General features: G+C 38.0%; 3 protein-coding genes and 3 pseudogenes across 3 annotated transcripts; 4 read left to right on the top strand and 2 right to left on the bottom strand.

Moving 5' to 3' along the window:
* Window positions 1-7,953: 7,953 nt before the first annotated feature.
* Window positions 7,954-8,916, bottom strand: LOC138426475 (putative olfactory receptor 8G3). Its single transcript, XM_069565040.1, has one exon. It carries the CDS (start codon window positions 8,887-8,889, stop codon window positions 7,954-7,956), a length of 936 nt encoding a protein of 311 aa, XP_069421141.1. The 5' UTR covers window positions 8,890-8,916.
* Window positions 8,917-18,512: 9,596 nt separating this feature from the next.
* On the bottom strand, window positions 18,513-19,448 carry LOC138426699 (putative olfactory receptor 8G3; annotated as a pseudogene).
* A 10,158-nt stretch (window positions 19,449-29,606) lies between these two features.
* LOC138426594 (olfactory receptor 8C8-like) lies at window positions 29,607-30,538 on the top strand. Its single transcript, XM_069565298.1, is given in 2 exon segments — window positions 29,607-30,411; window positions 30,414-30,538. Coding segments are annotated over 2 exon segments (927 nt in total). The 5' UTR covers window positions 29,607-29,609.
* Window positions 30,539-47,683: 17,145 nt separating this feature from the next.
* LOC138427204 (transmembrane protein 225) lies at window positions 47,684-50,227 on the top strand. Its single transcript, XM_069566575.1, has 4 exons — window positions 47,684-47,861; window positions 48,450-48,596; window positions 48,892-49,026; window positions 49,992-50,227. The coding sequence occupies exons 1-4, from the start codon at window positions 47,684-47,686 to the stop codon at window positions 50,225-50,227; spliced, it is 696 nt and encodes a 231-aa protein (XP_069422676.1).
* A 2,970-nt stretch (window positions 50,228-53,197) lies between these two features.
* On the top strand, window positions 53,198-54,085 carry LOC138427246 (olfactory receptor 8B3-like; annotated as a pseudogene).
* Window positions 54,086-64,314: 10,229 nt separating this feature from the next.
* On the top strand, window positions 64,315-65,343 carry LOC138427220 (olfactory receptor 8B3-like; annotated as a pseudogene).
* Window positions 65,344-72,089: the final 6,746 nt, after the last annotated feature.

Raw genomic sequence — 72,089 nt, 5'->3', positions numbered from 1 at the left:
ATGAAATAATCCTACCAACTCTCTTTATTTCTGTTGTTTTGTAAATATGTTCTTATTTTTTTTTCAAATCTTCTTTAAGTTAGAAGTCATCATGAAACCATTCTCCAGCACCTTGTAATTGATTTAACCTTCCTACTTCAAGTTCAGAAAAATGTCATTTCTAAACAGCACATTTTTAAACTTCAGTTCAGTTCAGTTCAGCGCTCAGTTGTGTCTGACTCTTTGAGACCCCATGAATCGCAGCATGCCAGGCCTCCGTGTCCAACACCGACTCCTGGAGTTCACCCAAACTCATGTGCATCGAGTCAGTGATGCCATCCAGCCATCTCATCCTCTGTCATCCCCTTCTCCTCCTACCCCCATTCCCTCCCAGCATTGCAGTCTTTTCCAGTGAGTCAACTCTTCGCATGAGGTGGCCAAAGTCCTGGAGTTTCAGCATCAGCATCAGTCCTTCCAATGAATACCCAGGACTGGTCTCCTTTAGGATGGATTGGTTGGATCTCCTTGCAGTCCAAGGGACTCGCAAGAGTCTTCTCCAACATCACAGTTCAAAAGCTTCAATTCCTTGTCACTCAACTTTCTTCACAGTCCAACTCTCACATCCATACATGACCACTGGAAAAACATAGCCTTGACTAGATGGACCTTTGTTGGCAAAGGAATGTCTCTGCTATCTAGGCTGGTCATAACTTTCCTTCCAAGGAGTAAGTGTCTTTTAATTTTATGGTTGCAATCACCATCTGCAGTGATTTTGGAGCCCCAAAATAAAGTCTGACACTGTTTCCACTGTTTCCCCAACTATTTCCCATGAAGCAATGGGAGCAGATGCCATGATCTTCGTTTTCTGAATGTTGAGCTTTAAGCCAACTTTTTCACTCTCCTCTTTCACTTTCAGCAAGAGCCTTTTTAGTTCCTCTTCACTTTCATATACCATAAGTCAGATGATGCACCAAGTCAGACTTGTCCACCTCTGTATAACAAGTAAATTGCATAGTGCTGAGGACATAGGAAGACATAAATGGGATTTTATAAGTAATTCCATACACTAGTATATGATGAATATTTGCCTGAATTTCCACGTTATTATTTCCAGCCTTAATAGTCTCAAGTCACAAATGTGCAATGAATACACTCACCTTTCTTCTTGCTGGAAATCTCAACACCAAATTTTACTTGCAACAGGCTTCCTTTGACTAAGAAGATAGCTCTGTGTTGGTGTCAGGAATGATAGGTAGCCAGCATTTTGCTGTCTTTAGTGTTGACAGGGCCAGCATAGCCCAGGTCTCAGAGCCCCTTTTGAAGCTGGTCTGCATCACAGGTCAGCATCTCTAATTTTAAATCTTCAGTGTGTGTTTCTTCAGCTTCAAGGTAGCAAATATCTGCACCTTTCTCAGTTCTTCCGTGAGCGGTTGTCATCACTGTGCTATGAAGGTGTGTCCTGGATTTCGTATATGTCAGGCAATAAAAAACATGGACTCAAATACTCTGCAAGGATTTCCATTTCTCAGGAGACAAGCTCTTGAGAAAAGAAGCAGTTGCAGCTGACATGTGCCCAGTTGTCTAACTTTTTCCTTCAAGAGGGAATCTCTGTCAATCTTGAACTCATCAATTAGTGATCAAGATTTCTTCACAGGATCTCCTGGAGATTTTTTCAAAATCAGATCCTCAACCAGAAGTTCTGAGGAGCATTTGAAATCTTGAGATTCTGAATCTTTTTTTTTTTTTTTTTTTGTAAATTAACTGATTTTAATTGGAGGCTAATTACTTTAAAATATTGTAGTGGTTTTTGCAATACATTCAGATGAATCAGCCATGGGTGTACATGTGTCCCCCATCCTAAGCCACCCTCCCACCTCCCATCCCATCCCATCCCTCAGGGTCATCCCGATAACATCAGCCCTGAGCACCCTGTCTCATGCATTGAACCTGGACTGGTGATCTATTTCACATATGGTAATATACATGTTTCAATGCTATTCTCTCAGATCATCCCAACGTCACCTTCTCCCACATAGTCCAAAAGTTCGTTCATTACAACTATGTCTCTTTTGCTGTCTTGCATATAGGGTCATCCTTACTATCTTTCTTTCTTTTTTTTTTTTTGAATCAGAAAATTTACCCATTTTATTGATGCATTGCAATTGCTCTACATTTTACCATATTATGTAGAAAGTCTGAAAATACAAGCTACTTTGTAAAATCAAAGACAAACATTGAATCCAAAGATAAACTATGTTTTACACAATGGACCCTTTTCCCATAGTTAGTATTAAATTTTAAATACCTTTTTTTTTGTTAAAATGATTATTTTACATACTCCCTAAGTACATCTGCGTTACAAACATAGCTCAGTAATTCTCAGAAACTGTTTCTAGAGGCTTGTTGTAAAAGGAAGCGCACAACCAGAAAAGGGAGAAAGCAAAAAAAGTTTAAATTGCACACAATAACTAGCATATCAAATACATTTAATAAAGTTGGAATTCCATTGCAATTTCAAGGATTCAAAGCAGAAATACTAACGTTACATATAATGTACATAAAATGTACTGCTACATGTAGTGAGACTATCTTTCTAAATTCCATAAATATGTGTTATTATACTGTATTAGTGTTTTTCTTTTCGACTTACTTCACTCTGTATAATAGGCTCCAGTTTCATCCACTTCATTAGAACTGATTCAATTGCATTATTTTTAATACCTGAGTAATATTCCATTGTGTATATATACCACAGCTTTATTATCCGTTAGTCTGCTGATGGACATCTAGGTTGCTTCCATATCTTAGCTTATTGTAAACAGTGCTGCGATGAACATTGGGGTTCATGTGTCTCTTTCAGTTCTGTTTTCCTTGGTATGTATGCCCAGCAGTGGGATTGCTAGGTCGTATGGCAGCTCTATTTCCAGTTTTTTTAAGGAATCTCCACACTGTTCTCCATAGTGGCTGTACTAGTTTGCATTCCCACCAACACTGTAAGAGGGTTCCCTTTTCTCCACACCCTCTCCAGTATTTATTGCTTGTAGATTTTTATGATAGCAGCCATTTTGACTGGAATGAGGTGGTACATCATTGTGGTTTCGATTTGCATTTTTCTGATCATGAGTGATGTTGAGCATCTTTTCATGTGTTTGTTAGCCATCTGTAGATCTTCTTTAGATAAATGTCTGTTTAGTTCTTTGGCCTATTTTTTGATTGGGTCATTTATTTTTCTGGAATTGAGCTGCATGAGCTGCTTGTATATTTTTGAGATCAATTCTTTGTCAGTTGCTTCGTTTGCTATTATTTTCTCTCATTCTGAAGGCTGTCTTTTCACCTTGCTTATAGTTTACTTTGTTATGCAAAAGCTTTTGAGTTTAATTAGGTCACATTTGTTTATTTTTGCTTTTATTTTCATTACTCTGGGAAGTGGGTCATAAACGATCCTGCTGTGATTTATGTCAGAGAGTGTTTTGCCTAGAAGAGCTAACACCTATCCTATTCAAATTGTTCCAGAAAATTGCAGAGGAAAGTAAACTGCCAAGCTCATTCTATGAGGCCACCATTACCCTAATACCAATACCAGACAAAGATACTACCAAACAACAACAACAACAACAACATACTGGCCAATATCACTGATGAACATAGATGCCAAAATTCTAGCAAACAGAATCCAACAACAAAAAGAACATACATCATGACCAAATGGTCTTTATCCCAGGGATGCAAGGATTCTTCAATATTCACAAATCAATCAATGTGATACACCACATTAACAGGTTGAAAGATAAAAACCGTATGATTATCTCAATAGATGCAGAGAAAGCCTTTGACAAAATTCAGCATCGATTTATGATAAAAACTCTCCAGAAAGCAGGCATAGAAGGAACGTACCTCAACATAATAAAAGCCATATATGATAAACCCCAGGAAATATTATCCTCACTGGTGAAAAATTGAAAGCATTTCCCCTAAAGTCAGGAACAAGACAAGGGTGCCCACTTTCACCACTACTATTCAACATAGTTTTGGAAGTTCTAGCCACAGCAATCAGAGAAGGAAAAGAAATAAAAGGAACCTAGACTGGAAAAGAAGAAGTAAAACTCTCACTGTTTGCAGATGACATGATCCTCTACATAAAAAATCTTAAAGACTCCACCAGAAAATTACTAAAGCTAATCCATGAATATAGTAAAGTTGCAGGATATAAAATCAATACAGAGAAATCCCTTGCATTCCTATAAACTAACAATGAGAAAACAGAAAGAGAAATTAAGGAAACAATTCCATTCACCATTGCAATGAAAAGAATAAAATACTTAGGAATAAATCTACCTAAAGAAAAAAAAAAAAGACCTACATATAGAAAACTATAAAACACTGAAAGGAATCAAAGATGACACAAATAGATGGAGAAATATACCATGTTCATGAATAGGAAGAATCAATATAGTGAAAATGAGTATATCACCCAAAGCAATCTGTAGATTCAATGCATGCCGTATCAAGCTACCAATGGTATTTTTCAGAGAATTAGAACAAATAATTTCACAATTTGTATGTAAATGCAAAAAAACTCGAATATCCAAGGCAATCTTGAGAATGAAAAATGGCACTGGAGGAATCAACCTGCCTGACTTCAAGCTCTACTGTAAAGCTACAGTCATCAAGACAGTATGGTTGTGGCACAAAGACAGAAATGTAGATCAGTGGAACAAAATAGAAAGCCCAGAGATAAATCCACACACCTATGGACACCTTATCTTTGACAAAGGAGACATGAATATACAATGGAGAAAAGACAATCTCTTTAACAAGCGGTGCTATGAAAACTGGTCAACCACTTATAAAATAATGAAAATCAAACACTTTCTAACACCATACACAAAAATAAACTCAAAATGGATTAAAGATCTAAATGTAAGACTAGAAACTATAAAATTCCTAGAGATTCTGCATCTTTACAGGCTCCTAACCAGAGCTACCAGTTCCCAGTTCACTCTGTGAATAAAAGGTTTTAGAGGATCAAGCAACATTCTGACAAATTATCTTAATGGCAATGTGGCAACAAATTTTAAAATGATGAACAAATCACTTATCCTTGTACAAAAATGTATTTAATCCATTTTACGTGTAAATACATAATATACATATTAATTCAAGGTCGAATCATATGTTATTGGATTTAAAGTTATGGGGTAGAAATTCAGAATATTGACTTAATTTTTTTTCTATTTTAGGGACTCTCTATTTATGGTTCTAGTTTCTAAATTGCATATATAAACTGTTTTAATAGACACATGTTTCATGCTTCTATTCTTATACATTAGATTTTCAATTTTTATTCTAAAATAGGAAATTTGGAAGTATACATACATAAAATGATTGATTCAAGGTAAACTGCACATTCAAGTTGAGAGATCTTATAGTTAAATATAAGAAGATTCAGTTATTTTTAAAGTTTATACTTGTGTTACATTAAAAGTGAAAGTCATTCAATTGTGTCTGACTGTTTGTGACACCATGGACTATAGAGTCCATGGAATTGTCCAGGCCAGAATACTGGAGTGGATAGCCTTTCTCTTCTCCCTGGGATCTTTCCAACCCAGGCATCAAACCGAGGTCTCCCGCAAAGCAGGCAGATTCCTACCAGCTGAGCCACAAGGAAGCTAGTCCTTTTCAATTTTAGAAACTCATTTAAACTCTTTAAAAAAAATGATCAGGGGAGGGTTTTTTGTTTGTTTGTTTGTTTGTTTAATTTTCCTTAATTTCAATACCAATGGTGAACACTATACCAATTGAGTCAAGATTTTAGCATGTGACGTCAGATATCAATATTTTTCAAAAGCTTCTCAACTTTTAATGTGCACAGGAATAACCTAAGGATCTTGATCAAAAGCAGATTCTGATAGTAAGTCTCATGTATGGTTTGAGATACATTTTAAATAAATCTCTCAGATTTTCCCACTATTTCTCACCTATAGATCACTCTGAGAAACAAGGTGCTAGAGGATCTCTTGTTTTGAATACCTTCCACTGGAGTTCTTTCAGATTCAAGGAAAATCCACCATACCCATGCCCCAAAAATCTTTTAGCTAAGAGTTTGCTGTGACTGCAAGATTCTGATATGTTTGGAGAAGAATACTATGTGTCTGGAATGCCACCTTATAAGTGAACAGACTACATTTGTAGTTGCTTTCGTATGCCAAAAAGAAGTGAGAAAAAGAGTTGGAGTTTAGTAAAGGTCAGATATAGAAAGAATGTAAAAAGGAAGTACACAGATAATTCCTATAATTATTCAGAAATTAAAAATTTGAAGAAACCCATAGAAGCCATTCTTTCAGTTCAGATAGGGTATATGTGCTGATATGGCTGATATATATATTTATATTTATATTTATATATATTTATACATATTCTGGACTATATATAGCAGACAAGGAATCATGCCTAAGATAGAAGTTGTAATTGTAGCCATTTTACCTTCGTTTTATAGTACTGATGAAAATTCAGTCAAATAATATGAAAATATAATATAAATAATATGAAAATTAAGTCAAATAATATGAAATAATTGAAAATGAATGCTTGCCTTTGATGAAGGAATGGATAGTAAAATACCTGGGTGGTAAATAAAATTATGCTTATTACATTTGTGGTATATTTGGACACTACAGGTGAATAAGGCAGCACACTACCCCAAAAACGTTGACCTGTCAGTAATGAGTAAGACGATTTGAACTCAGAAGAGGCAGAAGACAACTAGATATTTAGAGTTTCATGTGAATTTATATTTACCAGATGTTAATGGCCAAAAGTAAAAGAGACAACTATGAGGGGAGAGGAAAGATATTTCCAAGATAAAACTGTCAAGAAATAGCAATTGTTTATAACTTCCATGGCAAAAGTGCATGAACCTCATGAAAGTGATACAACTTGCATAGTTTTGGTTTATTATGAGCAGTTGTTAACATGAATTTACTGTTGTAATTTAGTGGCAAGGTTGTGTTGAATGGATGCTATGTGACCCTGTGGACTGTAGCCCACAGGGCTCCTCTCTTCATGGGAATTCCCAAGCAAGAATACTGGAGTGGGCTGCCATTTCCCTCTCCAGGGTATCTTCCTCACCCAAGAGCTGAACCCACGTCCCCTGCATTGGCAACTGTATTCTTTACCGTTGAACCATCAGGGAAGCCCCTGTTACATAAACAGTATAGCACTAATGGTTTAAAGATAAAAATGTATTGGGCTATTTTTATAAAAATTGTTGGTATTGAACATGATAATTTGAATCTCATTGATGAGTCTTATCTTCAGATTCTGTACTAACTCTGCATTTGGTCTTTTAGCTTGATCAGCACATTTGAAATATTTTTATTATTTTCATTAAATTGAACGAAATAAAAGTGAAAATTGCATTGGAGAGGTCTAGGGGAAAGCAATACAGTCTCACAGGAAGAGTAGAAGTTCAATGTGTAGAAGGAAATTATTGGGAAGGCCTTACATTTACCCACAATTACCTGGGGGCAATAGATTACTTTGAGTAAAATCACAGTTCCTGGAGCCAGACATTCTACCCTCTGTCTTTATTAAATTTAGGACTATGGGGACATTAACTCAAAGTAAACAAGCTTCAATTTATTCATCTTTCAAATGGAAACAATACTAGGACTTGCCTTGAGAGATATCATAAATATTAAAGAAAGTTGTCTGATATAAAGTGCTGGGTACAGTGTTTGATATTACACTGGAGCTTCTTTAATTCTCAAGAGTCTCTGACATTATTCCTGATATTTCTCCATACATAATCAATATAACACAAATTCCAAAGAATTAGCCTAGGGAGAATTTGGGAAATGTATTGTATGGGGAAATGATCCTGAATTTCCAAAAATTTGAACAATAAAACTAAAACATTGCATATCTCAACAAAACAAACATTTACTTCTGATATGACACCAACAGTGAGTCTATTCATCTATATTTTCCCAGGTTCAGAATATTCTTCAGGGCCAATTTGACATCCTTATTCCTCAAACTGTAGATCAAAGGATTCAGCATGGGCACAATGCAGGTATAAAACACAGAGGACACTTTCCCTTGGTCCATGGGACTCACAGATGATGGCTGCAGGTACATGAATGCTGCAGATCCATAGAAAACAGCAACAGCCAAGATGTGGGAACTGCAAGTGCTGAAGGCTTTGGACCTGCCCTCAGTGGAGTGGATGTGGAAGATTTTATAGAGGATGAAGATATAGGAAATAAGAATAGTCAAGGCAGGAATCAGGACGTTGAAAGAACTGCAGACTAGAGCCAATATCTCGTTGAAATAGATGCTAGAACAGGATAGCTCCATGAGTGGAAAAACATCACAGAAATAATGGTTAATCACATTGGCCTTGCAGAAATAGAGTCTCAACATAAGGCAAGTATGGAATGTTGATTGAATGATGCACAAGATATAACCTGCTGCTGTGAGCTGGAAGCACCTATAATAAGACATGATGGCATTATAAAGCAAGGGGTTACAGATGGCAACATAGCGGTCATATGCCATTTCAGCCAACATATAACACTCTGAAATAATAAAAAGAAGAAAGAAATATAGCTGAGTCATGCATTCAGGATAGGAGATGATGTTTTTCTCTGTCACAAAGTTCATCAGCATTTTGGGGGTAATGACAGTGGACTGACAGAGATCAATAAGAGACAAGTTGCTGAGGAAATAGTACATAGGTGTATGCAGGTGAGAACTGAGCCCAACTAGTGTGATCATGCCCAGATTCCCCACCACCGTGACCACATAGATTCCTAGGAAGAGGAGAAAAAGGGGCAGCTGGAGTCGTGGCTGTCCTGTGAGCCCAGTGAGGATGAACTCAGTCACTGAGGAGTGATTTCCTGGGTCCATTTTCTTCTTAGCAGGTTCTAAGTTTAAAAACAAACAAACAAACAAACAAACACATACACATAGGAAATGAGCATATATCTGTGTGTGTGTGTGAGAGAGAGAGAGAGAGAGAGAAAGAGAGGTTTATGCATGTGTGTATGTTTGTGTGTGTGAGAGAGAAAGGCAGGGAGTAATCATGCAGGGATCATTCTATATCTTTCAGCAGAGGACATACATAATGTAGGGAATTCTCCAGTATCTCCAGCTACTCTAGGACAAACAATTAATCTCACTGAACTAGAATAGAAATTATAAACATGCAGAACTTTACAATTAAGAAATTTCATAAAGTTTAAGAGAAACAATTTATGGATTTTTAAAGTCAGTCGACACAAACATTTCTAGTATTATTTCTGAGTACTCTTCCTTCCTCCAAGTTTCTATGTTTATATATTAATTTCATGCTTGTTGAATGGCATAGTATTTTTATTTCATTTATAATATGTAATAGTTGTATATGCTATCTATAATTAATACCGAGAGGATTCATAAGTCTGTGCAAAGTAGTTATATTAGTTGGGGCTGTCTTCTTTAGTAACATCTCAACTGAAAATATCTGAAATGTGATGACCAGTATCATTTCACCTGAGATCTGATGCTTTAATGTCCCAGCTTCCTTCTCCCTGGACTTTGACTCCAGAGGGCAGAAATGCAACTGCTTGACAGACATCATGCTTATACCTCGAAAGGTTTTTCCACCCCAGGAACCATTCTTATTCTAATTTGGATAATCTTAGGCGTGAGAGTATAATGGCCTAAATACAAGTCACATACTCCACCACTGTGACTAGGGCATCAGTGTACCAAGATGTATCTGTGAAGTTTGGACTTCGTGATTTAAATGGTGGAGGTGAGAAAATGATTCTATTCTGTAAATCATAAGATGCCTTTGAATACAAACACTAGGTGTTTGATATGCCAATCTTTTTAAAATATAATCATGCATTTTGCATGTGCTAGCAATAGAATTCAAAGATGGGAGAGATGTAGATTCATAAAGTACATGCAAAATAAAATAAGTGATTTTAATGTCAATTCAATACTAGCCAACTGTGTGATGTCTTTTTTAAAGACCAATGTATCTTTAGTCAATATTTGCAAAGGAAATGAATACTAGAAAGTAGAAATTTATATTCTTAACACTCTAGTAATATTTGGCTATTGTGTTCAGTTTGAAGTAAAATAGTGTGTGTGATATAGGTAAATCTGCACAGTTTCATAAATATCATCTAGAAATCAGTTATTTTAAGATGGCTAAAACAACTAAGGATATTTTTTTCTAGCAAGGAAAAAATCCATGTGGCACAGGAAAATTATCTGAATGTTCATCACATGGCAGTGGGAGGTACTGAACTTATTGTATACATTCAAGAGATTGGATAAAATTAACTGCTTCAAACCATGGGAAGAAATATTTGGTTTCACAGCAAAGACAAACATCCCTATCACCAGACACACCCGAGCTGACAGTCAGAAAAGTTGGAGCACAGCCTGAATAACCATGTGCATACAGATATTCTTTAAGGACACACCTAATGGGTAGTTGGATTAGATGTTCTTCTATTATCTTCATTCTAATGGATCCTGATTGTGGTAGACAGTAGAGGATTGAAGCCTCAGCTCGACCCCATTCTTCCTGCGTGATCTTGAGATAATATGTCTACTTTCCAACTCTCTGAAAAACAGAAACACTAAAATCTACCTCCTGTATAAATTCACAATACTGATTCCTATGGGATTTTTAGCACAGTCCCATACCTTTGGAAAGACCCTGATACTGTCATTGTTATTTCAATTTTATTCTATTGAGATGCTTTCCATTTTATCTTTTGTTTTAGTATCATTTTCATTCCTATGATGATGGCTGGGATTTTTGTTTCTGTTTTTCCTTAAGACATTTTCTTGTTCCTCCTTTCTACCGAAATATATAAAATGATACTGAAATTTGAAATTTTTACTCAATATTAACATCTAAATATTAATATTTTCTGAGGTCTCCAAATAAAGTTTGAACAAATTTCTGTCATTTGATGATTTATATCACCTAACAACAAAATCTTTTATTTTTTAATTAAAAAAATTTATTTTATTGAAGGATAGTTGATTAACAATATTGTGTTAATTTCTACTGTATAGCAAAGTGACTCAGTTATACATATATATACATTGTTTTTCATATTCTTTTTCATTATGATTTATCACAAGATATTGAACACAATTCCCTGTGCATCCCACCAGGTATCACATGATTTAACTTTACACAAAACAGCAGTTGGTAGAGTCTCTTTTTTTTGACTCATTATATATCTATCTCCTCACACATTCCCAGTGTATCTGATGAAATTTATTCAATAGTTAGGGTCTTTAAGTTAAAGGCTTTAATAATGGAAACCCCAGATAATAAGACCATTTTCCATGCGCTAAGGAACACCTTTCTCATGTTTACATTTAGCACATGCTTAATTCTGCATCAATTATTATGGGTTACTTATTGGCTTTTCTTCTATACTAGACTGTAAAGTCAATACAGTGCTTGGCACAATGTTTTATATACAAGTATCAATAAATATGATTTTTTAATAAAATTATTGACAGGATTATAGTAATAAGTTAACATAGACCCCAACACAAGTGAACAAAGCTCTCACACTGCCTGAGTGGAGGTAAGTAAACAAAGAAATACTGGCCATAACTCTCTCCAGCAGGGACAGAAAGATGATAAGGGAACCTTTGCTCCTCAGGGAGTGTGAATACTAGAGTGAGGACAGAAAGAGACAGAAAAATAGCTAGACACATCTGTTAGTGCACTGTGAGGGAGCTAGAAGATTTAACTTTTTAAAGTCCAGGACTGGGATTCAAATACATCCCTCTTGCTCCCCAGCACATCAATGCTGTGTATTCTTCTTCTCTATTTCTCTGAAGGGGAAAATGGTTCTGGTGATGCAGGTGGATAGTTCTGAGTACTAACCTTGCAGGACTTCTTCTTGTAGCATCATAACCTAGAAGATACTGTTTTAATAATTTTGAGTCAATGGTCCTGACTTCTGCTGAAGTCAATGGCCCTCTCCAAAGGTTGATTGATATGAATGGTGATTTATACTCTGAGTATAGATGCTAAGAGTCAGATGAGGAACGGATAATGCTAATGATCTTCCATTAGGATCATATCCCACAAGTATCAACTCTTGGGATAAGTTACAATTAGCAATTCCCTTTTCTTCCTTTTACTCTCAAGTGTTTAATAGTGTCATATCATTGTAATTTATCATTTTTTGTTAGACTATAGGTTGCAAGCAAGGCTGTGATAGATCTTATTAGAACTCTGGTGAACTTCATGTCAAGCTATATAAAAATTCAAAATTTTAGGAAATATTTAAGACCTGCTTTAAAGGAACATTCTAAAGTGATTTCACACAAGGGATAAAGAAAAAATTTAAAAAAAAACCTTTATGTGCAATAGTTGAATGATTTTTTTCTCATTGACCTATATTAAACTATATTTAGATACCATGATGTATTTATAAAACAGTGGTATTTGAAATATTTTAACATGCAGGCTGCAGGAAGGTTTCAACTGGTTACTTTCATTACCCATGAAAAGTTCCTAACAAGTAGAATAAGTTAATGACTTTAACTCTATAAATAAAAGAAATATTGAGGAATAATATAGAGATATGTCACTTAATGTGAAAAAAAATTTGCTTAAAATAGAGAGTAATAAAAAAATCATGTTCTGGTTCAAGGTGGCAATCTAGGAAGATCCACAACTCTGACTGCAACAGTATAACTCATTTTTTTAATCTTTAAACTAAATTTATTGAACTATAATTTTCATGGATAAAATTCTACATACTAAGAATTTTATCAATGTCAATATAGGAGAAATTTTTTTCTGGTCGAGGTATGGGAAACCACAGTATTTTAGACTGGAGTGTTCAAGTTCCAGGTACCACTGTATCTCCAGATTTGCTGTGTTGACCCATCAGATAACAAATATACATATTATTTTTTAACACATGTATGTTGTATGCTTGATAACCAAGAGTTTTGCTTCAAGGATTTTGGGTTTTTTACTTTATTTAATGAAATCAGGTTTTCACAAGTTATCTTACCTGCACTCGGGTTTGATATAGAAGTTACTCAAGTTCATGCTTCTAAAAATTTGTATAGAAATAATTTAAGATGTCATCAGTTTTATTGCAGATTTTTGAAGGACTCTTCAAACATAAATTTAATTGATTTTAAGTTTTAAGTCATATATAGATAATTGGAGAAAGTAATGAAAAAAGACGGTATGAAATATATATGGCTTCCTATAAATATTTTTTAAAATAAAGTAAGAAAATTGTCAAGGTGTTTCTAGTGGCAGGAACTATCTTATGTCATGCATATATGGCAATGAAATACATGCATGGGGATAATGTTCATGAACATTATAGTACATTTTGGACAATAAGCAGACAAGTACACACCCAAACCAATAAATGGCATAGTAGGAGGCATACAGGTTTGAGCAATGTTACAAAGCATGAAGGAGGTCTTAACTCAGATTGTAAGCTCTGGTAGGGTTTGAAGTAAGAGAACCATATATCCATACAGTATAATAAGCAAAGACTAGACTGAGTGACTTCACTTTGATTTTTCACTTCCGTGCATTGGAGAAGGAAATGGCAACCCAGTCCAGTATTCTTGCCTAGAGAATCCCAGGGATGGGGGAGCCTGGTGGGCTGCAGTCTATGGGGTTGCACAGAGTCGGACATGGCTGAAGCAACTTAGCAGCAGCAGCAGCAGCTCTTAAATATCATGTTCATATTATGTCTGATCACAAAAAATATTCTCAAGTATTTTCATCAGGAAAATATTGACATCTTTATTCCTGAGGCTGTTGATCAGGGGATTCAGCATGGGCAAAACAATAGTATAAAACACAGAGGACATTTTCCTTTGGTCCATGGAGCTCACAGGTGATGGTTTCAGGTGCATGTACGCTGCAGATCCATAGAAAACAGCAACATCTGAGATGTGGGAGCTGCATGTGCTCAAGTCTTTGGATCTGCTCTCCGTGGAATGAATGTGGATGCTGCTGGAAATGGTGAAGATATAGGAGCTGAAGATGATCAGGATGGAGGCAAAGATGTTAAGTGCACCAAAACATAGAACCAGTAATTCACTGAGATAGGTGCTAGAGCACGAGAGCTTGAGGAGGGGCAGAAGATCATAGCAACAATGGTTCAGAGCAGTTCAATTCTGTTCAGTTGCTCACTCATGTCCAACTCTTTGTGACCCCATGGATGAAGGCATGCCAGTTTTCCCTGTCTAAAACCAACTCCAGCAGCTTACTCAAAATCATGTCCATTGACTTGGTGATGCCATTCAAAAATCTCATACTCTGTCATCCCCTTCTCCTTCTGACCTCAATCTTTACCAGCATCAGGGTCTTTTCCAATGAGTCACATTGAAAAAGTGTGGAAATACCAGACAACCTGACTCCAATGAGTCACATTTCACATCAGGCGGCCAAAGCATTGGAGTTTCAGCTTCAGCAACAGTCCTTTCAGTGAATATTCGGGTCTGATTTCCTTTAGGATGAACTGGTTGGATCTCCTTGCAGTCCAAAGGACTCTCAAGAGTCTTCTCCAACACCTCAGTTCAATAGCATCAATTTTTTTGGCCCTCAGCTTTCTTTATAGTCCAACTCTCACATCCATGACAAACCATAGCTTTGACTACACAGACATTTGTTGGCAAAGTAATGTCTCTGCTTTTTAGTATGCTGTCTAGGTTGGCCACAGCTTTTCTTCCATAGAACAAGATACTTTTAATTTCATGGCTGCAGTCATCATCTGCAGTGACTTTTGAGCCCCCAAAAGTAAGGTCTGTCACTGTTTCCCCATCTATATGCCATGTGATGGGACCAGAGGCTGTGATCTTAGTTTTCTGATTGTTGAGCTCTAAGCCAACCTTTTCACTCTCCTCTTTTACTTTCATCAAGAGGCTCTTTAGTTCTTCTTCACTTTCTGCCATAAGGATGGTGTCTTCCGCATATCTGAGGTTATTGATATTTCCCCCTTGCAAACTTGTTTCCAACTTGTGCTTCATTCAGTCCAGCGTTTCTCATGATGTACTCTGCATATAAGTTAAATAAGCAGGCTGACAATATACAGCCTTGATGTACTCTTTCTCCTATTTGGAACCAGTCTGTTGTTTCATGTCCAGTTCTAACTGTTGCTTCCTGACCTGCATGTAGGTTTCGCAAGAGGCAGGTCAGGTTGTCTGATATTTCCATCTCTCAGAATTTTCCACAGTTTCTTGTGATCCATACAGTCAAAGGCTTTGGCATAGTCAATAAAGCAGAAATATATGTTTTTCTGGAACTCCCTTGCTTTTTCAATAATCCAACAGATGTTGACAGTTTGATCTCTGGTTCCTCTGACTTTTCTAAATCCAACTTGAACATCGGAAGTTCATGATTGATGTACTGTTGAAGCCTGGCTTGGAGAATTTTGAGCATTACTTTACTAGCATGTTAGACAAGTCTAATTGCATGGTAGTTAGAGCATTCTTTGGCATGTGTGATATTATTAACATTCAAAATTGTGTCACTTCCTTATTTTTTTTTTAAATTAGCAGCTCCTTTCACCAAAAAAATAAATAAATAAATAATTGACGTCTTACAGTGATCCACATGTGATTCATGAACTGTCTGCTCTCTACTTTTCTAGTCTGGTAGAATGATCATTTCTTGTGAAGTATGACCTGTTTTTTTCTGGATCTACATAGGCTTTTCTTATCTAGTGAGAGCATTTCCTGTCACTTACCTATGTTTTATTTAGGAGCCTAAGCCCTAGTAATTCAAAGATTTTCCACCAAAACTCTTATTATTTATCCTCTGTTAATCCATTTGTGCTTGTTGGGAAATGCACTAGACTAGGTATCTTGCCTATGACAGGAGTTGTGATTATAAGCATCTACCCTCCTTTAAACCACAGGCTTCCCAGGTGGCTCTAGGGGTAAATCATCCCCCTGCCAATGCAGGAGATGGAGATGCGGGTTTGTGAAGATCCTCTGAAGTAGGAAATGGCACCCCATCACACTATTCTCACCTGGAAAATTCCATCAGGAGTGGAGCCTGGTGGGCTATAGTTCATTGGGCTGCAAAGAGTTGGACACAACTGAACAAATAAGACTGATGACAATTAAGTCAAATGATGAATATGAGTGTTCTTTGAAAATGATGATCTGATATTGAATTACTGTTTAATGAAATACAAGGAGGTAAAGTTATATTATGGGATTTCCTGGTGGCTCAGCAGTAAGAAATCCACTTGTTAATGCAGGAGTCATGCATCTTCCACTGCATTGGGACAGTCCTTTGGGAAGATCCTTGGACAAGGACATAGAAACCTACTCCAGTATTCTTACTTGGGAAATTCCATAGACAGAAAAGCCTGGGAGGTTACAATCTATGGGGTTGGAAAGAGTTGGATAGAATTTAGTGAGTAAAAAGCAACAAAGTTATATTATATATTTGTCTAATATTTGGCTACTATAAGTAAACACTGCAACTTGTTATAACAGGTGGATAGACAGCACACTATTTAAAGGACATTGATATGGCAATAGTGAATAAGATGGTTTGAATTAGGAAAGACAGAAGACAACTGAGCACTTAGAATAATATGAGAATGTATAATTATAAGATGTTTAAGACCCACAATCAAAAAGCAATAGTATGAGGAAAAAGAAGAGATGTTTTAAAGAGAACATAACATGAAATGGCAACTCTATAAATTATGGCACAAAAGAGCATTAACATATATCAAGGCTGTAAATTTTCACCCTGATTATGTGCAGAGTACATCATGCAAAATGCTAGGCTGGATGAAGCACAAGCTGGAATCAAGAATGACAAGAGAAATATCAATAACCAAAGAAACTCAGATGACGCCACCTTTATGGCAGAAAGTGAAGAGGAACTAAAGAGCCTCTTGATGAAAGTAAAGCTGGTTTAAGATTCAACATTCAAAACACTAAGACCATGGCATCTTGTCCCATCACTTCATGGAAAATAGATAGGGAATGGAAACAAACAGACTTTATTTTCTTGGGCTCCAAAATCACTGAAGATGGTGACTGCCACTATGAAATTAAAAGATGCTTGCTCCTTGGAAGAAAAGCTATGACCAACCTAGAAAGCATATTAAAAAGTAGAAGTATTACTTTGCCAACATTGTCAAACTATGTTTTTTTCCAGTAGTCATGTATGGATGTGAAAGTTGGAGTATAAAGACAGCTGAGCACCAAAGAATTGAAGCTTTTGAACTGTGGTGTTGGAGAAGACTCTTGAGAGTCCCTTGGACTGCAAGGGGATCAAACCAGTCAATCCTAAAGGGAATCAATGTTGGATATTCATTGGAAGGAATGGTGCTGAAGCTGAAGCACCAATACTTTGGACACCTGATGCAAAGAACTGACTCCTTGGAATAGACTCTGATGCTGGGTAAGATTGAAGGTAGGAGGAGAAAGGAACAACAGAGGATGAGATGGTTGGATGGCATCACTGACTCAATGGACATGAGTTTGAGCAAGCTCCAGGAATTGGTGATGGACAGGGAAGCCTGGTGTGCTGCAGCCCATGGGGTTGCAAAGAGTCGGACACAACTGAGGGACTGAACTGAACATGAATAGACAATTCAATAAAGTATGGAACAGAAGAGCATTAACAACTTAAAAGTGATATAATTCAGCAGGATTTCTTTCTTTTATGAACAGCTGCTTCATAAATAGTTATAGTGTTATTGGTATAAAGATAAGACAATATTTTATAAATATTTACATTTCAACTATAATCTGAATCTCTTTAATAACTGTCTACTGTGAAACTCTGCAATAAATCTCCATCCTTGCAATTTTTGCTTTGACCAATACTGTTTGAAAGATTTTGATTATTTTCACTTTATCAAACGAAATAAAAGTGAAAATAGCATAGAAAATATCTAGGGAAAAGAAACATAGTCTTATAGGAAAGTGATGATGCTTGACATAAAGAAGGGAATTCTCAGGGAGGCATTGGATCTATTCACAATCTTCTTGTGCAAAAGTATCACTTATTGTTTTCTCTATCATTTATTACGTTTGGGTCCATGGCAAATACACAAATGAAATAACCTTCCATTTCTTCTTTTCAAAGGAAAATAATACTAGAATTTGTCCTGAAGGAATATAGTAAATAAAGATATCCATTTAAAGTACTGGGCATAGTGCTTCATATTTCATAAATCTTGATAATATGCATTACTGTGATTTTCACCATAATCATCATAAGCATTGTTGTTCTTCCTAGATATATTATTATTAAAAATAAAAGTAAGCTCCTTTAATATTCAAGATTTAAAAATTCTATTATTGTATTTTTCCTTATATAATCATTGTAATGTATGTTCAAAGAAGTAGCCAGGAGAATTTTGGAGATGAGTTATATAGAGAAGTATCAATAAATTTACCAAAATTTGAACAATATATCTAACACACTGCATAGCTCAGCAAACCAAATGACTTCTATGACATCATGCTATTGATTCTATTCATATACATTTTCCTCTTTTCAGAATTTTCTTCAGGACAAATTTGACATCCTTATTCCACAGACTGTAAATCAGAGGATTTAGCATGGGAACAATGCAGGTATAAAACACAGAGGACACTTTTCCTTGATCCATGGAGCTCACAGATGATGGCTTCAGGTATATGAATGCTGCAGATCCAAAGAAAACAGCAACAACTAAGATGTGAGAGCTGCAGGTGCTGAAGGTTTTGGACCTGCCCTCAGGGGAGTTGATTTGGAGGATGCTGGAGAGGATGAAGAGGTAGCATGTAAGGATGGTTAAGTCAGGAGTCAGGATGTTAAATGTACTCAAGACTAGAACCAATAATTCATTGACACAGATGCTAGAACAGGATAGCTCCAAGAGTGGAAAGCGATCACAGAAATAATGGTTAACCACATTGTTCTCACAGAAAAGGAGTCTCAACATAAATCCTGTATGGATTGTGGATACAATTATGGCCAAAATATAAATTCCCACTGTGAAGCAGAGACAGATGTGGTAAGACATGATAACATTTTAAATCAAAGGATTGTGGATGGCAACATAGTGGTCATATGCTACTGCAGCCAACATGTGACACTCTGCAATAGCAAAAGTGCAGAAGAAGTAGAGCTGAATAATGCATTCAGAGTAAGAAATGATGTTCTGCTTTGTCATAAAGTTCACCAGCATTTTGAGGGTAATGACAGTGGGCTGACAGAAGTCAATAAAGGACAAATTGCTGAGGAAATAGTACATGGGAGTGTACAGGTGAGAAATGAGCCCTATCAATGTAGTCATGTTCAGGTTCTCCACCACCGTGACCACATAGATTCCTAGGAAGAGGAGGAAAAGTGACAGCTGGAGTTGTGGCTGTTCTGTGACCTCAGAGAGGATGAACTCAGTCACTGAAGAGTGACTTCCAGGATCCATTATCCTGTCTGAGGTCCTAAGTATAAAAAGAGTAGATGAGTGTACTTCTGTGTTCCTCTATGTGTGTATGTCCATGTTTATGTGTGAGGAAGAGTAATTCTGAGGAGATTATTAATTTATCCCTCATCAGAAGACGTTCATAATGTGGGGATCTCTTGAAAAACAATTATTCTGTTTGCACCAGAATAGAAATTATAGACTTCAAGAAAATTATAATTAAGATATCAAATAACATTTTAAAAGAAGATACCAACTCTGGAATTTTAAAATTATTCATAGCAAATGTAACTACTTTTATTTCTGAGGACTTTTTCTTTTCCTTTCATACCCTATGTGCCTGTATTAATATAATGCATGTCAAATGGCCAGTATTTTCACTTCACTCAGAATAAATGATAGTAGGGTATACTTTCTGTAAGTTGTAAACAAAGGTTACATAAGGCTGTGAAAAGTAGTTGTATTAGTCTGAGATTTGAATACTAATTTGAATACTCTAAGGGAACATAATAGAATGGCATATATTTAAGTCATATTTTCCACCCCTCTGACCCTGGGAGCAGTGCACTAAGAATGGTTTAGGCAATTTGAGCTTTATGGTTGAAGTACTGGAAGTCAAATAACTATTCATATTTCCAAAATATAATAATGGTTTTTGAAGACAAACACTAAGGGTCATTTATGATGTGCTTCTTAAAATAATCATGCATTTTGAATATGTTCTCCATAGAATTCAAATATGGTTGAGATATGAATTAGTAGAGCACATGAAAAATACAAGTAGAAATTTTAATTAATATTAGTCAGTTGTTACATTAACTAGTTAGTGTATTTTTTTAAAAGACAAGTGCGTTTTTAGTTTAAATGTATGAAGATTAGTAGATTGCAGAAGTGGAAACTCATGTTTCTACTTGATGCTCAAGCAATAGTTGGATTAGTGTGCTCAATTTGAGGTACAATACTTTATGTGATGGGGAAATACTGGACAACTTCAGAAAAAATGATCTAGAAATATGGTCATTCTAGAATGGCTGAAATAACTGAAGATATTTTTTAGCAGAGTAAAACTGCACGTGGCACATGACAATCATTGCACTGTTAAACATATGGACTTATTTTAGAGGTATATCTTTGTATGTCTTAAGAGATTAAAGTAAAACTAACTTCTTAAACAGTAGGGAGAAATATTTGGTTTCACAGCAAAGGTTTAACATTCCAATCACCAGAAACACCATGATCTTGTGGTCAAAATGTTGTGGTCGGCTTGAATGGTCAATTGCTTAGCAAATATTGCTTAAAGATACAATCACCTGGTTATATTCAATTACCTTTAACATTTTTTTCCAGTTCCCAAATTTCATGATTTCATAATTCTTAATGGTTATGATACTAAGTTGGACAGTAGTGAATTGAAATTTTAATTCAACCTCTTACTTGTTGGGCTCCCCTGGTGGCTCATAGGTTAAAAGCTTCTGCTTCCAATGTGGGAGACCTGAATTCAGTCCCTGGGTTGGGAAGATCCCCTGGAGAAGGAAATGGCAACCCACTCCAGTATTCTTGTCTGGAGAATTCCATGGATGGAGGAGCCTGGTAGAGCCCAGCCTATAGGGTCACAAAGAGTCAACAGGACTGAGAGACTTCACTTTCACTTTCTTACTTGCTGTGTGACCTGGGGATAATCCCTTCCACTCTCCAGCTCTCTGAAAAACAAAACTTAAATATCTGCTTTGTTTGAAAACTAAATTAAATGCTGCCTACTTGTTTCTTAGCACAGTTCCTGGTTCTTGGTAATAGGGAGAACAAGATGGCTGAGGAGTAGGTGGACACGGAGTACATCTCTCTCCACGGATATATCAGGAATATGACTTCAGACAGAGTGCATGCAGAACACCAGCTGAGAGCAGACAAGAGTACCTGACCAGTGGTAAATAACATGTAGAACCATGCAAAACTCGGTGGGACGAAGGAACTAGGAAGAAAAACAGTAGTGTTAGTAGGACTGGACCTGCCCTCTGCAGGTGGGGGAACTGAAGCAGGGATCTGATCCCCACATTGGGGCAACTGTCTGAGTCAGAGGAGAAACATTTAAGGCTGAGAGTGAAACAGCTGATCTGTGGGAGCCTAAATGGGATGAGAATCAGACAGTCCTTGCCACAGCCATACATACCCCAGATGGGGACACAGGTCCCCTAGAAGGTGAAGAAGCTGGGAGCTGGAGTTTAGGGACTGGGGAGATATCCCAAGGCAAAGGCTGCTGTTGACTGTGGATAAATGGATCGAAGGGATGTGACGGAGGATACTGTGTTGGGAAATGCCTGTGGAGGAAAGCCAAGCAGCCATGGAAGCAAGGCCATACTGCTGAGTCATGTGTAGAGGGTGAAGCCATCACCATAGCCTCTCTATCCCCACAAGCCAGCATTCACAGGTGAAAAAAGAGAGGCTGGCTCATTATACCCCTGAGGCACTGAACTACAAGAGTAGGACCCCACCCAGGGTGCTCCTTTAAGTGCCTGACAGGCTGAACAACAGAGAATGACCCAGGCAATGGTGCCCTCTAAGTGCCTGAATGGGCAGAGCTACAGAGAAAGACTGGTCAAAGAGACCTTCTGATCCCCAGCTACCAGAGGCTTTAAAAAACTCTCATAGGGCCATAACTCCTGAGTCAGAGACTGTCCGTGTCCCTGCACATTTGGCACCACCACAGTCCCTGCAACCCAAGCAGCTGTGCCACCTTCATGCCCAAGCCTCACTGGGGCAGAGTTGCCACAGGCAAAAAAAAAAAAAAAAAAAAAAGCCTTTCGTCTATGCATCAGTCATGTCCAAATCTCTGCGACCCTGAGGACTGTGGCCTGCCAGGCTTCTTTGTTGTGAGGGTGAGGGAGGTTCTCCAGGCATGAATATTGGAGCGTATTGGCCAATACTGGTTGCCATGCCTTCCTAGACCACTGTATTTCTTGCTGCCTTAGCCACCAACTCCCCTGAGTACCTGGTGCTGCCAGAACCCCTGCAGCCCAAGCAGCTGCACCACCTCCACACCTGAACCTCACTGGGGCAGACCCAAATTCTCCAGGGCAGCCTCAGGAGCAATGCCCAGTGGACAACCCACGTGCAGAAGTGGAAATAAAGCCACAATTGAAACCCAGGGGCATTGTGGCTAAGGAATAAGACCCAAAACCTTCCCACCAGCTGTACAAGGTACAGATTAAATCCACACGTTCAACAAGGCAGACTCTGTGTCTATGAACTATATAAAAGGACATTGAGGGCTCCCACAAAAGAAAACACATTAGTTTTGATAGCTGTGGACGCTGGAGGCAACAATACACAGGAGTAGGACCAAATTAGACTCTGAGTTGCTCCCACAGCAGAATCAGAGATCAGCACAGTGTTGAAGGACAACCTAGGAAGTTGAGGTGGACTGTGAGTCCCAGCAAGAGAAATGACTCTGACAGAAGTGACTCAAGGAAAACATTTATTACGCTTACGTTTTTTACTTGCTCTTTAGATTCTTTTGGATTTTTTTTTTCTTTTTTCCTTCCCCCACCCCCCCTTAATTGTCAATTTTATTGGCACTATGAAATCTAATCAAGTTTTTGAGCTTTTATTTTTTTCTCAGCCACATATTTTATTGTTATTATAATTCTCTGCCTCTATGCTGGACTTTTGCAATTCTGTGGAGTTTTCTTTTCTTTTTTCCTTTTCTCTATTTTTAACTTAATTTTTAATTTTTTAAAACATTATTATTTTTTCTACATTTATTCCTTTGCTTTTCCTACTGCTCTTTTCCTCTTGCAGTTAATCTTTAATGTATATAAATCTTTCTTATGTACTTCTATTTAACTTTGCATATATATTCTTTCTTTTCTTTCTTTCCTTTCCTCTCAGCATATTTGTTAGTTTTCCTTTCATTGCTCTACTCCCAACTTGGCACCTTGCTTTAGTTTTGTTTCCCAGTTTGTGCTTTAGTTAGATTTGCTCTTAACTGGTAGATATAATTTTTTATTTCCTTTGTTCACCATGTCAATCTACTGTACTTTAGTTGGACTGTATTGATTTTGCTTATGGAAGTATATTCCATTAATTTAATTATTATTTGCCTGATTTTCTAACTGCCATTTGTCTGGAATTGATCTTTTGTTTCTCAATTTTGGGTATTTATTTTAATCTCACGTAATACTCCAGTATTCTTGCCTGGAGAATCCCAGGGATGGAGGAGCCTAGTGGGCTGCCATCTATGGGGTCGCACAGAGTTGGACATGACTGAAGTGACTTAGCAGCAGCAGCAGCAGCAGCAGCAATACCATAACAAAGCACTTGTGGAATCTTCATTCCTGACTGGAGATAAAGCCCTGAGCCTTTGGAGTGGGAGCACTGACTCCAAGACCCTAGGAACCCAAAGAACTAATGCTAGGAAGTATCAAATAGTGAGAACTCACACTAAGGAAACCTCTAGAATACAAGACCCAGCATCACCAAACCACCAGTAGCACCCTGTGCAGGACTTCTCATTTGAAAAACAAAACAAAACAAAACAAAAATACAAACCCATCAGTCAACAGACAGGATTACCACCTTACTCAGCCTTGCCCATCAGAGGAAAAACAAACAAACAAAAAGAAAACTCAGCACAAATCTCATCCTTTATGAAGATTACATAAACCACTGGAAGGTGGTTATTTAGGAGGGCAGAAACCAAAAGGAAGAACTAACTCAAACTTGAAGCCTGGGAAAAGGAGACCTAAAATGCAATAAGTTTAAAAAAAGTAAATGAAAAGGCAGAGAAATACTACACAAATGAAGGAACAAACTAGACACAGAAGTTCAAATAAATGAAGAGTAAATAGGCAAACTACCTGAAAAAGAATTCAGAATAATGATACTAAAGACGATCATAAACCTTGAAAACAGAATGGAGAAAATACAAGAATCAATTAACAAAGACACAGAAGACTTAAAGAATAAATGTACAGAGACAAGCAACACAATTACTGGTTTAAAATACTCTCTAAGGAATCAATAGCAAAATATCTGAAGCAGAAGAATGAATCAGTGAGCTGGAAAATAAAATTGTGACAATAACTTCCGAAGAGCAGAATAAAGTAAAAGGAATGAAAAGAACTTAGTATAATCTCAGAGACCTCTGGGACAATGTCAAACACAGGAATATTGGAATTATAGGGGTCCAAGAAGAAAAAGAGAAAAAGAAAGGGTATGAGAAAACTTTTGAAGAGATTATAGTTGAAAATGTTCCCAGGATGGAAAAGGAAATAGTCAATCAGTTCAAGGGGCACAAAGAGTCCCATACAAGATAAACCCAGGAAAAACACACCAAGATACACACTAATAAAACTACCAAAGACTAAGCACAAAGAAAGAATATTAAAGCTGCAAGGGAAAAGCAACAAGTAACATACAAAGGAAACCACATACGTTTAACAGCTGATATTTCTGCAGAAACTCTTCAGGCCAGAAGGAAACGTCAGGATATATTTAAAGTACTGAAAGGGGGAAAAAATGCAACCAATATTACTCTATCTGGCAAGGATCTCATTCAAAACTGATGGAGAAATCAAAAGCTTTTCACACAAACAAAAGTTAAGAGAATTCAGTACTACCAAACCAGCTTTACAACACATGTTAAAGGAATTTAGTTAAGAAATACAAGAGAAGAAAAAGATCTACAAAATCAACCCCAAATAATTAAGGAAATGACAATGGGAATATATATATATCAACAATTACTTTAAATGTAAATGGATTAAATGCTCCAACCAAAAGACACAGACTGGTTGAATGGATACAAGAAAAAAAAAACAAAAAAAAACAAAACAACCAACACATATGCTATCTACAAGAAACCCACCACAGACCAAAAGACACATATAGACTGAAAGTGAGAGGATGGAAAAATATATTCCATGCAAATGGGAAGCAAAAGAAAGCTGGAGTAGCAATCCTCATATCAGACAAAATAGACTTTAAAATAAATATTGCAAGAGATAAGAAAGGACATTACATAATGATAAAATGACCAACCCAAGAGAAAGACATGACAGTTATAAATATCTATGCACCCAACATAGAAGCACCTCGATACATAAGACATACACTAACAGAGATAAAAAGAGTAATTGACAGTAACACAAAAATGGTAGGAGACTTTAACAGCTCACTCACATCAATGGACAGATCTTCAAAAGAGAAAATTAATTAGGAAACACGTCTTAAATGATGCATTAGATGAGATGGATCTCATTGATATCTTCAGGATATTCCATCCAAATGCTGAAGAATACACCTTCTCAAGTGCACATGCAATATTCTCCAGGATAGATCACATCTTGAGTGACAAATCAATCCTCAGTAAATTTAAGAAAATTGAGATCATATCAAGCATCTTCTACAACCACAGCACTATGAGACTAGATATCAATAACAAGGGGAAAAATAAAACTGTAAAAAACACAAACACATGGAGATTAAACAATATGTTTCTAAATAACCAATAGGTTACTAAAGTAATCAAAAGGGAAATCAAAAAATTTCTAGAAACAAATGACAATAAAAACACTACAACTCAAAACCTATGCAGTAAAACAGTTCTAAGAGGGGACTTTATAGCAATGCAATCCTACCTCAAGAAACAAGAAAAACATTGAATAGACAATCTAACTTTACAGCTGAAACAACTGGAAAAAGAACGACAACAAAACCCCAAAATTAGTAGAAAGAAAGTAACCATAAAGATCAGAGCAGAAATAAATGAAAAAGAAATGAAAGAAACAATAGTAAAGCTTAATAAAACTATAATTTGGTTCTTTGAGAAAATAAATAAATTGACAAATATATAGCCAGACTCATCAAGAAAAAAGGGAGAGAACAATAAATTCAAGAAAATTGGAAATGAAAAAGGAGAGGTTACAACAGACAATGTAGAAATAAAAGTGATTATTAGAGACTATTATGAACAACTATATGGCAATAAAATGGACAACCTGGAAGAAATAGACAGATTCTTAGAAAAGTTCAATCTTCCAAGACTGAACCAGGAATAAATAGAAATTATGAGCAACCCAATTACAAGCACTGAAATTGAAGCTGTGATCAAAAATCTCCCCAAGAATAAACATCCAGGATCAGATTCTACTAAACATTTAGAGAAGAGCTACTGCCTATCCTTCTAAAATTCTTTCAAAAAATTGCAGAGGAAGGAATCCTTCCAAACTCATTCTACGAAGTCACCATCACCCTGGTACCCAAACCAGATAACCCTCATCCAATAAAAAAAGAAAGCTACAGGCCAATATCACTGACGAACATAGATGCAAAATCCTCAACAAAATTTTCACAAACAGAACTCAGCAACACATCAGAAAGCTCATACACCATGATTAAGTTGGGGTGCAAGAATTCTTCAATATACTCAAATCATCAATCTGATACCCCATATTAACAAATTGAAATATAACAACCATATGATAATCTCAATAGATGCAGAAAAAAACTCTTCACAAAATGGTCAGAGAAGGAATCTATCTCAAAAGAGCAAATAAGCTGAAATTACTGAAATAAGCCTTTCAGCAAACAGTATTCTCTGGTGAAAAACTGAAAGCATTGCACCTAAGATCAGGAACAAAACAAGGGTATCCACGTTTCCCACTGTTATTCATCATACTTCTGGAAGTCATACCTGCAGCAATCAGAGAATAAAGATTAATAAAAGCAATCCAGAGCAGAAAAGAAGTAAAGCTCTCACTGTTTGCAGATATCATGCTACTGAGCATTGTAAATCCTAAAGGTAGTATTAGGAAATTACTAGAGCTAATCAGTGAATTTAGCAAAGTTGCAGGATACAAAATCAATACACAGAAATCACCTGAATTTATATATATATATATATATATATATACATATATATATATATATATATATACACACACACACATATACATATACATATATAATGAAAAATCGGAAAGACAAATTAAGGAATCAATCCCATTCACTATTGGAACAAAAATAATTAAATATCTAGGAATAAACTTGCCTAATGTAATAAAACAACTATATATTCTAAATTATAAGATACTGATGAAAGAAATCCAAGACATCATAAACAGAAGAGATATTCCACATTCCTCAGTAGGAAGAATCAATATTATGAAAATGACTACTACCAAATGCAATCTACAGATACAATGTGATAGCTATCAAATTACCAAAGCTATTTTTCACAGAACTAGAACAAGAAATTTCACAATTCATATGGGAACACAAAAGACCCTGGATAGCAGTCTTGAGAAAGAAGAACAAAGCTGGAGGAATCAAACTTCCTGACTTCAGATTATATTAAAAAGCTACAGTCATCAAGACAGTATGGTACTGGCACAAAAACAGAATATAGACTAATGGAACAAGATAGAAAATAATAATTATAAAGTGGGGAAAAGACCTAAACAGACATTTCTCCAAAGAAGACATACAGATGGCTACCAAACACATGAAAAGATGCTCAACATCGCTCATTACTTGTGAAATACAAATCAAAAGTACAATGAGATATCACCTCATACCAGTCAGAATGGCCATCATCAAAAAGTCTACAAACAATAAATGCTGGATAGGGTGTGGAGAAAAGAGAGTGCTCTTGCACTGTTGGTGGGAATGTAATTTGATATAGCCACTATGGAAGATGGTATGGAGAGTCCTTTAAAAACTAGGAATAAAACCACCATATGACCCAGCAATCCCACTCCTAGGCATATACCCAGAGGAAACCAAAATTGAAAAAGATACAAGTATCCCATTGTTCATTGCAGCACTATTTACAATAGCTAGAACATGGAAGCAACCTAGATGTCCATTGACAGATGAATGGATAAAGAAGTTGTGGTATGTATACACATTGGAATATTACTCAGCCATTAAATGGAATGCGTTTGAGTCAGTTCTAATGAGTTGAATGAACTTAGAGCCTGTTATACAGAGTGAAGTAAGTCAGAAAGAGAAAGATAAATGTAATATTCTAACACATGTATACAGAATCTAGAAAAATAGTACAGAAGAATGTATTTACACGAAAGCAATGGAGAAACAGACATAGAGAATAGACTTATGGACATGGGCAGAAGGGAGGAGAAGGTGAGATGTATGGAAAGAGTAACATGGAAAGTTACATTACCATATGTGAAATAGATAGCCAGCGGGGATTGATGAATGACTCAGGAAACTTACACAGGGTCTCTGTATCAATCCAGAAAGTTGGGATGGGGAGAGAGATTCCAAAGGGAGGGGATATATATATATATACACACCTTTGGCTGATTCATGTTGAGTTTGACAGGAAACAACAAAATTCTGTAAAGCAGTTATCTTTCAATTAAAAATAAACAAAGGAAAAAAAGAAGTAATTGGATATTCAGATATTCCTACCTCTCCATGTAGTAAGTTAACTGCTGCCATTATCACCCAAAAAATCTAGAGATTTATTCCTTAAAAAGGCTCAAACATTCTCTAAATTAGGCAATTACCTGCACAATTGAGGGAAGTTTTACCAAACTGAAAAATAGGCATGAAAGTCGAAATTTAAGGAATGTTAACATCATTAACCTTCTTCCTCCTCTTAGAGACTATTAACATACAGAGAAGAATTTACCAAAGCTGGAGAAGAAGTCAGAGGAAAATCTAGGAAAGTCTTTGGAATAAAAAGAAAAACAAGAAAGAATATGGAAATAAAAGCAATCGTTAGCAAGATGGATTCACTATGATTAGTGTTTAAGTGGTATTAATAACGTGCCTCAAGAATATTGATCTCACCTAATTTATGTTGAAAACTATATAGGTATGAATTAGGGATGGAGAACAGGAAGAGAAAGATGGATATTTGTGTGTATTTGTGTGTGTGTGTTTGTTTCAATGAGCATTTGTACAGTGATGATGAGCAGGTGACAGTGGTACCTATTGTCAAATTTCATAGGGATCCACATTAGAAAACTCTTAGAGTAACTGAAATTTGAGAGGAAGAGACACTGAAGAAGCTATGTAAGTGAGAAGAAAGGCCAAAAATTTCAAAGAGATGGATTCTCTGGGTTCTTGAAGACTAGATGAAAATGATGTGAGAACTGCTTATGCTTCATTCATGGATAGACCACGACTGTGGAGCAAATGACTATGGAAAATGCCTCCTCTGTGAGTGAGTTTCTCCTTATGGGATTGACAGACCAACCTAAACTCCAGCTACCCCTGTTTTCTCTGTTTCTGCTGAACTATGTGGTCACTGTGGTGGGCAATTTATGCTTGATGATTCTAATTTGGTTAAATTCACACCTGCACACACCCATGTACTTTTATCTCTTCAATCTGTCCTTCATTGATCTCTGTTACTCATCTGTCTTTACCCCCAAAATGCTAATGAACTTTATTTCCAACAGGAATGTCATCTCCTTTACAGGATGTATGTCTCAGCTATTTTTCTTCTGCTTTTTTGTCAACTCTGAGTGCTATGTGTTGACAGCCATGGCCTATGATCATTATGTGGCCATCTGTAAGCCCTTGCTGTACACAATGGCCATGTCCCCTCAGGTGTGTTCTCTGCTGATGTCTGGTTCATATGTGATGGGGTTTGCTGGAGCCATAGTCCACACAGGATCTATGATGACGCTGACATTTTGTGATTCCAATATCGTTAACCATTACCTGTGTGACATCTTCCCACTCCTCCAGCTCTCCTGCAGCAGCACTTATGCCAATGAGATTGTGGTTTCTGCTGTTGTGGGAACAGTTATCATATTATCTAGCCTCATTATCTTTATTTCTTATGCTTTGATTCTTTTCAATATCCTTCATATATCATCATCTAAAGGTTGGTCCAAAGCCTTGAGCACCTGTGGTTCCCATATTACAACAGTTAGTCTATTCTACGGATTTGGGCTGCTCACTCATGTCAAGCTACAATCTTCTAGGTTTGTGGAGCAAAGTTTTTCGCAGTGTTTTCCACCAATGTGATACCCATGCTGAATCCTCTCATTTATAGCCTCAGGAACAAGGATGTCAAAATTGCTGTGAAGACAGTCCTGAAGAGAATTACAAACTGAACCAAATCATTTATACCTCCTTTTCTTTTTTCTTTTTTTTTTTTAAATTTTAGTTTTTTATTTTTTAAATTTTAAAATCTTTAATTCTTACATGCATTCCCAAACATGAACCCCCCTCCCACCTCCCTCCCCATAACATCTTTCTGGGTCATCCCCATGCACCAGCCCCAAGCATGCTGCATCCTGCGTCAGACATAGACTGGCGATTCAATTCATATGATAGTATACATGTTAGAATGTCATTCTCCCAAATCATTCCACCCTCTCCCTCTCCCTCTGAGTCCAAAAGTCCATTATACACATCTGTGTCTCTTTCCCTGTCTTGCATACAGGGTCGTCATTGCTATCTTCCTAAATTCCATATATATGTGTTAGTATACTGTATTGGTGTTTTTCTTTCTGGCTTACTTCACTCTGTATAATCGGCTCCAGTTTCATCCATCTCATCAGAACTGATACAAATGAATTCTTTTTAACTGCTGAGTAATACTCCATTGTGTATATGTACCACAGCTTTCTTATCCATTCATCTGCTGATGGACATCTAGGTTGTTTCCATGTCCTGGCTATTATAAACAGTGCTGCGATGAACATTGGGGTACATGTGTCTCTTTCAATTCTGGTTTCCTCGGTGTGTATGCCCAGAAGTGGGATTGCTGGGTCATAAGGTAGTTCTATTTGCAATTTTTTAAGGAATCTCCACACTGTTCTCCATAGTGGCTGTACTAGTTTGCATTCCCACCAACAGTGTAGGAGGGTTCCCTTTTCTCCACACCCTCTCCAGCATTTATTGCTTGCAGATTTTTGGATCGCAGCCATTCTGACTGGTGTGAAGTGGTACCTCATTGTGGTTTTGATTTGCATTTCTCTAATAATGAGTGATGTTGAGCATCTTTTCATGTGTTTGTTAGCCATCCGTATGTCTTCTTTGGAGAAATGTCTATTTAGTTCTTTGGCCCATTTTTTGATTGGGTCGTTTATTTTTCTGGAATTGAGCTGCAGAAGTTGCTTGTATATTTTTGAGATTAGTTGTTTGTCAGTTGCTTCATTTGCTATTATTTTCTCCCATTCAGAAGGCTGTCTTTTTACCTTGCTTATATTTTCCTTTGTTGTGCAGAAGCTTTTAATTTTAATTAGATCCCATTTTTTAATTTTTGCTTTTATTTCCAGCATTCTGGGAGGTGGATCATAGAGGATCCTGCTGTGATTTATGTCTGAGAGTGTTTTGCCTATGTTCTCCTCTAGGAGTTTTATAGTTTCTGATCTTACATTTAGATCTTTAATCCATTTTGAGTTTATTTTTGTATGCGGTGTTAGAAAGTGATCTAGTTTCATTCTTTTACAAGTGGTTGACCAGTTTTCCCAGCACCACTTGTTAAAGAGATTGTCTTTACTCCATTGTATATTCTTGCCTCCTTTGTCAAAGATAAGGTGTCCATATGTGTGTGGATTTATCTCTGGGCTTTCTATTTTGTTCCATTGATCTATATGTCTGTCTTTGTGCCAGTACCATACTGTCTTGATGACTGTGGCTTTGTAGTAGAGCCTGAAGTCAGGCAAGTTGATTCCTCCAGTTCCATTCTTCTTTCTCAAGATTGCTTTGGCTATTCGAGGTTTTTTGTATTTCCATACAAATCTTGAAATTATTTGTTCTAGTTCTGTGAATCAATGAATATAGTAAAGTTGCAGGATATAAAATCAACACACAGAAATCCCTTGCATTCCTATACACGAATAATGAGAAAGTAGAAAAAGAAATTAAGGAAACAATTCCATTCACCATTGCAACGAAAAGAATAAAATACTTAGGAATATATCTACCTAAAGAAACTAAAGACCTATATATAGAAAACTATAAGACACTGATGAAAGAAATCAAAGAGGACACTAATAGATGGAGAAATATACCATGTTCATGGATTGGAAGAATCAATATAGTGAAAATGAGTATACTACCCAAAGCAATTTACAAATTCAATGCAATCCCTATCAAGCTATACCTCCTTTTCTTTGCCTTTTTTCTTTTCTCTGCTCCACTTTATCCTGTTTCTCCCATTCTTTTTTCATATCATTTATCTTTCTAATGTCTTCTTGACAGGACTTCATCTCTAATGTCTGATGTATTTTCTTCTCTTGCCACATAATGTAACTCTATATACCTATTCCTTGCCAGAATAATCATCCTCAGCCCTAAGTGATCCAATACCACTTGCAGACAAGGGACCAATAACCTTTCCCATCTAATGATAACACTCTTATTTTCCTTATGCATCATTCTCATCCAAGGTAAGCTATGGGTGTCTTTTTAGTCTAACCAATTCTTTTCTTTCTTGCCCTCATTACACTGAGACCTTTGCTATTTCAATAGTATCTTCACTTACCATTGCATTCTAACAGAAATGTAATGACAAAAATGTGGACATGGTAAAGTTGTAAAAATTTCCCCCAAATTTCAGGATTCTTTTAGTAATATCTCCTGTTCTATATTTTATGTGCAACATAGGTAAAGAAATTGAATAGTTTGTTGAACCATCCATAGTTCTTTCTTTTATTCTTGAAGATACTTGAAAATGAATAAGCTACTGTATTCTACTCACCTCTCTCAATCCAATAACATAGGCCTCTTTTTATTGTATTGGTCAATTGATATGTTGTCATAAATATAATTGACATTGTCATCAACTAGTCCATTTATCCACCTCCTGCGAAGAGTTGACTCATTGGAAAAGACTATTATGCTGGGAGGGATTGGGGGCAGGAAGAGAAGGGGACGACAGAGGATGAGATGGCTGGATGGCATCACTGACTCGATGGACGTGAGTCTGAGTGAACTCTGGGAGTTGGTGATGGACAGGGAGGCCTGGTGTGCTGCAATTCATGGGGTCACAAAGAGTAAAACACGACTGAGCGACTGAACTGAACTGAACTGAGTCCATTTATCTGTGGATGGCAATTGTGATTAAACTTACACAGTGATATTTTTGGCTACAGAATATGTTATCATGTGTTTGGTCAGAATTTGCTGTCTCACTGTTCAAGGGGGCCTCTCCTTTGCAAAGGAAGATGTATTTCCCGCTTTGCAAAGCAAAGCAAAAATATCTGGCAGAAACCTTGTCCTATTGTGATGTATTCTATTAATTTGTAAATTTCACTCACTCCTTTTGTCTGTTAGATGAAAAATTAAATCCGTAGTTAATGTGTGTTAGAATTTTACAAATGGTCTTAAAATACAAGTCTCATTTTTTCCTTTTTCTTTTTTTTTTTTTTCGTGGGGGGGGGAGGCTGAGTAAATAGTCATCTTACTTGCTCAGAATCACACAGCTAAAAGTCCAGAGACCAGTTTTTAACCCACTGTTCACCTCATGGAAACATGGAAGGAAAGAAAATCTGTGAAGGGACAGAGAGAACATCTGGAGAGTTGTTTCTGAAAGAGCTTCAAAATGGGAATTTTCTTGTAAAGTAATTAGACTCCAATTAAAATAAATAAATTTATATTTTAAAAAAACTTTAAAAAATGGGAATTTTCCAATATGAATGCATCTCAAAAAACTAAAAATAGAAATACAATATATCCCAGCAGTTCCACTCCTCGGCATATATCTGAAAATATGTATATGCTATCTCAAAAAGATCTCCATACTTCAATGTTCATAGCAGCATTATCTATCATTGCCAAGATATGGGAGCAACTGATAAATGTTCATCAACAGATGTATAGATACCATGTGGTAAATATATACAATGGAGTATTACTCATCCATCAAAAGTATGAAAATTTCCCATTTACAGCAATGTGGAAGGACTTGGAGAGTATTATGCTAAGTGGAGTAAGTCAGGAAAAAAAAAGGACAAAGATGATATCACTTGTATGTGAAGTCAGAAAACTATAAAAAATTAGTGAATATAGCAAAAGAGATACAGATTCAATGATGTAGAGAACAAATTTATGTTTACCTGTGGGGAAAAGGAAGTGGGAATAGGATAAACGGACAGGTGATTAAGAGGTATAAACTATTATGTATAAAATAAGCTATAAGGATATATTGTACAACACAGGAGATATAGCCAGGATTTTTATAATAACTATAAATGGAAAATAACCTCTAAGAATTGGGAATCACTATATTGTACACTTGTAACTCATGTAATATTGTACATCAACTACAATAAAATAAAAAGAGAGGTTTTGATAGGTAATTGATATTTCATTCATACAACCAATGGAAAAATTACATTCCAAAAACAAGTACACATTTACATTAGGATTTTGAAGACTTTATTTGGAAATGTTATGTTATCTAGTAGATAAAATCATCACAATACAGCTTTAAATATAAGAATATTTTCAGTTTTTACATAATTTATGTTAATATTATAAAGGTTGAAAATACCTATTTTTCTTACTATATCATCAAACATAACAGGCATGCTAGAATGTTCACTGAACATTCATTTATGGTTTAATAAATAATTTAAAATTGAATTTAATATCTACAAAGGTCACAAAATATTTCCAACATAGTTTATTCAGTACTTATAGCTATATTTTTCCCCATGTGCATTTGTCCTCAAAAATCTAGCTAAATGATATGAGATAGATAAGTTTTAAGAGCTTATTTAGTAATTTTCTGGTGGAGTCTTTAGGGTTTTCTATGTAGAGGATCATGTCATCTGCAAACAGTGAGAGTTTTACTTCTTTTCCAATTTGGATTCCTTTTATTTCTTTTTCTGCTCTGATTGCTGTGGCCAAAACTTCCAGACCTATGTTGAATAGTAGTGGTGAAAGTGGGCACCCTTGTCTTGTTCCTGACTTTAGGGGAAATGCTTTCAGTTTCTCACCATTGAGGATAATGTTTGCTGTGGGTTTGTCATATATAGCTTTTATTATGTTGAGGTATGTTCCTTCTCTTCCTGCTTTCTGGAGTGCTTTTATCATAAATGGATACTGAATTTTGTCAAAGACTTTCTCTGCATCTATTGAGATAATCATACGGCTTTTATTTTTCAATTTGTTAATGTGGTGTATTACATTGATTGATTTGTGGATATTGAAGAATCCTTCTATCCCTGGGATAAAGCTCATTTGGTCATTATGTATAATCTTTTTAATGTGTTATTGGATTCTGATTGCTAGAATTTTGCTAAAGATTTTTGTATCTATGTTCATCAGTGATATTGGCCTGTAGTTTTCTTTTTTTGTGGCATCTTTGTCAGGTATTTGTATTAGGGTGATGGTGGCCTCATAGAATGATTTTGGAAGTTTACCTTCCTCTGCAATTTTCTGGAAGAGTTTGAGTAAGATGGGTGTTAGCTCTTCTCTAAATTTTTGATAGAATTCAGCTGTGAAGCTGTCTGGACCTGGGCTTTTGTTTGCTGGAAGATTTCTGATTACACTTTCAATTTCCGTGCTTGTGATGGGTCTTTTAGATTTTCTATTTCTTCCTGGTTCAGTTTTGGAAAGTTGTACTTTTCTAAGAATTTGTCCATTTCTTCAAGTTGTCCATATTATTGGCACATAATTGCTGACAGTAGTCTCTTATGGTCCTTTGTATTTCTGTGTTGTCTGTTGTGGTCTCTCCATTTTCATTTCCAATTTTATTGATCTGATTTTTCTCCCTTTGTTTCTTGATGAATCTGGCTAATGGTGTGTCAATTTTATTTATCCTCTCAAAGAACCAGCTTTTGGCTTTGTTGATTTTTGCTACAGTCTCTTTTGTTACTTTTGGATTTATTTCTGCTCTAATTTTAAAGATTTCTTTCTTTCTACTAATTAATATAGTGAAGTTTCAGGATATAAAATCAACACACAGAAATCCCTTGCATTCCTATACACTAATAATGAGAAAATAGAGAAATTAAGGAAACAATTCCATTCACTATTGCAATGAAAAGAATAAAATACTTAGGAATATATCTACCTAAAGAAACTAAAGACCTATACTTAGAAAACTATAAAACACTGGTGAAAGAAATCAAACAGAACACCAATAGATGGAGAAATATACCATGTTCATGGACCAGAAGAATCAAAGTACTGAAAATGAGTATACTACCCAAAGCAATCTATAGATTCAATGTAATCCCTATCAAGCTACCGACGGTATTTTTCACAAAGTTAGAACAAATACTTTCACAATTTGTATGGAAATACAAAAAAACCTCGAATAGCCAAAGCAATCTTGAGAAAGGAGAACGGAACTGGAGGAATCAACCTGCCTGACTTCAGGCTCTACTAGAAAGCCACAGTCATCAAGACAGTGTGGTACTGGCACAGAGACAGAAATATAGATCAATGGAACAAAATAGAAAGCCCAGAGATAAACCCACACACCTATGGACACCTTATCTTTGACAAAGGAGGGAAGAATATAGAATAGAGAAAAGACAATCTCTTTAACAAGTGGTGCTAGGAAAACTGGTCAACCACTTGTAAAAGAATGAAACTAGAACTCTTTCTAACACCATACACAAAAATAAACTCAAAATGGATTAAAGACCTAAACGTAAGACCAGAAACTACAAAAATCCTAGAGGAGAACATAGGCAAAATACTCTCCGACATAAATCACAGCAGGATCCCCTATGACCTACCTCCTAGAATATTGGAAGTAAAAGCAAAAATAAACAAATAGGACCTAATTAACATTAAAAGCTTCTGCACAACAAAGGAAACTACAAGCAAGGTGAAAAGACAGTGTTCAGAATGGGAGAAAATACTAGCAAATGAAGCAACTGACAAAGAATTGATCTCAAAAATATATAAGCAACACTTGCAGCTCAATTCCAGAAAAATAAATGACCGATTCAAAAAATGGGCCAAAGAACTAAATAGACATTCCTCCAAAGAAGACATACAGATGGCTAACAAACACATGAAAAGTTGCTCAACATCACTCATTATCAGAGAAATGCAAGTCAAAACTACAGTGAGGTACCATTTCATGCCAGTCAGAATGGCTGAGATCCAAAAGTCTACAAGCAATAAATGCTGGAGAGAGTGTGGAGAAAAGGGAACCCTCTTACATTGTTGGTGGGAATGCAAACATACAGTGGCATACAGCCACTATGGAGAATAATGTGGAGATTCTTTTAAAAACTGGAGATAGAACTTCCATATGACCCAGAAACTCCGCTGCTGGGCATATGCATCGAGGAAACCAGAATTGAAAGAGACACATGTACCCCAATGTTCATCACAGCACTGTTTAGAATAGCCAGGACATGGAAACAACCTAGATGTCCATCAGCAGACAAATGGATAAGGAAGCAGTGGTACATATACACAATAGATTATTACTCAACCATTAAAAAAAATACATTTGAATCAGTTCTAATGAGGTGGATGAAACTGGAGCCTATTATACAGAGTGAAGTAAGCCAGAAAGAAAAACACCAATGCAGTACACTGACACATATGTGTGGAATTTAGACAGATGGTAATGATAACCCTGTATGTGAGGCAGCAGAAGAGACACAGATGTATAAAACAGTCTTTTGGACTCTGTGGGAGAGGGCGAGGGTGAGATGATTTGGGAGAATGGCATTGAAACATTGAAATGTTTGATGTATAATATCATATATGAAACGAATCACCAGAGCAAGCTCGATGCATGATACAGGATGCTTGGGGCTGGTGCACTGGGATGACCCAGAGGGATGATATGGGGAGGAAGGTGGGAGAGGAGTTCAGTATGGGGAACACGTGCACACTCCTGATGGATTCATGTTGATGCATGGCAAAACCAATACAATATTGTAAAGTAATTAGCCTCCAATTAAAATAAATAAATTTATATTAAAAAATAAGATGAGTTTCAGAAGTATTCATTGAATTATTTCTGTGTACTCAAAATTGTTCTTAGTTTCAGGATCCAGATCGTTAACAAGATAGAATAAATGTGTATTCTTATAGAATACACAGTTTATAGAAAATCACAAATTAAAGGGGAAGAGTCTAATGAGTATTATGAAAGAGAATTTACTGAAATTTATGAGAACGTTAGTAATAACAGCTGATGTTTATTGACACTCATATGCCAATACTGGCCCAATCATTTTACTTAGTGGTTTTTTTTTTATTAACACAACATCTCAGTGAAAGAGAAACTATTATTACATTCCTTATTTTACCTAGGAGAGCCAAGAGATTAAATAATTTTTTCAAAGTGTTATAGTGTGTAAAAGTGGAAGAAGGAAGGTAAGATTCACAGCACTCTCTCTAACTCTATAACCCATACCTTTTTCTATGTTGAGAAGAATTGATAACTTCAGTTACTGAAATGTTACAGAAAATTAGGCAGCAATAGAGTCTGACAGAAATTTCAGGAATATGTTAAATGTATAAACTATAGAAGGGATATACTATATTGTAAATTATTTCCGAGAATCTCACAAAGAGAAAACTGAATTGAGTTGCTGCAACATTTAATGTGTTCAGATAAAGAAATAAAGAAACCTGAAAGTAGGTCTTTTCTGGAACTATGTCCATTTTAGTAAATGTGAATAAAAAGGGAATGAGACAATGTAGTAGCTTTCCCCTCAGAGCTGTAGATTACGAGGAGATGAGAATTCACTTTGGATCTACCTGAGGGATGTACAGTCCCCAGAGTAAAGCAAAAATGACTAAGAATGGGTCCCTAAGGAACTAAAGACAGATCAAGAACCAGGATCCATAATTTCCTTATTCCATATTGTATATATAATCTACATCCTGGGGAGGAGACCAAGCAAGCTTCTAACCTGCTTTTCACCAAGTGCACTACATAATTACACTCAGGTTAAATCTGTGTCTAGTAGCAGGGATGATAATAAAAGGATTATCTTTCTTCATTCACGTGAGAACACTGAAAATACTAGAAATTATAGATGCTCAGAATGCTTCCAGGGCATAGGTGAATTAATATTTAGCTCCTCTCCCCTAAAATCAAATGGATCAAGCCTGTAGAATGTGAAATAACATTTCCAGAACAAACAGGGTAAAGATGTAGGGTAAGGGAGACAGTCCTACAGTTTTAAGATCAAAGTTGGGTGAGTTTCTGAATTTAATTTACAATACTTATTCCTTGTTTTGTGATCAAAGTCCAAGGACCTATTATATGTCCATTCTTTCTCATTTTGTGCAGCTGAGACTCAAGTAAAACTACTGGAAGCATCTATTGGAGAGGAATCAGCGAATATTAGAGGGGCTCAAAGACACGTCAGTCAGGAAGTTTCTTCTAAATAGGTAGGTCTCTCACTCTTCTTCCTTTATGATTTTTACTCTGTGACAAGGTTGATAACAATTCTCCTAGACTCGGGTCCCCTCATCTTGGTTTAGAAACAGTGTTCTTGGTTCCTGGTCTATCTGCTTGAGAAGCCAGTGCCCAGTTGCTAGGGTCACTGCCTCCAGTTGTACTGGTGAGGGAAGAGTTAACAGGAATGAGGGAATGTTGAAAAGAGAGTAGAAGAGTTGCATTCTTCTCCATTCTTCTTTTCCTTGGGTTTTTCCAGAAGGTATATTTGCATATGGCAGCTCTTGCTTTCCCTCTCTAGTATGATTGTGATATCCTTTGTTATATTTAGCTTATAAAAACTCTAATTAGGCGAGTCCACATCACTCCATATCCTGATAGTGGACAAGGCAGACTGTATGAGACCAGGTCAGGATAGTGTCAGGCATTCACAGTGTATATTCTGTTTTGTAGAATGGGAACTGAATGAACTGAGTTGTTTTCTAATGGAACCCTTTCTTGTATCCATAGATTCCTTTAGAGAAGAATGGCTCCTGGAAATGGGTCTTTTGTGACTCAGTTCATTTTGATGGGATTAACAGACAAACCGGATCTCCATCTCCCCTTGTTCTTCCTGTTCCTAGGAATGTATACAGTCACTGTGATGGGAAATTTGGATTTGATAATCTTAATTTTGCTAAATTCACATCTATACACCCCCATGTACTTTTTCCTCTTTAACTTGTCCTTCATAGAACTCTGTTTTTCTTCTGTGTTTACACCCAAAATGCTGATTAACTTATCAAAGAAGAATATTTATTTCTTACATGGGGTGCATGACTCAGCTGTTCTTTTTTGTTTTTTGTTTTTTGTTTGTTTTGTAATTTCTGAAATCTATGTGCTGACATCAATGGCCTCTGATTGCTATGTAGCTGTCTGTAACCCACTCTTGCATAATGTTGTTATGTCCCCTAAAGTGTGTTCCAGGCTTATGTTTGGTTCCTCAGTTCAGTTCAGTCGCTCAGTCGTGTCCAACTCTTTCCAACCCCAATAATTGTAGCCCACCAGGCCTCCCTGTCCATCACCAACTCCCAGAGTTCACTCAGACTCACGTCCATTGAGTCAGTGATGCCATCCAGCCATCTCATCCTCTGTCGTCCCCTTCTCCTCCTGCCCCCAATCCCTCCCAGCATCAGAGTCTTTTCCAATAAGTCAACACTTCACAAGAGGTGGCCAAAGTACTGGTGTTTCAGCTTTAGCATCATTCCTTCCAAATAATCCGAGAGCTGATCTCCTTCAGAAAGGATTGGTTAGATGTCCTTGCAGTCCAAGGGACTCTCAAGAGTCTTCTCCAACACCACAGCTCAAAAGCATCAATTCTTTGGCACTCAGCCTTCTTCACAGTCCAACTCTCACATCCATACATGACCACTGGAAAAACCATAGCCTTGACTAGACAGACCTTAGTTGGCAAAGTAATGTCTCTGCTTTTGAATATACTATCTAGGGTGGTCATAACTTTTCTTCCAAGGAGTAAGTGTCTTTTAATTTCATGGCTACAGTCACAATCTGCAGTGATTTTGGAGCCCCAAAAAATAAAGTCTGATACTGTTTCCCCTGTTTCCCAGTCTATTTGCCATGAAGTGATGGGACCGGATGCCATGATCTTCATTTTCTGAATGTTGAGCTTTAAGCCAACTTTTTCACTCTCCTCTTTCACTTTCATCAAGAGGCTTTTTAGTTCCTCTTCACTTTCTGCCATAAGGGTGGTGTCATCTGCATATCTGAGGTTATTGATATTGTGTATACTTAAAGTGTAAGCTTCCCAGGTGGCCCTAGTTTGAAAGTATCCACTTGCCAATGCAGGAAATGCAAGAGTCAAGAGTTCAGTCTACAGGTTAGGAAGATCACCCTGAGAAGGAAATGGCCACCCACTTCAGTATTCTTGCCTGGAGAATTCTATGGACAGAGGAGCCTGCTGGGCTATGGTCCATGGGACCTCAGAGAGTTGGACATGACTGGGCAATTGAGTACACACACACACACACACACACACACACACACTTAAAGTGTACAACTGATGATTTGATATACTGTGAGATGATTATCACAACAAGCTAACACATCACCACCTTATATAGTGACTATTTTTTAAAGCACTCAGTTATAAGATAAATTCCTGGAATCTAATGTACAGCATGTGAATCTAGTTCATAATACTATTTTGTATACTTGAATTTTGCTAAGAGATCATCTCTCAGTGAAAGGAAATGAGTCCTCAAAGATATGATTTATGGTATTAGAAGAGTAGATATTTGACACGGGATTCTCACATATTCTTACAGTATTACAGATAAGCATCTGTTCTCCTTATATATGGTCTAGAAAAATTATTGCATAAGGTTTATTGGAGCCAATATTTTACTTTTTATTTTAATTATTTTTTAAAAAATTGGAGTTAAGTATTTTAAACACAAAACTTCAGGTATACCCAATACCTATACAAGCCCTCTACAAGTCCATGAATCACACAGATCGTGAATAGTGTTTAGTTAAATAAATCTCATTTCAGACTATTATGATTCTGTGTGAGTATGTGTATGTGTGTGTGTGTGACTGTCTCACCACACAAGTAGTTTGTTTGGAGCTAAAATTTATTTGCAATTTGCTACAAAATCACCTACCAGATTGCAAAAAACAATAAATGTAATTCAAAGGTAAGGGCAAATATTTGAACTATCTCATATGCATTTTGTAATGAGGATAAGTCAAAATTAAATGAGCTAAAGCAATTTCTTCACAGTTATGCCAGGTATCCCTTCCAATGTGGAAAGAGATAATCTAGGTGACTCACTATTTGTGCTAACTTGTTTGTTGAATTAAAGTGAGCTGAGTCCCTATACATAATTGTTAACATGTTTTCTGACTTAGAATAATTATTTCAAATGTATCAAATCCTTCTCTGTGGGGCACAGCAAATCATTGATATTATTCTCATATAGATAATTACATAATCTATTTTCCACCACTGGCATGGTGTAGTCATCCAAAAAAAAAAAAAAGTACTAAAGGGTACATGTACCTCTAGGAGATATTTTTCTTTAATCCTTAGACAGAAAATAATATAGGATTTGAATTATTAGGATTATGTGAAATAACATGTGAAAATTAACTCGGCTGCTGCTTTGGGGATATCAATATAGAAGATTTTATTGACTTTATACCTGTCACTCTCCTTTGCTTCCTTGAGGAAAGCTTCTGGAATGGAATAAATCTTAGAGATCAAGAAGTTACACAGAGAGACAAGCATTAAGAGTAAACACAGAGAATGACTTGGATGCCGTCTCTCTTCTTCCTCTTTTCCTTTATCCAAAAGCCATGATTTAGGTGCTGTCTCAAGGTAGAGGAAAGGAGAATGTTTAAAGTCATGTGAGGTACTGAAAAGACTGGACACTAGAGAGGTAGTTTTGTCTTTTCATCTTGCTTTTTAATTTTTTTAGCTCTTTTTAGGCTATGACCTTCTGAAGCTTTCTGTTAGGGCATTCAGGTTTGGAAAGAACCACTGCTCCCTTCAAACCCTGCTCTCACTGTCCTAAGTACAAGCCACCAGGGAGAGTGTCCACTCCATCACCATACACAGTGCCTGGCAGCCCCCATGGGCACCCTGGGCTTGCTGCTGCTCCACCAGACATGGCTGCTTTAGCCTGAAGGGAGCCTTGGTCAGTGGAGTGAAGACACATTCTCACACATGGTCTGCATGACTGTTGTGCTTTGCTGGGTGTTTATCCAACAAATGGTAATGTGTGGCAACATCTTGTAGAGACTTCTACCAAAATCAAATATGGGTTTTTAGGTACTTCAAATACTGTGAAAATGCAAAAAGAAATGGTTCAGCGTCCATTCTCAGTGAGAGCTTCACACTGTCCTCAGGTTTCTACCTGTCAGAAGGAAATAGAGCTACAGTGGCTCCCTCTAACTCCAGTTGTCTGATTATGCAAATCTGGGGTTGGAAAATGAACTTTTTTTATTTCAGTAGCATTCCAGAGAAGTACATAATCAAGAAATCCTGGACTAGAATGTAGCAAAATGCCACTGCCCAGTTCTGCGCATGAGTCTATCCTGAAGGTCAAAGCCCACACCTCAGAAAGACATCTGATTAAGAAGGGGATGGGGAGGCCAAATAACCTGAAAAATATCTGAGTGGGAGTACAGACATAGACCATAGACATGCTGTATAGAGACTCCCCACCCATAAACACTTCAATCATCACCTTCGCTAACCTCCAACAGGCAGAAGGGGATCTTCTGCCCATGTATGTGTGCCCCAATGTTCGGGTTGGCCCTCTGTGCCTTTCTCTTCAAGATGTCAGGAAGAGCTGTTTCAGCTCCAGGGATCACGATAAAGTGTTGCCTAGAATACATACCCCACAGGCAGGAATCAGACCATCCAGGTCTTAGATAGTGAGGAGTATTAGCCTCTGGTCTCTCACTCCCAAGCTGAAGGATATTCCAAGTAGAGTAGAGGAAGGTAGCTATCATACTTTCATTTAGAAATAAAGGATAGCAAATATCCAGGAGAGAGACCCAGAAACAACACAGTCCCAGACTTGTCCATGATACCCCAGTCCAGGGGACGGAGTCTTAGTGTGTACTCTCGTCTTGAAACTGGATCACAGAGGCACCTAACAAAAGCACATAAGTGACACAGACACTGCTTTCGATGAATAATTATTCCATTTTTCTTTTTGGTCTCCAGAGTTCCTGCTGCTGCTGCTGCTGCTGTCGCTTCAGTCGTGTCCGACTCTGTGCGATCCCACAGACGACAGCCCACTAGGCTCCCCTGTCCTTGGGATTCTCCAGGCAAGAACACTGGAGTGGGTTGCCATTTCCTTCTCCAATGCATGAAAGTGAAAAGTGAAAGCAAAGTCGCTTAGTCCTATCTGACTCTTAGCGACCCCATGAATTGCAGCCTACCAGACTCCTCCATCCATGGGGTTTTCCAGGTAAGAGTACTGGAGTGGGGTGCCATTGGTGTTTAGTAAAAGATTCTGCTTTTTGAGGAGAAGTGGGAGAGGAGTTGGGCTCCAGGGAGGTGGAGGTGAGGGATGCAGAGAAGGGCAGAGAAGGGCAGAGAAGGGAGGCCCAGGTGGTCTGGGCACTGATCTTCCTGCCTCGCTGAGAACCTGCATTCATTCCTGCCCTCAGGTGTGTGAGAGGAGCTGGTTCCTTTCTTTCTTTTTTAAAAATAATTCATTTACTTTATTTATGGCTGTGATGGGTCTTCCTTGCTGCATGCGGGCTTCCTCTAGTTGCGGCGAGTGGGTGCTGCTCTTCATTGCAGAGGACAAGCTTCTCATTGAAACGGCTTTTGTTTCAGAGCAAGGGCTCCAGGTGCAGGGGCTTCAGTGGTTGCGCTGCACTGGCTCAGTAGTTGCAGCTCACAGGCTCTCGAGGGCAGCCTCAGTAGCTGTGGCTCACAGGCTTAGTTGCTCCTCAGCATGCGGGATCTTCCCATATCAGGGATCAAACCCATGTCCCCTGCATCAGTAGGAGGATTCTTAATCACTGTTTCACCAGGTAAGTCCCAGGAAAAGCTTTAATTGTCCCAGATGGGACTATGTTCAATTATTTACTAGTGAATCTTGCAATAATGAATGCTACAATATTATAGTTTCACTGGAATGAAAGATACTCTTTACATTCCAGTGGGAAACATTTGTATGCATGAACACAGTCCCAAATAGATTTCAATGGTGAAGTCAAAATTGGCATTTAGATCTGTCTAATGTGAAAATATATGAGACATAAGGCAAGAGTGATCCCTAACATAAGCCATGGACTATGGACAATAATAATATGTAATTGTAGGTTTATAAATGCAACAAATGTGCCACTTTGGTGGGAATGTTGAGAACAGGGAAGGCTGTCCCTGTGTGGGATATACAGGGAGTATATGAAAACATCTTTGCATCTTCTACTCAGTTTTTTTCTTCTGCTCAATTTTTCTGGAAAAACATAACTGCTCTTTAAAATATTTTTTTTAAAACTTGTTTAGTAGAAAAAAGTATGTGAGATATAGCAAACTCTGTGCACAGATAAACATGGGTCACCTTAAATCCTGGCATATTAAAGAAGTTTTAACTGTTTTTAGAAATTTGAGAGATAAAAAATTAATTGGAAAGAGAAATAATGAGGTAAAAACTTAAAGTAGTAAAATCTATTTAAAATAATATTTTCATGTGGATAAATATGTAAAGGGATCTTGAAAATATCAACAAATTGATAACCTTCTATAAATCAGATTAAGAAAACAAAGAGGGAGAAAAGTAAATCCAGGAGGAAAAATTAGTCCTCATCTTTAAGTGACACCAACAAATATTTAAGGACGAAATTCTCTGGGTTTGTTTTAGAATAACTCAGGGATGAGCACTGAAGCAGGGTAAAGGGTACATGGGAACTATCCCATCAGTCTCTATTTTTTCAAAATTGCATACTTCCCTTTTGAAACTAAAATTCTGATTTTCTTTTTCCATTTATTATTTCTTTAATCTAGTTGCCTATTAAGAAAAAAACAACATAAAGCCTAACAATCTCCCTCTACTTTCACATCTCCCATTGTTCTGCGGAAAATGCCATGCCCAAAACCACCAGTGACATTCTAATCATCAAATCAAGTGGCATATGTTCAGCTTCCACCTAATTAGATTTCTCTGCTTTAGGAATCTCATGTCTCCTCAAAACTCAAGCTTCTTTAATTATTCAGCAACATTTGTATTCTTGTTGCTGGCACTAGTGGTAAAGAACCTGCCTGCCAATGTAGGAGACATAAGAGACAGGAGTGCGACCCAAGGTGGGGAAGATCCCCTTGAGGAGGGCATGGCAACCTACACCAGTATTCTTGCCTGGAGAATCCCATGGACAGAATAGCCTGGAGGGCTACAATTCATAAGGTTGCAAAGAGTCAAACACAACTGAAGCAATTTAGCGTGCACGCACACACACACAGCCTTGCTCTGAACTCTCCTTCTTTGCTCTTTCTCATAAATGATGATGTTAACCAGAATTTCCTTCACTGCCTCTGGTCACCTTCTGTGTAATATTGTCTCATGGTGATATGCACACCTATGTTTCAACTGCCTTTCCTAGGTTGATAACTCTTAAATTACAATTAAGTTTCAAGACTAATTCTATCATATGCCCTGTTCATCTCGCCATAAGTTTAAGGGGCACCTTAAACTTAAAAAAAAAAAAAAACAGTACTTACTAAATTCTTTCTCATAAGCAGGTTTGTGCTTTCTCCTATGGTTTACATCTTATTCAGTGGTATCTTGACTCCTGTTTTCCCTAACTACATATATGATTTCTTCTCTGACCTGTATCTCACTAATCCCTCACCTATCTTCAAAATACCCTAAATTATGAGTGGGCTTTCTCTTTTGTGATGCTAGCTAGCTGACATCTCACATAGTGATCCAAATGCCTTGTGCATTTCATTGATCCCTATCTAATGTTCATAACTCCTGGAACATATAATCCTAATGTCTCCCATCATACATGTCTAACTTCTTTCAAGACTGCTGGTTGCTCCTATATCTGATAGTGTTCTCTGTGTGTGGTATCATACCTCCTGTATCTGGATCTTCTTTCAAGGCCTCTAGGCCCTAGGTGCTTCCACAGCAGTAGTTCTCAGGGTCAAGGGTCAGACCAAGATGATTCCATGGCAGTTGGCAGCCATCACGACAGACTAGCCTAAGTGGAGGAGTGGGGAACAGTGGGATTTGTCATTTGTTTCATAAGTTACTTCAGCTTCTGCCACTGCCAACGTGTCAGCAATCACTAAAAGTTAGAATCTTGCCCTCTTTCTTGTGACTAATCATATCTGAGAAGAAGCACATGAGATATCGGTGATGATCTCTGCTTAAAATCTCCAATCTCAATGATGCACACACTTGGCAGAAAGGTCGAGGCCACCAACATGTTCTTCTCCTCCTGGGTCTTAGTCTTCTTGGCAGTAGGAATCATCATAGAAGAATGGGCTGAACTGAAGTTGGGGCCCCAAAAATCTACAATAAGCCACAGTCCATGGATATGTTGTACTTCCCTGTGGCCATCAGGTCAGAGCTATTATGTGGAAAGAGATGGGTAGAGAATGAGGGTTCATCCTTCCTTGACTTCTGTTCATCTCACCATTATCCTCTAGTGTAACCACCTGTGGTTGCAGTGTGCCCACTTCCATAATCAACACAGTCAAGGCTACCCCAGAAGCTCAGTATTAGCATGTTTTGGAGAAAGGCTTAGAAGCTCACAGGCTTACCTGATGGATCTCTGAGAAGCCCTGACAGTAGCAACAGGGAATCTAGCACATCTAGAATGTGAGGATATAAAAGAAAGGTGACTGGTACCAAAGAAATCACATTACATTGCCACTAGAGGAAGCCAAGAGTGTTTAGCAAGAAATACATTTTGAAAAAATAGAAGAGAAAGAAGTTTACAGAGATACAAAGATAGAGAACAGTTTCTTTTGGTTCCGTCTCCCATTTAGCTTAAGACCCCTATCTCTTTCTTGCCCCATCTTTGCTCTTTATTATTTAATCAAATGTTTCACCTCATTCTTGTTTACCTAGAGATTTGTGTGCCCCAGGTAGAAATGAGCCAGAAGAAATATCTGTCCTCCTCTCAATACAGCTTCTTCTTTTCAACAGATGGCCTGGAAGTGGTCAGGAACATTCTGATTGTGGTGCTCAGCTTTTCCTTCATGCATAACTTGCTCCTGGGTTTTGAATTCACCTATATGATTCCTCAAACCAAATATACTCTCATTATGACTGCCTGCCTCGCTTTCCTCACAGGTAACTTCCTGTCTTCAATCACCAGTAACTTCTTGTGTTCCCTGACATAGGATCAGAGGCATACTTGGTTTGTAGGTCCAGGCTGTGGTCTCTGACTAACTCAGCCCTCCCAGTTCTTTGGCTTAGATACGCAGCTGCCAAATTGGAGCCACCACTCAAGTGGCATTGACCTTTGGACAAGGCGCAGTTGTGCGTGGTAGGGGTTTGGAAGTCAAGCATATCTCAGGTTAACTTAAGTACGAGAGACAGGGTCCCTCAGAAGAGACTTTTCTTTCTCCTTTTGTCTGGACATCAGGCATCCTTCTGCTCGGTGCACTCCTACTGTATCACCACATGCTAAATAAGGGTGAATCCGTGTACTACTCGAGTTATAAGATCAGCTGGATCATTTTCACTGCGTACTTAAACGTTTTATTGTTATTCGCCTCTGGTGAGTGTCTTCAGGGCCCTTGATGGGAGCTAAGAACCAATCCATCTCTGATAGGCAGGAGAGTGAGAGGATGGGAAAGAAGATAGAGGGAAAGTTACCAACCTTTGCATTTTAAAGGGTTAGTGGGGGAGTTAGACTCACTCTGAAGATGGTTCCTGCAAGGACGTGGGCTGAGTGAGATATTCAATATGCTTGCCCCCAAAGGAAAACTTCTTTTCCACCTTTTCTTTCATACCTGCCCCATTCAGAGTGGAGATAACCGCTAACTTCAAGACTAAGGAGAATGGCTGGTAGGGAATGTTTACTCATGAGGAGGCGGTGACCCTGGGGGCATAGTGTCCTGCCAGGACAGCCTGGGGTCAGAGAGAATCACTGTCTGATGCACAGTGACCACTTACAAACACCAGAGACTCTTCTAAGAAGCCTTTAAAATTTCCCTTGGAACTAAACTTCCTAACTCAGAAGCATGTCCTCTGTCAGAAAGAATGCTCAATTGTGTTGAGCGCTGCCTGTGTGTGTGCTCCGTCACTCAGTCGTGTCCGACCCTTCCACGACTCCATGGACTGCCAGGTTCCTCTGGCCATGAGATTTTCAGGCAAGAATACTGGAGTAGGTTGCCATTTCCTCCTCCAGGGGATCTTCCCAACCTAGGGACTGAACCCAAGTCTCCCACGTCTCCTGCATTGCAGATAGATTCTTTACCACATGCTGAGCCCTTGTGCATGTGTGCTCAGGCGAGTCTGATTCTTTGTGACCCCAGGAACTGTAGTTGGGCTCTACTTAAGCTATTCTGCACACACTTCTAAACTCTCCTACTAAAGCATCCCCCTCCCGAATGGCTTGGGGCAGTTGAAAGGGAACCTTTAGACTTTAGAGCTGGGCCTTGTGGCCCATAGGGAGGGAAGTGTTTCTGTGACTTCTCTGTTATTCCTTCATCACCCTCCCTTGGCTTCTCTTTTTCCCAGGATTCCTCTCTCTCTTACAGTACAAGCAGTCCATCGATGGTTCTGGCAGCCTGATCCACAAGTCTGCCAGAAAAAGTCAAGTTATGGAGCAACATGGGGTTTCTATCAAAGTCGTCTCATTACGAGCAGATACTACAATGCCTCGTAGTATTGTCCGGGTACACTCTACCCACATGAAAGAAGATACTCCAGAAAAACTGAACATCCAAGCACGTCGTGTAACCTGGGCTCTATGATTTGACAATTTATCTTCCTGTATGTGTTCATCTTGATGGCAAAAGCTTGTGCATATGTGATGTGTGTAGGTCCAGCTGTATGGTCTGGTTTGGCATTATATAAATGACTAAAACTGGGTTGGGGTCTATAAGAAGATCCAGAAGCCTTAATTTCTTTTTTTTACCCTGACCAGCTTTTATTTGTTCTCACTATTTAATAACGTTATTGATATAATAAATATCATCGCATAACTGATACTTACTGTATTATTAACTCTATCACAATGATTTAGAATAATGTTTACTACCTTTAGTCTCATTGGTTTTATTGTGCAATATTTCAGTCCTTCAGAAAAAATACAAAGCAACATAATAAACACTTGATATACATCACCCAACTTTCACATTATAGGTATAACTGATATTCCCCTAGTTCTTTTTCTAATCTCAATTCCCTCATTTGTTTCACTGCAAAACACCTTTAATGATGCATTGTTGATAATTGTACATTCATGTCATTCTTCTTACAACTTTATGCATCTGTAAATCTGTAGACAGTATCTATCCCAGTGTCCAAATATCATTAAATGTCATCCTTTACAGATTATTTTTAACAACTCACTTTTTTCACTCAACTCTATGGTTTTGTGATTTATTGATAAGTTTTGACCTACTTCGTTCATTCAAACTACTGTTAAGTTTTCCCCTTTAGGGGTACAATGTGAAATATGCATTCTCCAGTCGATGAGAAGCTAGCAGTTTTCTTTTGTTGTTGTTTTGTCACGAAGCTGTATGTGGCTCTTTTGTGACCCCATGGGCTGTAGCCCCCCAGTCTCCTCTGGCCATGCGATTTCCCAGGTTGCCATTCCCTTTTCTAGGGGATCTTCCTGACCCAGGGATCGAGCCCATGTTTCTTGCATTGGCAGGCAGATTCTTTACCACTGAGCCACCAGGGCAGCCCTGTTTTCTTTCTGCTGTTACAAATAGTGCTGCTATGAATATTCTTATACACAGTACCCTCTGCCCATGAGCTAGAGCTTCTCTTGGGTGTTTAGGACTAGACCAGCTGTACCAGACAGTGTTTTCAATATGATAACTGCCTGTATTACTGCTTGTTCAGTTGCTAAGTTGTGTCCAACTCTTTGCGACCCCATAGACTGCAGCACACCAGGATCCCTGTACTTCACTATCTCCCAGAGTTTGCTTGAACTCATGTCCATTGAGTCAGTGATGCTAACTATCTCATCCTCTGCCACCCCCTTATCTTTTTGCCATAAATCTTTCCCAGCATCACGGTGTTTTCCAATGGGTTGGTTCTTTGCATCAGGTAGCCAAAGTATTGAGCTTCAGCTTCAGCATCCATTCTTCCAATGAACTTTCAGAGTTAAATTCCTTTAGAATTGACTGGTTTGATCTCCTTGCAGTCCAAGGGACTCTCAAGAGTTCTCTACAGCACCACAACTGGAAAGCAACATTTCTTTCATGCTCAGTCTTATTTGTAACAAATGCTAAAATGTTTCTTTTTATATGTGTACTTTTCTTAAACCATAAGCTCCTAGAAGGCATAGGATTGTCCCCTAATAATTCCTCAGTACCTGAAAGAGCACCTATCAGAAACCCACAAAAGTGTAGGGCCAGGCTACTGAAACAGCTAGGCATATCTTAATGATGTTTTTCCTGCACCACACTCAGGTCTACAAAGAAAAACACTGACTTAAAGCTATATAAGCTTTTGCCTGTGCGGTAACAATTCTATTGCAATATCTAAAATTGGTCCCAAGAAACATAGGAAAAAGGGCTTCTCATCCTCATTCCAATAAAGTGTTTATTAAGCAAATATTTATTCAATACCTACTGCATATACCAGGTGTTACTCTAAGTTGCCACAAAAGTAACACTGAACAAAATAGACAAAATCTCTGCCTTTATAGAACTTAGATTCAAATGCAAGTGAGCATATGAATGCATGTGTTGTGGGAAAACAAATTAAATAAACAAATAAGTGGCTCCTATTTCATAGAGGGGTAGGTGCTGTGTATTCAGGAAGGTCACCTGCTTTTCTATTTGAGGATGTGCTCCATTTGGCAACAAACCAAAATGTATGCAAAATGGATTACTTCCAAAACATCATTGTTATGGTGAACTCAGCTTTAATGCAGGGTAGGCAATTTCTCTTTGCTACAAATCATGCTTTCTGGGGAAAACACAATGAAAACCTAAGACTTCTAAGTTTTAATCAGGTATCTAGGATTTCCCAATTCAATAACCTCTCGGTCATGTTAGCAGGTGGCTCCCTGGGCACCAGCAGATGTTATTTCCACCCCCTGGACTGGAGAGGACACTCTGGCAGAGCCACCATCAGAAATCATGACCTGTAACTCGTGGCACCTCAGAGCCTGGGGTACCGAGGTCTCTGCTCTGACTCTCTGAGTCCAAAGTGCACTCACAACAAAAACAATAGCAAAGAAGAAGAAGAATCTCTGTTCTGGTCTGTTCATTTCTAAAATTCATCATAACCACTTGCTTTTCTTTAAGAATAAGGAAGCAGAGTTAGCAAGTCCCAACATTGAAGTCTCTGTGCTGAAGGGTGAGTGTTGAATTTTATCTGTCCTGTTACTTGTCTTCCAAACCTCGTCTATAGAAGCCAAGGACTCTGAAATGATGCGCCTTCTCTCTGCTGTGCCTACCACTGATCATTGGGTGGGCCTGGTAAACTGTCAGGGCAGAAGTGGAGCAGAGATGCTGTTGTCATGAGGTTCAGGGTCACTGAATCTTATTCCTGTAGAACTTGCCTGTTAGTGTTTTTGATACGCATCTTTAAAAATTCCCTCAGCCTTAATACAGAAGAGAAAACAAAGGCACAGAGGGGTGGGGTGGGGTTCCTTCTCACATTCTGGGTCTGTCTCATTAGAGTGGGGTTGGGTGGAGAGAGTGGGGTACTTGTTTTAACATTACCCTCTGTCCTGTTCCCTGGGTATGTCCTAGGGAAGAATGGCACCAGGGAATGAATCTTCAGTGACTGAGTTTATCCTGCTGGGTTTAACACAGCAGCCAGAACTCCAGCTGCCTCTCTTTTTCATTTTCTTAGCAATTTATGTGGTCACTGTGGTGGGGAACGTTGGCTTGATTATTCTTATTGGTCTGAACCCTCACCTGCACACTCCCATGTACTACTTTCTCTTCAACCTTTCCTTCATTGATCTCTGCCATTCCTCTGTCATTACCCCTAAAATGCTGATGAGTTTTGTAAGCCAGAACATCATCCCTTATTCAGAGTGCATGACTCCGCTCTGCTTCTTCTCCTTTGTTATTGATGAATGCTGTGTCTTGATGTCAATGGCCTATGGTCTCCATGTCCCATCAGGTCTGCCTCATGCTGACGGTGGGTGTATATGCGATGGGGCTTGTGGGTGCCATGGCCCACACTGGGTGCATGCTGCGACTCTCCTTCTGTGATGGAAACATCATCAATCACTACATGTGTGACATTCCTCCTCTCCTCCAGCTCTCCTGCACAAGCACCTCCATCAATGAGCTGGTGGTTTTCACTGTGGTGAGTGTCAATGTCATAGTGCCCAGTGTCACCATCTGTCTCTTATACCTTGATCCTCTCCAACATCCTCCACATCCGTTCTGCAGAGGGTAGGTCCAAAGTTTTCATTACCTGCAGCTCCCACAGACCGTGGTTTCTCTTTTCTTTGGATCAGCAACATTCATGTATCTCAAGAAGTTTCCTTCTGGGTCTCTGAATGAAGATAAAGTGTCCATAGCTTTTTCTATACCATTGTGGGGCCAATGGTGAATCCTTTCATCTACAGTTTGAGGAACAACAATGTCCAAGTTGCACTGAGTAAGACTTTGAGGAAAAGGGAGTTCTAAGTGAAATTTGTTACTATTTGTTAGTACTCGTTAGTACTTGTTAGTACTATTTGTTAGTATTTGTTACTAATAATTAGTATTATTTGTTATCAATAATTAGTACTATTTGTTACTAGTAATTGTTACAAATATTACTCTTTCCCTCACCTGTAAGAACCAAGATGATTCTTTCTCAGATCTTCACTGTGAGAACCTGCTGGGGTGTTTTGGAGGTAAAATCCAAGAAAGTGTGGCAGTCCCCTAAAACTGTGGCTCCTATGGCGTGCTTTGGGGTTGCAAAGAGTCAGATATGACTTAGTGACTGAATAACAATGAATGTTAATGTATATTTAATAGAAACATGCTATTTCCAACTCTAATCTAGCACCACAGAATTCATTATAGACTTTCCTTTTTGTGTATTTGTAAATTCTTTCTTTGATGGCATCACTTACTTATTTGACTGTACATTATCAGGAGAAAGGGTTTAAAAAAAAAAAAAAAACTGTATATAAGCACTGTACTCCAGACGGTAAATGTGCTTCTCACACTGGTATTGACTTGCAATTCTGAAGCTATCACATGTGTACTGGGATTGAATGAATGATAATAAATTTAGATAATAGAAATTTTGTTATAATCAAATGCCTTTTCCTGACTAATTTGCTTATGACTGGTAATGATGCTGTACACTCTCATAAAGGGTAGTGGTAGGGCATTCCTTGCTTTCCCTTTGCCTTTGGCCGATTATTAAAAATCTGCTAAAAATCTGGATGTCTCAGTCTTTATTCTTAGAGAAGGAAGAATGAGAGCCTTGACTTAGGTTGGTTTAAAGAGAATTCAAAAAAGAATCAGCTTTAACTGTGATTTCTACCCCCTGTCCCTGAAATATTTTCCATAAATAAAACAGATTTACTTTTGTATAAATACAAGAATAGAGTAATATTTAAATTACTACTGAAGATGTAATAAACTTAAATTGTAAAAAATGAAATGCTACTCAACAGTAAAGGAAATGGCTATTGATACATGTAACAAATGTGACTAGTGAAAAAAGCCAGTCTCAGAGATTGTATATTGTTTGATTTCATTTATTATCCTCCAAATGACTTGACTATGAAGGTGGAGATGAAAGAAATAGAGATGGAGAAAACAGAGATGAATGTGGAAGGGGATGGGTGTGACTATAAAAAAGTAGTATAAGAGTTTCTAAAGGTAGTGAAACAGTTCTGTATCCAGTCATGGTGCTGCTACATGAATATATACAAAGGACCAAATTGCATAGATCTACACACATGTACACACACACAATGCAAACACTCAATGCCTATAAGTCTGCTAAAATCTCACTGTCTGCAGTCCTAAAGTCTTGTTACCATTACTAAACCAGTGTCTGTTTTCTGGTTTTACTGTTACACAGTAATTGTGAAAGGAAGCTAGATGGAGTTCAAGGGACTCTATGCATTATTTTAGCAATTCCATGTGAATCTATACTTATTTCAAAATAAATGTGAGCAGCAATCTCGTAAGCAGAAGTACAAATTAATACATATCTAGGAATTATAGTCAGATATGACTGAGTGACTGAAATGAACTGAACTGAACTGAGGAATTCTAAAGTCATATTTTCTTGAAATAGAAGTCTAAGAACAGTGATTTTCTTGCATGCTCTATGCTTAGTCACTCAGTCATGTCCAACTCTTTGTGACTTCATGGACTGCCAGGCTGCTCTGTCCATGAGGATTCTCCAAGCAAGAATACTGGAGTGGGTTGCCATGCCCTCCTCCAGGGGATCTTCCCAACTCAGGGATTGAACTCAGATCTCTCTCATTGCAGGTGGATTCTTTACAGTCTGAGCCACCAAGGAAGCCCAAGAATACTAGAGTGGATAGCCTATCCCTTCTCCAGGGGATCTTTCTGACCTAGGAATTGAATCAGGGTCTCCATCATTGCAGGCAGATTCTTTACCAGCTGATCTACCAAGGAAGCCCCTGATTTTCTTACAGATTTAATTTATTAAAAGCAAAGATATATTGAGTCAGAGCAGCCCAAAGAAAATTTTCATGGAATGTTGGATTAGAATTATACTTAATAGCATTTTACTGAAATAATAATGTCTAAAATCAATAAAATATCCTTTCTCTATATGTCTATAAAATGTTCATAAATATTTAAAGATACTCAAACTGTTTTATAAAGCAAGATAAATAACCTTTACTGAAGTGTTTATAAATTTTACTAAAATTAATATGTTATCTGGAATGACAGTTAATGAAATTCTCAGTGATGTTAACTATTTTCATTTTTATAAAGAACAGAAAGGATCTTTTTCTATGCCTCAGGGATGTACATTCCCTGAAGGAAATGATTAGGGTGTGAAAACAGACACCAATTTCTTGCCTGCAGAGCTTATCGTGATGGGAAGGTCTTAAGGGAGACTTACCCCTGGATTTCTAACCAGGTATAAAAAAAATTACAAGCTTTAAGCAAATGCCATGTGCTCTATAACATGGTGGTGTAGCTGCCAAGTCTATGGTTTCCCTTTACAGTCTCCTAATAGATTTATAGCTACAACTTTCATCTGAACCTTAGACTAACTCCTGTAATTCAGACTGTCATATCAGTGCTCTGACTCTTTTGCCAACACAGGGAGAAGATTCTGTGACTGCATCTCAGCGTCGATATCTCCAAAGCCAGTTCTTCCAGAAGAGTGGAGGTGAAACACATATGAAGCTCCCTCGGCACTGAGTTCCCTCCACGGAAGGAATGTGAGTTAACCAGGTTTATTTATCTCTCGTCACTAAAAAAATGAGGTAAAACATTTCTATTGAATAACAAGAAACTCCAAGGTCTGGATCTCCAACTTGACTGCTTGTATGCTGAGCATATCCTCTGTGTTGGCCTTGTCCCCATTCTGGTAGCAGGGGAACTATAGCAGTTCCAAGTGACAAATCCAGAGCATAGCAATATCAGAGGAAGAAAATATCTGCTTTTCTCCTAAAATTCTTTTGTTGAAATATATGTATTACACAACTTTACGTGTCATTTTAAGAATACAGCTTGGTATGTTTTCACTAATTTAACAGCTAATTTAATTAGCACCCAAATTAATTTATTTCTCTTTCGTGCCATCCTACAAAACATGGTAAAGTATATCCATCTTTTTTTATTCATCTTCTGTTCTTCTAAGATGGAATATAGCAGGAGAATGTGTAGAAGCAATGGAGTATATGGTTAAGTATAAAGTTTAGGCCACCAAGGCTCTCCTCCAGGCCTGTCACCAATTATTGACTTCATGATATCTTGTAGTAGAGTGTCTGTAAATCCTATAGACTGTTAACAACTTCCTTCCAGGAAACAGAATATCGGTGTGACCTCTGCTCTATAGGAATTCTCTCTTTCTTGAAGGTCTTCACAGGGAAACTGAGATATCTAGTAGAGTGATGGAAACTTGAGTAGAAATGAAAAAGTGACTGGTCAGATGAGTTGGTTGCAGTGATGGGGATACATTCTTACTACTGACACTCTTCAACAAGTAGGTTTGTTCCTCAGCTATCCCATCCCTCTATCTTTTAGTAAAATTAGAGCTATTATTTGTCCCATACAACTCATGAAAACCAAAGATATGGAAGGAGACATGGGTAAACCTATGGCTGGTCCATGTTGTTTGGTAGATACAAATGCAATACTGTAAAGGAATTATCCTTCAATTAAAAATAATTAAATTTAATAAAAAACAGTGATTTAAATGTTGAGATGAGTGTGCCTTGAGACACCATGAAGCAGAGGAGGACTTACATGATTTCTGTCTGTCTGAGACTCTTTCTCATAAATAAAGCTCATATAAAAGTTAGTTTGTAAAGACAAAGCTGTGTTCCCTACTAATGAAATTTTCTTCTGTTCTCATAGATTTCCAAAGTTGAGAATAGATAGCTGGCTATAAAGGACTCCTTAGTGACTAAATTTATTCTTGCTGGATTAACAGACAGTCCAGAGCTCCAGCAACCCTTCTATTACCTGTTTCTAATGATCTGTGTTGTCACCATGGTGGGCAACCTGGGCTTGATCCTTCTTATTGGTCTAAATTCTCACCTCCACACCATGTACTATTTCCTCTTCAACCTGTCCTTCACTGATCTCTGTTACTCTTCTGTTTTCATCCCCAAGATGCTGATGAACTTTGATTCAGTAAGAATACCGTCTCATATGTGGGATGCATGATTTAGCTGTTTTTCTTTCTCCTTTTTGTCAACTCTGAGTGCTATATGTTGACCTCAATGGCCTATGATTGCTATGTGGCCATCTGTAATCCCTTGCTGTATAAGGTCCATGTCCCATCAGGTCTATTTGGTGCTCTCTTTGACTGCATATGTGATGGGGTTTGCTGGAGCATCTGCCCACACAGGGTGCATGCTTAGACTAACCTTCTGCAGTGTTAATGTCATCAGCCATTATTTGTGTGACATCCTCCCACTCTTCCAACTCTCTTGTACCAGCACCTATGCCAGTGAGATAGTAGTTCTCATTTATGTGAGCATTGACATCACAGTACCCAGTTTCACCATCCTGATTTCTTAAATCTTCATATATTACTATACAGTATATTCTTGTTGCTTGTCTGTTTTATCTAGTGGTTTGTATGTCTTAGTCCCATGAATATAATTTGCCCCTCCCTCCTTCCCTCTCAGCTAGTGCCTCCCCTGACAGTTCCCAATTAGACACCAGGTAACCAGGGAACCCCTGATGTAGCCCACAAAAGCCAACCTTCAGGGAGGGGTCAAGAGAAAGTTGCAGAAAGATGGAGTAGGGATCTGAAGGAGCTGATGGGGAATATCCAGCAGGGTTTGCTTACTAGTAAACAACTTTTGAAACTGGGGAGTTTCCCAAACGCTTCTGTTATATCTGAAATATCTAATAATACATATGCATTTATTATTTTAGTGTTGAGGGTTTTTCTTTTCTGGTTATTGTGGGTGGAGATAATGGATTTTCCCTTTGATTTGCTTTTGTCTGTTAAAATGACTTCATAAAGTTCTTTTAAAAGTAATATGTAAAAAAACAGCAAACATTATTTTCAATAGTAAAAAACTGAAAACATTTATTCTAAGATCAGGAATAAGAGAAGACAATTACAACTAGTAGCCACTTTCACCACTATTATTCAACAAAGTTTTGGAAGTCCTACACATGGCAATCAGAGAAGAAAAAGAAATAAAATAGATCTATATTGTAAAAGGAGTAAAACTCTCACTTTTTGCAGATGATATACTGTACATGGGAAACCCTAAAAACACCATCAGAAAATTACTAGAGCTAATCAATGAATTTAGTAAAGTCACAGGATACAAAATCAATACACAGAAATCCCTTGCATTTATACATTAAAAACAAAAAATCAGAAAGAAAAATTAAGGAAAAATCCCACTCACCATTGCAACGAAAAGGATAAAATACCTATAAATAAACCTACTTAAGGAGACAAAAGACCTGTATGCAGAAAACTATAAGATATCGATGAACAACAACACAAAGCAGATGAAGAGATGTATCATGTTCTTGGATTGGAAGAATCAATATTGTGAAAATTAATATACTACCTAAAACAGTCTATAGAGTCAATGAAATTCTGTCAAATTACCAACGATATTTTTCACAAAACTAGAGTAAAAAATTTCACAATTTTATGGAAACACAAAAGACCTCAAACAGCCAAAGCAATCTAGAGAAAGAAAAATAGAACTGGAGGAATCAACCTTCCTCCCTTCATAACATACTAGAAAGTCTCGATGATCAAGACAGTATAGTACTGGCACAAAAACAGAAATATAGACCAATGGATCAAGACAGAAAACCCAGAGATAAACTGACACACCTATGGGCATCTTATCTTTGACAAAAGAGACAAGAATGTATTATACAGTGGGGAAAAGACAGTTTCTTCAAAACTGGTACTGGGAGACAGCTACATGTAAAAATGAAATGAGAACACTTCCTAACACCATACACAAAAATAAAATCGAATTAAAGACCTAAATGTAAGGTCAGAAACTATAAAACTCGGAAAACGTAGGCAGAACACTTTGACATAAATCACAGCAAGATCCTCTTTGACCCACCTCCTAGAGTAATGGAAATAAAAACAAAATTTTTTTTAAATGGGATTGAATTAAGCTTAAAAACTTTTGTACAGCAAAGAAAATTATAAACAAAATGAAAAGACAACCTTCGGAATGGAAAATAATATTGCAAATGAGACAACTGACAAAAGATTAATCTTCAAAATACACAAGCATTTCATGCAGCTCACTGTCAGAAAAACAGATAACCCAACCAAAAAATGGGCAGGAAACCTAAACAGACATTCTTCCAAAGAAGACATACAGATGGCCAATAAACACATGAAAAAAATACTCAACTTAGCTCGTTATTAGAGATATGCACATCAAAACTACAGTGAGGTATCACCTCACACCAATCAGAACGGGCCTCAATCAAAATCTACAAACAATAATTGCTGGAGAGGCTGTGGAGAAAAGGAAAACCTCTTGCACAGTTGGTGGCAACATAAATTGCTATAGCCACTATGGAGAACAGTATGGAGATTTCTTTAAAAACTGGGGGAAAACAAACCTTGTGGATGCATGGATGCTAAGTCACTTCAGTTGTGTCTGACTCTGAATCTATGAACTGTAGCCTACCAGGTCCCTCTGTCCATGGGATTCACCAGGAATGGGTTGCTATGTCCTCCTCCAGGGTATCTCCCAGCCCCAGGGATTTAACCTACACCTACATCTCCTGCATTGGCAGGCAGGCAGATTCTTTACCACTGACTCAGCAATCCAACTACTGGGAATATACCCTGAGAAAACCATAAATGAAAAAGACACGGGAGCGGTCCTAAGATGGGGGAGGAGTAGGATGGGGAGACCACTTTCTCCCCCATAAATTCACCAAGAGATCATCTGAATGCTGAGCAGCTTCCACAGAACAACTTCTGAATGCTGGCAGAGGACACCAGGCACCCAGAAAGGCAGCCCATTCTCTTCGAAAGGAGGTAGGACAAAATATAAAAGACCAAAAGAGAGACAAAAGAGTTAGGGATGGAGACCCGTCCCAGGGAGGGAGTTGTGAAGGAGGAGAAGTTTCCAAACACCAGGAAACCCTTTCACCAGCAGTTCTGTGGGGAGTTTTGAAATTTCAGAGGGCAACATAACCGGGAGGGAAGAGAAAAAAAAAACAAACAAATGAACACAAACCCCACAGAATATGTCCCTTAACCACAACTCCCAGAGGAGAAATAGTCCAGACTCTCCTGTATGGCACCAGGGAGCAGGGGAGGTGTGGGGTGCATGCTTAGGGTAAGGACCAGGCCTGAATGCCCTGAGGACAATCTGAAGGCGCTAACTGTGAGATAGCAATCCAAACTGTGGGATAGCCAGAGAGAAAAAAAAGAGAGAGAGAACTTTCCCGCACAAAGCTCTAACCTAAGGCACAGCCTGGCTGGCTCACAGAACAAAGGATTGAGCAAATACCAAAGGAGAGCTAGCTGGGTGCAGCCCTGCCCATCCCGTAGACCCATAAACCCTTAACACAGGAGATAGTCAATTCCTCGGGCAGCTCCCAGATCAGTTGGGTCATTGGTTGAACAGTGTACGTTTTCCTTTACCAAAGAGAAACTGTAGGAAAAATATTTTCTATTACTAGCTATATTAAGTTAATGAGGGGTAAGAAGCTATAGTAAATTTTAGCCCAAATTGCTGTCTCTCTCCTCTCTCACCTCAGGCAGCTAAACTATGCCATATCCCATATCCCTTCAGCTTTCTCACACAAGCTATACAGAGACCAGTCTTCTGAACGGCCCTTAGAAAAGTTGGGGCTTTGGATGTATTGTGAATCTCTTTCTCTCCCCAGGGAGAACCTGGGAACTGGAGAATTTCGTCCCAATCACATAATTCTGGATCACCATAGGTATATGGCAAGATGTACCTTGCATTTTCTTAACAGTTTCAACATGATTGGTATCATGCTGGAACTGTGTGCAGCATCCTTTTAACTAAGTTTTGGATTTCTTACAGAGGGAATCTGTACATAATTTGTTTTGAGTCAGTGTGTTCATGCAGGGAAGGAGATTCTAGGGCTTGCTCTTTTGCCATCTTGCTGGTGGGAAATGGTCATTAATTTTGGCTGTTCCTTGGAGGATGAGCAATCCCTATAGCAAAGGAAAAGCTTGAGTAAAATATTGAGTCTATAAGGAACTAAAGACAGATTGTATATACAATCCCCTTAGTTTCCTATTGCACATAGAAACTGTTCCCTGAGGAATAGATGGAACAAGCCACTGCCATATCTATATCTGAGTACATTATATCATTACACTCACATTAAATCCTCTGTGACTTCATATGGGGCCAAAGTGATAATAATAGCAACCATTTATTTTTTTCCTGCTGCTGGATAGGACTGAAATCATAATCAAAATTATGATCTCTAATTCTGAAAGAATTCTAGGGAATATAAAAATTAATTATAGATGGTGGTTTCTTTTTTAATATAAATTTATTTATTTTAATTGGAGGTTAATTACTTTACAATATTGTATTAGTTTTGCCATACATCAATATGAATCCGCCACAGGTATACACGTGTTCCCCATCCTGAACCCCTCTCCCTCCTCCCTCCCCGTACCATCCCTCTGGGTCGTCTCAGTGCACCAGCCCCAAGCATCCAGTATCATGCATCGAACCTGGACTGCCTATTCATATCATACACGATATTATACATGTTTCAAAGCAATTCTTCCAAATCATCCCACCCTCTACCTCTCCCACAGAGCCCAAAAGACTGTTCTATACATCCGTGTCTCTTTTGCTGTCTCGCATCCAGGGTTATCATTACCATCTTTCTAAATTTCTTAAAATCAATGAACCAAATCCTTAGAACCTGAAATTGCCCTTCCAAGACCATGGGGTAAAAACAAGAAGAAAGCCCTGGAATATTCTGCCTTTAAGAGGGTGAGTTTCTGAATTCCACTTATATTCATGTTTTTCTTGTTTGAGAGGGAGACGGAGAACCTAAGATATGATAGTCCATTTCCTATTTCTGCAGTCCTGAGATTCAATTGAATCTTGCAGAGAAATCTACTTGAGGGAAGAGCAGGGAATGTTCAGAATCATTTTCAGACACAAGAGATGCAGTTTCATAGTAAGTTTATTCTCCATGGATGGAACACTCTTTCTTCTACTTTTATATCTTTTGCTCTGTGGTATATGGAAGAACTGAAGCTGAAGCTGAAACTCCAATACTATGGACATCTGATGTGAAGAACTGACTCATTGGAAAAGATCCTGATGCTGGGAAAGATTGAAGGTGGAGAAGGTGACAACAGAGGATGAGATGGTTGGATGGCATCATCGACATGATGGACAGAATTTGAGCAGGTTCCGGGAGTTGGTGATGGACAGGGAGGCTTGGTGTGCTTCAGTCCATGGGGTCGCAAAGAGTCAGACATGACTGAGCAATTGAACTGATATGGAGTAACTTAAGCTGTCCTCGACTTTAGTTCCTCTAGCCTTGTTTGTTTGTTTCTTAAATAAAAGCAATATTCTTGGTTCCTACCCTGTATAGTCTTATGTGCACTAGAAGTAAAAACCAGGCTTTTGGGATTGCTGCCAAAAGAAGAGGAAGGGTGAGGAGAGGATCCAAGTGAATGAAATAATAGTGAGATGAGAGAAAGGAAACTCTGTCCTGGTTTACACTTGTTTTCCTTTATTGTTCAGTTGCTCAGTTGTTTCTGACTCTTTGCAACCCTATGAACTGTGGCCTTCCTGATTCCTCGGTCCATAGGATTCTCCAGGCAAGAATACTGGAGTGGGTTACCATTCCCTTCTCCAGGGAATCTTCCTGACCCAGGGATCAAACCTGCCTCTCCTGTGTCTCCTGCATTGCACATCGATTCTTTACCGCTGAGCCACCATTATTCTTTTGGACAAAAGGATAAATTTTTATGCTGTATGAAGCCTCACATACTTTGTAAAGCATTTTCTTTACAAACATTTTAGTTTGTAAAGTGTTCATATGGGAAATTTCTGTCACTCATTTCCATGGTAATGGTAAGTAAATTCTATGGGTCCAGTTTGGGCTATTCACAGTCATTCCCAGTGGATGCATCACTTTATGTGAGGAGATGTGAGAAATACTTTTTCCTCTATGTAACCCTTCTCCCCTGTTTTCACAGATCCCCTTAGAGAAGAATGGCTCCAGGGAATGCTTCTTTCATGACTCAGCTCATTTTAGTGAGATTAACAGACCAATCAGTTCTTCAGCTCCCCCTGTTTTTCCTGTTTCTAGTAATGTATATGGTCACTGTGATGGGAAATTTGAGCTTGACCATCCTAATTGGGCTGAGTTCACATCTACACACCCTTATGTACTTTTTCCTCTTTAATTTGTCCTTGAGAGATCTCTGTTATTCTTCTGTTTTTTACACCTAAAATGCTGATCAACACCATATCAGGGAAGAAGATTATCTCCTACATGCATGACTCAGCTTTACTTCTTCACTTTTTTTTGGTATTTCTGAATGCTATGTGTTGACATCAATGGCCTATGACCGCTATGTAGCCGTCTATAATCCACTATTGTAGTACACTGCCATGTCCCCTAAAGTGTGTTCCAGCTTTATGCTTGGTCCCTACTTGATGGCATTTTTGGATGCCATGATCCTTATTGGAGGCATGTTGAGACTGACCTTCTATGATGCAAACACCATCAACCATTATTTGTGTGACAGCTGCCCTCTGTTCTAGCTCTCCTGCACAAGTACCTACATCCTTGAGCTGGAAGTTATGATTGTGTCAGGCATCAATACCCAGCCTCACCATCTTTGTCTCTTATGGCCTCATCCTCTCCAACATCCCTCACATCAGCTCCACAGAGGGCAGGTCCAAAGCCTTCAGCACCTGCAGTTCCCACATCATTGCTGTTTCTCTGTTCTTTGGATCAAATGCATTTGTGTATCTCAAGCCAGTTTCTATGCCCATGAATAAGGGAAAAGTCTCTCCTAATTGGGCTGAGTTCACATCTACACACCCCTATGTAACTTTTCCTCTTTAATTTGTCCTTCAGAGATCTCTGTTATTCTTCTGTTTTTACACCTAAAATGCTGATCAATAGCATTTTACACCAATGTGGTTCCCATAATGAACCCCTTAATTTACAGCTTTAGGAACAAAGATGTTAAACTTGCTCTGAGAAAAGTCCTGAGTATGGTGAAATTTTGATCAGAGACATTATCTGTCTGTGCATATAGTTTTAGAAGAAGGAGAGTCTGTGTGTTCATTTAAATATGTATAGTTAGAATCTTATTTCTCTCTTTTTTAAAATAACATGATTTAAATAATATTTGAGCCTTCCCCCAGTAATTCATCTCTGGTTTATCTGTCTGTTGCTTCTTTTGCCCTAATCATTTGCAAGATATCTCCTGCAGTTTTCCTTCTTACTAGTAATTTTTTAAATTTTTATTTATTTATTTATTATTTTACTTTACAATATTGTATTGGTTTCGCCATACATCAACATGAATCCGCCATGGGTGTACATGATTTCCCAACCCTGAACCCCCCTCCCACCTCCCTCCCCATACCATCCCTTTGGGTCATCCCCATTTTAAGTTAAAAATGTAGTATCTCTGTTATTTTTATTGTCATTTCATACTTTCAGTTTACCGAAAAGGAAAATGGTCCCCAAGTGATCAAATTTGAGACACTTCTGATATGACAGACCAGTGATAAAAATCAGCTATATAAGTCACATTGTCTCACTGGAGTGTGCTTATCTGCCACTTGCTGTTAGAAACGTGCATCCGATATTGTGTTTCGACTCCCATCTTTCCATTCTGTGACCTGGAAGACTATGTCTCCTTTAAATGTCGGAGATCAAAGTTTCCATAAAGGCTTTATCTGTAATTTATTTTGTATCTGGTAAATATTTTACATCAAGCTTCTTTGGCTGGAGTTTTCCCTTTACCTTTGCACAATGAACTCAGCAGATCATCTAAATATATTTATTTCATTGATGGTAAAATGAAGCTCCAAATGGTTAATGACTAAATGTCACAGGTTCATAAAGAAAAACATCTAGACTAAACTGTTAGCCTTCTAATTTCAAGTCTGCTGCTTGCATAGTCTACTTATACCTACTTCATTCTATTCTATTTGTTTCACTTGTGATCATTAATGAGAAAATAGTTTTAATTTGAAGCTTAACTGTTGTTTATTCCAGGGGATGTATGAATTTCTCTTATGGTGCATGGTGTTTTTTTGTTGTTTGTTTGCTTGTTTAGGCAAAGAGTTTCATGGGTTTCTTTGGGTGGGAAAGGAAGGTCTTTTGGACTAGTATATTGGTGAGATGGGGCTTTCCTGGGGGCACTATGATAAAGAAACTGCCTGCCAATGCAGGAGACGTAAGAGATGTGGGTTTGATCTCTGGGTCTGAAAGATCCCTTGGGGGAGGGCAAGACAACCCACTCCAGTATTCTTGCCTGGAGAATCCCATGGGCAGAGGAGCCTGGAAGGCTACAGTCCACAGGGTCACAAAGAGTCAAACACGACTAGATGACTTAGCACACACATTGGTGAAATGATTGACTCATACAGGAAGGGGTTTTGTATGTGCCTAAAATTAAGAAAATGAATTTCGGGTGTTTGAAAGTGGTTTTATTATTATTATTATTAAGACAGCAGGATGTGGTAAAGAAAGGAGTCCAGAATCACATCAAGACCTCTACAAGACACATAGCCAGAAAATAAGAGGTCGCTGTATGGGAAGTGGTCATAAGGCTTAGGAAACAAATTTTATTCTGAAACTGTATTCTTCTGTACAGGAATGTATATGTATTTCACAGTATATACATCTTTGACAAAGTTATAATGTACATGACTGTAGAGTAGTAGAGCATTGGGAAATGATGGTGAAAAAGGTGTGTCACATTTGGAACCAGGGAGAAAGACGGCAGCTACAGGTGATAAAATAGTTAAGTGAAGTCATGAAGTCGCTCAGTCGTGTCCAACCCTCTGTGACCCCATGGAATGTAGCCTACCAGGCTCCTCTGTCCATGGGATTTCCCAGGCAATAGTACTGGAGTGGATTGCCGTTTCCTTTCCCAGGGGATCTTCCCGACCCAGGGATCGAAGCCGGGTCTCCCACATTGTAGACAGACGCTTTACCGTCTGAGCCACCAGGAAAGTCCTAAATAGTTAAGAGCATTTGAAATTCAAGTTAGGAAGAAGGAATTTAGAGAGTAAATTGAAGGACTTGAAAGCTCCTACCTATGGCCCTGCTCTCCTTTCTGTAATGCCCTAGAAATATTATTGAGCTCACAGTGTTTCTCTATATAGGCTATCAGCTTAAGTTATTTGATTTTTGACAGTTTTGTGTGTGTGTGTGTGTGTGTGTGTGTGTGTGTGTGTGTGTGTGTAGCTTCATATGCTACTTCCATACAGATTTTAAATTACTCAACCTCAAAGTGCAACTGGCAGTATAATGACATCTTGAAAGAAATTCTTGATGGATACACATATTTTTGCACTGTGTACTGGAAAAGGTGTTGCATTATTATTTTTTAAGGCAAAATGCAACCTATAAAAGCCTCAGTATGATGTGTCAAGGGTTAATGTAAACATTTTCCATGGATGTCAGGCATGCACATATCCAGGAGAGGCATCTACAAAGCTTATGGAACTGAAGGTCAGATAGTAGGACCTTTCCCCTCCAATATCCAGTGTCTATGCTCTGATTACTGATTGTTCCTTCTGAACCAGACCTGCAGACACAGGAGGAGCAATCACTGTTGGTGTGTCTCCCCACCATGGCTATAATCCCTTTCTGATCCAGCTGAAGTGACTTCCATGGAGTTTAAAGGCCTGTACCATTTTCCCTTCCCATCCTGTTTTTCTTTTTGGAGCCAGACATTAAAGACTAGGATTTTTGTAAATTAAGAAGCATATACAGAGATAATGGGAAGGTCTCCATGTACGTACCTGGAATGATACAGGCTCAAAAAGACCAGAAAGGAATTTAAATTTTTCACCTAAACCTGATCCTCTGCACAGAGATGGCCTATAGCAATCTAAATTATAAAAATGAGAAGGGAGTTCTAGATGGCAGGTTGGCAGGATGCTAAGCTCATCCCTCCTCAGGAACACATCACATTACAACTACATATGGAGAAACTCTCACTGAAATCCACATGGGCAAGAGCAGAACAGCTGTCCTACAACCAAAGTTATAAAGAATAATCCATATGGAGTCTTCCAGGAAGGGGAAAGAAGCGATTTGGTTGGGTCCTATACTTCTCACCTGGGGCAGAGAAGAGGAAAGGGGATATCACAGGCTGGGGAATCCTCCTGCAGGAGCAAGGATTTGGGGCAAGAGTTTAGGCACACCTGCCTTAGGGTTTAACAACAAGAAATAAGCACCCTTTCTGGCTTGAAAACTAGTGGAGATTTACCTGAATGCTGCAAGTAACTGAGACCCTGCTCTTGAAGAGCATGTGCCAGACCTGCTCACTCCCAGTCACAGCATGGAGGCAGCAGATTGAAAACTGCCTGGGACTCCATCCACCTGGCCAGGACCACCCCAGCATCCCCTCTACCCAGCCCTAATGAGCTCCTGCCCCAGTCTCTCATGCTTCTGTGGTTGCTGCCCACTAAAGGGGAAGATGGATTCCATTGTTAACAAAAGTATGGACACTTGGAGGGACGGGAAGTGACTTGGACACTGAGGCTGCAACCAAGCCACTGTCAACTCATATGTCTCTGCAAGCACTCCAGGAGGAGTGACGTTAGATCCAGGGAAGAGAACACTATCACCAGAGTGCACATTCCTGTCCATATTGGGAGAGGGCAGGATCAGCTCTGTGCTGTGGCACCAACCCCTCACCACTACCCAGCCACTAACTGAAGAAAGGTTGTTGATGTTTAGTTATTAAGTCATGTCCAACTCTTTTGTGACCCCATGGACTGTAGCCCACAAGGCTCCTCTGTTCATGGGATTGCCCAGCCAAGAATACTGAAATCGGTTACCATATCCTGCTCCAGAGGACCTCCCTGACCCAAGAGTCAAACCTGGATCTCCCTCTTGCCTGTTAGATATTTTTTTACCACTGAGCCACGAAGGAAGCATTTTGCATACTAGAGAAAAAGTGAAACCAGCACAGAGCCAAGAAACCAACACAACCCTAAGCTCACAGGCCTAGAATAATTCAGAAACTGCCATCACATACAGGAGAAACCCACTTTCTCAACACTCTTGTTCCAGCTCCTCTGGCCACATGCCTACCCCTGATAAGGTGGTGAAAGCCGTTGAGAACTGGGAAGCCTTTGCTCATACCTGGCTCTGGCTCTGGCGCCACCAATTCCAGCCCTACATCCCACCAATGCAGTGGCTGCCATCACACCCCAGGGAAAGATATGGTCCATGCTCACTTCAGCTCCAGTCCTCCCACTTCAGATCCAGTTCTCCTACCAATGCCATTGAACATACACAGACTTCATAGGGACACTGCCATACAAGAAACCACTTTCAAGGACTGGAATATGTAATTGCTTTACCTAATGTCAGAGAGACAGAAAAAGTTAAGAAAAATAAGAAGTTGTAAGAATTTGTTTCAGATGAAAGAACAAGAGCAACTAAAACCTTGATTAAAACCCTAATGAAAAGTAGATAACTGATTTACCTGATAAAGAATTCAAAGCAATAGTAACAAAATGCTAATGACTGGGGGAAATAATAGATGAACAGCATGAGTATTTTAACAAGGAACTAGGTGAAAAAAAAGACAGTTATAGCTCAAGTATACAATAACTGTAGTGAAAAATACACTAGAGGGAATTAGTGGCATTTTAGTGATAAAGAAGAATGCTTAAGTGATATGGATGATAGAATAATGGAAACCACACAATAAGAATAGCAAAAAAGAACAAAAGATTTTAAAAAAATATGAGTAGTTTAATGGACCTCTGTGACAACATCAAGCTTATTAGCATTTGTGTTGTAGTGGAACCAGCAGAAAAAAAAAAAAGAGAGAAAATGTAAAAGATGTATTTAATGAAATTTTGGCTAAACACTTGAAGGAAACAGCTATCCAGGTTTGGGAATTATGGAGAGTCTCAAACAAGATGAACCCAAAGAGAAATACACTGCATATATCATAGTTAAAATGGCAAAAGTTAAAGATCAAAATAGAATTTTAAAGGCAGCAATAGGAAAACAAAGAATCTCATTGGAGGAAACCCACTGAAGTCTATTATAAGCTGATTTTTCTGAAGGACTTCTCCAGGAGTAACACAATATATTTAAACTGCTAAAGGGGGAAAAAAAAACAAAAAACAAAAAACAAAAAACACCCTGCAGCCTAGGATACTCTTCCAAGCAAGTCTATCCTTTAGAATTGAAGTAAAAATAAAGAGTATCTCCAACAAGCAAAACATAAAAGGGTTCACCAATACAAAAGCAACTATAGAGGAAATGTTTAAAAGTATTTGTTGAAAAAAGACTACAAGAAGAATAAGAAATTAGAGGAAGGGAAAGTTCTATTGGTAAAGGCAAGTATCTAGTAAAGGCTGTGGATCAACCACTTTAAGCTAATATAGTGGTTAAAAATGAAAATTGTAAAATCAGGCCAAGATATGAAAGCAACCTAAATGTTCATCAAGGGCCAAATGGATAAAGGTGTGATAAATACAAACAATGGAATACTGCTCAACTGTTAAAAAAAATAAAGCTTTGCCATTGGCAATAAATGAATAGACTTGGAGGATATTATACTAAATGAAATAAGTCACTGAGAAATACAAACACTAAATAATATCATTTATATCTGAAATCTAAAAGATACAACAAACTAGTAAATATTAAAAAATCAGACTCACAGATATAGCAAATAAACTAATGGTTACCAAAGAAGAATTAGAAGAGGGAGGGGCAATAAAAGGGTAGGGAACCAAGAGATATAACTACTATGTATAAAGTAAACAAGCTATAAGAATATACTGTACACACAGGAACTATAACCAATATTGTATAATAAACATAAAACCTTTAAAATTTGAATAACTCTGTTGTACACCTGAAACATATAATATTGTAGATAGATATAAACCTCTGTAAAAAGTTGAAAATTATAAATTCAGCCATAACTACAACAAATGGAATAGACATGAAAATGTAAAATACAACATCTAAAACACAAAATGTGGGGGAAGCAAGTAAAACTGTAAATATACTAGAATTTGTTTTAACTTAAATTACTAGCAGTTTGAAGTGAGTGGCTATAGATATAGGTCAAAATATATGAAACTGGTGGTAACCATAATAAACAACCTGCAGTAGATATTATAAAAACTAGAGAGAAAGGAGCACAAACATAAAACTACAGAAATCATCAAACTGCAATGGAAGAGACCAATAGAAAATGACAGAGCAGACATTCAGAAACATCCAGAAAACAAATAACAAAAGATAGTAAATAGATACATATTTAAATGTCAATAGACTAAATGTTCCGATAAGAAGACATAGGGTGGCTAAATGGATTAAAAAACAAAACAAAGTACTGTCTAACATGTGCTGCCTACAAAAGATTCACTTCGAATCTAAAGAGACACAGAATAAAATGAGGGATAGTAAAAGATACAAGTCAAGAGGAAAAAAGAAAGAGGGGGGTTCTATACCCAAATAAGACAAAGTAGTCATTACAACAAAGTCAATAGTAAAAGACAAACAAGGACCTTAAAAGGATCAATGCAGAAGAGAATGTAATGTTCAGAAACGTATATGGACCTAATATGCTTATGTGCTAAGTTGCTTCAGTTATGTCCGATTTTGCGACCTCATGGACTGTAGCCAGCCAGGCTCCTCTGTCCATGGGATTCTCCAGGAAAGATTTCTGGTTTGGGTAGCCATTCCCTTCTACAGGGGATCTTCTCAATCCAGGAATTGAACCCGGGTCTCCTGTATTGTGGGTAGA

The sequence above is a fragment of the Ovis canadensis genome, chromosome 21 (assembly GCF_042477335.2).
Source record: "Ovis canadensis isolate MfBH-ARS-UI-01 breed Bighorn chromosome 21, ARS-UI_OviCan_v2, whole genome shotgun sequence".
Taxonomy (NCBI): domain Eukaryota; kingdom Metazoa; phylum Chordata; class Mammalia; order Artiodactyla; family Bovidae; genus Ovis; species Ovis canadensis.
The sequence above is the reverse complement of the archived record's forward strand: the minus strand, read 5'-3'. Positions and strand labels throughout refer to the sequence as shown.

Coding starts and splice junctions, on each gene's coding strand:
- LOC138426475 (XM_069565040.1), bottom strand. CDS start 8,889: ATGGACCCAGGAAATCACTCCTCAGTGACTGAGTTCATCCTCACTGGG.
- LOC138427204 (XM_069566575.1), top strand. CDS start 47,684: ATGATGCACACACTTGGCAGAAAGGTCGAGGCCACCAACATGTTCTTC. Junction 47,862..48,449: donor TACTTCCCTGTGGCCATCAG/GTCAGAGCTATT, acceptor TCTTTTCAACAG/ATGGCCTGGAAGTGGTCAGG. Junction 48,597..48,891: donor CTGCCTCGCTTTCCTCACAG/GTAACTTCCTGT, acceptor TCTGGACATCAG/GCATCCTTCTGCTCGGTGCA.